This window comes from Cottoperca gobio, chromosome 17 (assembly GCF_900634415.1).
Source record: "Cottoperca gobio chromosome 17, fCotGob3.1, whole genome shotgun sequence".
Lineage (NCBI taxonomy): Eukaryota > Metazoa > Chordata > Actinopteri > Perciformes > Bovichtidae > Cottoperca > Cottoperca gobio.
This window is the reverse complement of record NC_041371.1, coordinates 24,919,459-24,991,547: the sequence shown is the minus strand read 5'-3', so window position 1 is coordinate 24,991,547 and position 72,089 is coordinate 24,919,459. Positions and strand designations below refer to the sequence as shown.

General features: G+C 39.1%; 1 protein-coding gene across 5 annotated transcripts; it reads left to right on the top strand.

Annotated features, from left to right (window-relative positions):
• The first annotated feature begins 27,646 nt into the window (after positions 1-27,646).
• LOC115022131 (xenotropic and polytropic retrovirus receptor 1 homolog) lies at positions 27,647-70,110 on the top strand. 5 transcript variants are annotated; one of them, XM_029453019.1, is made up of 16 exons: positions 27,647-28,116; positions 43,550-43,601; positions 55,073-55,174; positions 55,317-55,540; positions 56,578-56,727; positions 56,949-57,032; positions 59,104-59,185; positions 59,784-59,873; positions 60,156-60,253; positions 60,381-60,560; positions 64,553-64,718; positions 64,814-65,008; positions 65,992-66,158; positions 66,277-66,416; positions 67,056-67,277; positions 68,085-70,110. In XM_029453019.1, the coding sequence occupies exons 1-16, from the start codon at positions 28,048-28,050 to the stop codon at positions 68,137-68,139; spliced, it is 2,076 nt and encodes a 691-aa protein (XP_029308879.1). In that variant the 5' UTR covers positions 27,647-28,047; the 3' UTR covers positions 68,140-70,110. The 5 variants fall into 5 exon arrangements, with proteins under 5 accessions (XP_029308879.1, XP_029308881.1, XP_029308877.1 ...); XM_029453017.1 differs by lacking the exons at positions 27,647-28,116; positions 43,550-43,601 and adding exons at positions 46,842-46,901; positions 47,518-47,787; XM_029453021.1 differs by lacking the exon at positions 64,814-65,008.
• Positions 70,111-72,089: the final 1,979 nt, after the last annotated feature.

Here is a 72,089-nt window from a genome sequence, read left to right as displayed (position 1 = left end):
TTTTTCCTGTCATATTATACGGTCCCTTTGTTAGAGATGCATTCTTATCATTTCAATTGATAGGAAACACTGTCAATAAGGGTAAACACTGAAATAAGGGTAGATGTTTTCATTGTACTTCTATCTCATTTGTCTTTGCCTAGAGGACAACATGAGTAAAAATTGGCTCATCATACCCCACTGTCCCCTAAATGTGTTATTTTTGCCTATTGTAAAAATGATGTATTTGAATATTTCTGCATGATGGGGTCCCTAAACAGTCTTGGGTATGACTGGAAAGCTGACACTCTCGTGGATTTAATGAGCTCATTAAAAGAAATTGCAGAAATCAACACATTTCCAAGGTTTTTGACACCAAATCACATCATGACATTTTGTATGGTGTTCCTCAAGGTATTGATGTCTTAATACGATATTTTATAGGGATTTTTGAGAATTTCTATCAAAATTCTTCTTCCTTGTCAAAACTTTGTGCCATAATGCAATTTGACCCCTTACAGCTCAGTCAGAGACGAGGGTGTGTTATGCTAGTGGGGTCTAATGTAACCTCGAGCCGCTTCAGGCAGAGATGAAGGGTGGCTTACAGATGTATGGTCACTTCTTTTAAACTCCATACCCACAGATCTTTTTAATTTTCTAACTTGTAGTCTTTAGCGCATTGACACAATTTATTAGACTTGGATGTTTCTATAATTTGTGGAGTTCTCCTTTAAGTGAGCAATTACAGCAGTAATGTTAAACTCGTGGCTGTTTACATCAACTTCACATTATTGGCAGTAATATCAACAGCGCTCCCACATATGACATCTTATTTGAATTTGCAGTGACTACAGACCACATAAAATATTCAGTGATCAGAATATTCCAGAGTGCTTGGATTATACATGCTGATCCTGTCAAGCTTCCATAAATAATGTATTGATTTATTATAAATGATTTACTGTTTTGGTGCGCCAGACCTGGATAAGAGCACCTGGCACATGCTATAAATGTATTTCTGTAACACTGTAACACATTGTATAGAGTGCAGGAGTCTGACTGAATTATGTTAAATTGATCCGGTTACTTATCACTGAGGCTTACCTTTCATATATGAACTCCTCATCCATGCTGAAGTAGAGTGCGTTAGCTCTATTCTTTGGTTTGACACGTAGAGTGGCAAAGTACAGCCGGTCTGTGTTGTACAGCACACACACAAAGACACGCAGACAGGCAAACAGGCAGACAGGACGACAAGCAGACAGATAACACTGCATTGTGACAGGTGTTGTGAGTTCAGGTAAAACACAGACAGTTTTGGTTGCATGTCAGGGACACAGAGTAGAACCAAGCAAGCCATGCTGTTCAACAAGCACTGGATTGTATAGAGAACCAGATAATAGTATTGACAGTGAAACCTGTACCACTGTTGAATCAAACATACGTTTACAAATGTCTTGTATATTAGATTAGGGTAAAAGTCAACTATTGATCATTCTGGAAGCTCAGGTACATATCACTGCGTGCAGCTCGTACAGTGAAGAAAAAGCTGGGTACAGTTTGTTGGAAAACTGGATTCAAACTTTGGTTTCGCACTAGGATAAGATATTTTCATCACAGAGAAGCCTGTTTGACTAGTGTCTGAACTGCCAGGGTCACATGTGGGTCTAGGAACCCAAAGGTTATTCTTATTAGTGCTCAACAGACAAAATTGCCAACCACATTGCCATGGTATCAGTGAGTGAGCTGTGGGCTTCAGCCTATATTTGATAAGGTTATGACAAATCCACATCATTAAAGGCCAGATTAGCTATTAGCGATTAGACTGCTTTGGTGCTGAAGCAGACATAACCAACGTAATGATTCTTAGTTCTGAAGCTATAAGGAGCATTTATTCTATCATTTCTGAGCAGATTTCTGGATGTTTATTTGCTATCAGATTGTTGACGCAAATTGTGGCACTTTACATCATCTTAACCTCAAAGGATTATATATCAATCCTTTGAGGTTAAAATGATGTGATAAAAGTGATATTCTATACAATAAGGTTTCCGTTAATAATATGATTATCACTCATTATGAAATACCATAAATTCATAACTTACCTTTGATAAATTCTGATGCACCGGACTGTTCATATTCCTCTGCCATTTGACTCACTAACAAGTTATTCGTGTAATAATCTCTGTTTCAGATGACTTTCAAATATAAATAGTCCGTTCGAGTCTATTAAAGTGTGATTTCTTTATTTTTCTCTGTAATAAAGCCACTTAAAATGTGTCCAGAAAATCCCAATTTATTCTAAAATATCATCAGTTTCGATGAGCCTGTCAGATCCTTGGAGATTAAAATGTCCAACTCTAATTAAAGTCACAGAAATTGTTTTACAGCCAAACTGTTGAGCTACATGGACATGTTCTCAACTGGTTAGGTGATCCACACGCGTAAATGTTTGCTAAATTAAATAAAAATCCAACCATTCATCTCCTTTCAATCAGATGCCTACTGACTTCCCACAAATGACTAAATCCCACCTTCTTTTAACTAAAACGTTTCCCGGAATATTCCAGCCGGTCGGAGATCTGAGGACACGCACCAAGCTGTCCAGAGTCAGAGTAAACGCTAATCTCTCTGCTGCTCTGCACCCCCCCCCCCCCCCCTACACACACACACACATCTTTGAATGCAATCCTTGTCATATATTTTCAATATAGATTTACTATAATAAGACTGTCCTGTATTGTATCATAAATTCACATAATAACGTATTTATAATAAACCCTGCCTGAGGTACATGGTTTGCTCTTGTCACCCAAGGGTGCGGAGCCAAAACCCAGATGCCAAATGTCTGAGCTCTCTGATTGCCGGCTGAGCTGTGAGTTTCACCTGGGGCCAACTAAATCTGCCCTTACATCACACAGTTGTGTTGTCACACAAGTGTTTGAGATGATGATTATACAGTTGGTGTTTGGTTGGTTATTGAATAAAAGGTAATTATTTGTATAATGATTTATTCCTCCTAAAATTCACCCATTCCCACAGAGTCAGAGGCTACCATACAAGGTGCACATCAGCTTGTTAGTAGTGATAACCATTCACGAGTATAACCAGTATCTTGCCCAAGGCGCAACAGTATTTTATTAAATAGTCTTCAGTCATTACAGATTTCTCAGTAACTAAGAGATGGATTGAAATTCTGCACAGTCATGATCACCAGAGGATAAATTCTACTGACTGCACGTTGATATTTTTGCCTTTAGTGAAATATCTCAACAACTTTTACATGGATTACTATTACATTTGGTACAGGCAATCATGGTGTCCAGATCAATTCTAATGAGATGATGATTCTATAACTTGTTCAGTAGCGCCCGCATCAGGTTTAAGTTTTCACTCAAAAATAACATTTACTGGATGGATTGGCAGAAAATTGGTACAGGCAATCATGGAGGATGAATCCTCTGACTTTCCTCTATTATCACCATGAGGTTGACATTTGCGGTTTTGAATGAAATATCGAAACTATTGAATGAAGTGCCATGAAGTTAAGTACAGACATTCAGGTTCCCTCAGGATGAATTGTAATCACTTTGGTGATCTCTGACTTTCATCTAATGCCATAATTCAGGTCAAAATTGTAATTGTCCACTACTTTGGTTTAATTTAAATATACATGTAAAACTAATGACATTCCCAGCTGTACGTGTTTAGTGCTACTTAGCAAACGTTAGCATGTTAACACGCTAAACTATGATAATGAACCTTGTGAACATTATCTGCTTAACAACAACATGTTGAAAAAAAATGACCTGACCTGACCTGTAATGTTAGGATGTGAGTATGTTCACATGGTGATGTTAGCATTTAGCTCAATGCACCACAGTGCATACGTACAGCCTCACAGAGGTGATAGCATGCCTGTCAATTCTTTATTTTTTATTCTTAGATTTGTTTTACTATAAGCAGAACAAAGTGCCAAGAGACATAGAGAGAGCTTCTATAACACAAACACCAACATCATTTCTCCACTTAAACCATTTAATTTGAGCTCTTGAGAAATGACTTCTCACCTTAGTGTCATATTTTTCAAGAACCTGTGAGATTCCTATGGTTTCAAGTTGAACTGCACTGCAAATTCAGTCTGTAAAGCAACACAAGCAAGACAAGATGTATGGTGGACTTTTAAGTCTCGTTCACACAAACTAAAAGTTGCCAGTGCATTCAAATGATTATACTACCATTTCAATTGACAACGACTATTTGAAAGGTTTGTTTCAAACTGAGACTTTCTGTCAAACTGGAGCAAACAGTGAATGAAATGTGAGTGTCTCTTTCTTAGATAGATAGAGCTATTATATACTCTAATATTTCCTTTATCTTGGTCATGTTGTACTAACCTTACACTCTGTCTAACCTATAACTTGTCTTGGTCTTGTAGTCATATTCCTGGTCTTAGCTTCATCTGCTCCATTTAGCCAATTAGACATCAGATTAGGGTCATAACCGAGGACACCTGCACCATGAACACAAATTGAAATACAAGATTCAACAGAGCACCTAATGATCCTCAACATGGTTTATAATCAAAACTGAGACACAAACTGCTTTACGGAAAATGAAACAATATATGGATAATGTAATAATTCATGCCTCAAAAAAAAAAATTCTCACCTGGGTGATAGTTATCCCACTATTGATGGCCACACTTATGGTTAAATTAGAACAATTAGAAGAGATTTTGTGATGATATGAAGTTTTGTCATTCCTTGAATGAGAGACTGCCCTCTAATGTTCATACACATAATAACATATGCTGCAGCTGCAAATAAAATGAAGTCCAGAGTTATCCACATGTTAGTTTTTCCTGCCAGTTTAATATTTCCTGGTCTAATAATGGTTCCATAAATATTCCCTTCAATCACATAACACTGCTTTACCTGAAGACACAAAAATGCTGAGTCAAGATGGGTACAGGGAGGTAATTTTAACTCAACACTGATTAACTTGTTTTGGGCAGCCAAATTCATTTTGAAGCTCCTCGCTCAAAGACTGATCCACTATATCATTTTGAGACACGAGAAGAGCAGAATTGTCTGCATAAAGAAACTGGTCAGATGAACAGTCATCCATCAAGTCATTAATATATTAAAATTTAATAAAAGAGTGGCCCTATGACACTCCCTTGAAGGACCTCACAACTTATTTTTAGCTTTGGAAAATTGACATTACATTACAGGTCATTCAGCAGACGCTCTTATCCAGAGTGACTTACAGTGAACTAACTATAGAGACAGTCTCCCTGTAGCAACTCAGGGTTAAGTGCCTTGCTCAGGGGCATTACACTTTACTTACCGCAAAAAATGAAACATTAAAAATGAGACATGCACTTCACTTTACTAAACACATACAATGATAACTTAGATATACTGCAGGGACTATTAAAGCATACCATGAGTCCTGACTACAGTTGATTGTTGAGGTAAGTACAGGTGAGTACTCATGTATCATAAGGCCCATCAGTCAACCTCTAGTTTATAACCAGTCTTATGGATATGGATGGATAGACACTGTAAATCACATCTATATTACTGTGATAAAGTTTGTCAGAAAAATGTATGTGTGATTGTGACTTTAGTTATCAAGCATGGGAAATTCATTATAATTCACTATAGTGCAATATAGATGTGGTCTTCATAGAAAGTGTTACCCAACTGATCTGAAATGTAACAATATCTACCTGATTCTGTCAGTTGAAATGACAGGAAGCATACTATGTTTCTTTTTAACACTTTCTTTATTGTTTTTTAGCATATATAGACACTAAATAAGACAGTATACAAACTTCCACATCCAAGACACAACAAAATGAAGTGCATTAAAAGTCGCATAATTAAATTAAATTAATTACACAAACATGTGGGTAGGCTATGTAAGGAAATATACAAACATGTAGGCAGATATGAAAGGCTTCAATCCTTCTCCCAGCATAGGAACATTAATCATCTCCAAATTGCTGACCCAGATTGCCCTCTAGATCCGCATTTTCCAGATAGTTAAAGGGTCTACGAAATGATATTTTGTCAGTGTTATTGGCCTATTGCATATGATAGAGGTTGCATATCTATTGTGAAATGTGCCATATATATATTTTTAATATTGATGTATTCGTAATAAATCACGATCATAACAGCATAAAAATGACTTCTGCTAACAACAATCGATCGCTGCGCCGAGAGCATCCACTTCGGCAATGTTCGGGCGATAACGTCACAAGTAGAATACAGCCGCCGCAAGTAGAACACCGCCGCCAGTGTTCGTCTGCGTTACAGCCGCCGCCAGTGTTCGTCTGCATTGAAGCGTCCAGCAAAGACTGCTGTCAATTATTACGAGAAAGAACTACAACAATCGATCGTCAAGGATAATTGTGAAGCGATGTGTTGTATGGGGGTGTGGGGCCGCCTCCAAATCTAGCTTTCTGTGGCCAAAAGATGATAAAATGTTGCGTTTATGGACAAGACAAGTGCGTCGATGAAACCGACGATTTGTGGGCAGCACTTTGAGAGATCGTGTTTCGAACAAACTGTTCGCCAAGGAAATGAGATTCAAAAAGAATTTAAAACTGAACGCAGATGCTGTGCCTACAATACTGCCGAGACCCCAGCCAGCACAAGCCAATGTAACCGATGTATAAATGATAACGTGTTTTATATTTCACAAACATCCATTTGTTCATATTTTGTTGTAATAATACTCATTTTTGTATATTTATTTCGACGAGTCTTATTTTGTTAAATTTGCTTTTATTTTGATATTCCTGAAACCGGCACTTTCTGGGGGTTCGCGGCACTTTTCCGGGGACTGTTGGAAGGAGCCGCTGAAGAGAGGGGTGCATGTCCAAAAACCCTGATTGTGATGTTACCGTATGATGAGGACTTTAATGTGTTTCTTTTGTTTCAACGGTAATTTATGGACAAATTAAGGAGAAAACCAACGGTCAGAGACAATAAATGCTGGTTGAAAAGGCAGAAGTTCTCCATTGTTATTTTCTGGTTCCACACAACACAACGCAGACTCGATCGTGGTGTCAGCTACAGACCGGCTACACCAGCACGCCGACTCAAAAACGTCCGCCGGTGCAGAGTCCTCCACCAAAGAGACGACGAATTGCATTCGCCAAAAGGGAGAGAGCAAAGTTAAGCCGTGCTACTTGTTTACTGTATTTATTGTAATGGAGGAATAAGATGAACTCGGAGCTTGAATGTCGAATCAAAGCAGCAATTCTTCTAATTAAATCAATATATTTATTAACGTGATAAGTCAAACATAGAAAATACTCTCAGCTGAGGACACAATCACATCACCGTTACCACAGACTGCATGGCTAAGATACATCCAGGTTGCTGTCTCACGGCTCCGCTCAAGTGTGAACAAAGAGTTGTAAAACATCGCATCTAACACATGGAGTAGGCGTTGACCTTCTCCTCATTGGTCCCCGTTGGCGCCATCACGCTCCTCCGTCAGCAGAGTCAGGAAGTGATGGTTTGTTGACCTGTTCTCTTAAAGGGGAAGTGTTCCTCTTGTGTTTACAGTCAATATTATGTTTGTAATACATACAGTATTGTGTTTGTAATACATACAGTGCAGAAATACATTCATAGAGGTAGACAAATACATATGATAGTCTTTCAAGTGTGGATTAATGCAATCAGAAGTAATTTACTTTACAATTGTTTCAAGCATAAAGCTTGAAACAATTGAAAACCTACCTACCTACCTACCTTCCTTCCTTCCTTCCTTCCTTCCGCAGACATGTATAAACATGCAATAGAATTTCAAGCTGGTTTGAAATATTTACTAGTAAAGCTGTGTTTTGTACATTTCAGACATGTCAGAAAGAAATTGCTGTGCAGACGGATCCCCCTCCACGGACACACCACAAGTCCATGTGTCCATGTTCACTGTCAGGTCAGCTGGACTGCAAGTTCCAATCCAAGTTGGTTGTTCCAAAGGTCAGCATCATAATATATATATATATATATATACATATATATATATATATATATATATATATATATATATATATATATATATATATACATGCATACATACATATATATATATATATATATATATATATATATATATATATATATATTATATATAATGCTTGATTATAAAACATATTTTTTGCAGAGTATGTTACTGAACTCTTGACCGAGACTCAATGCTTTGTGCCAAGAGAATGTTGATGAGGAACCTTTCGAAGTCCCAGATCCACTCAGCAGTCGGTGGAAGAACCAAACAAGAGGGATGGTGTTGTGCTGTATAGAAGCTGATTCAATCACTGAACTGACATTGTGTTTTGTTATTGACTCTAATAAAGTGTTGATACTTGAATGACATGTAGTTGTCAGATGGAAATGTAGCACAGATCTTTTGAATGGCACATGATGGCATTCTGTGGTTCTTACCAAGTATTTCCCAGCAGAATCTCACCAGCTGGCGGTATGCCACATAGTGATACATTCTGTAACATACAAGATAATACATGTCGATGGTAATCACTTCAACCTTATTTGCTTATTTATCTACGTATTCTGTAACTTTGCCAGAGTGACCATTCGACTTCCCAAAAATATATCAAAGTTTCTGAGCTCTACACATTACACAAGTAACTTACTCATTACGTGGCTGATCACCTGCTTGTTGTCTGTCCCACTTCGAATACCTTTGGAACCTCAACCGCAGAAACTTCGAGAAAGAATCAAGTTATCAAGCTTTACAGATATCGATGTGTCCAAGTAGAGAAGTAATTGAATATTTAGGGATCGAGCAATTTGCGGACAACTAGTCGGGTTCATGACAATTCAAGGAAACCAAGCTATCGACTCGCTAGAAGCTATCGATAGCTTGCGATCTAATTACGATCGAGGATAATGTTACATTTTATTATGAAGTATTTACTATATATTGAGAAGTTCTATAAACTATAGTCAAATGTATATACCTGTCTGTGTTCTGTTGTCTCACAGGATCTCCGCCAAATCCAGGATCACCGTCACCATCATCCGCATGTTCGCTCCCGTCTGTGTCTCCATCTTGAGCACTGTGTCTGGCGCTGCTCTGTTTCCACCACGTTAAACTCGCCTGCATGATCTAAATCCACGACACTGGAACCCTCTTCAATAAACTCCTCTTCTTGACGGTGCAATGAGTCTATTGACGACTCACGGTCACTCGATTCTGTGGAAATATCCGAGCCAGAGTCCGACATCGCCACGTCTGTCGCTTCTGCCGTGCTGTCTGTGTATTCAACTGGTGGACTGTATTCTACTTGTGACGTCAGAACACGGCGTCGGGTGTTTCCGGTAGCGGCAATGTAAACATCGGTGGTCAACATACTAAATCCTGATTTATTAAATACTGCGATCATTGTGTCATAAATAACACATAGTTTTACACCACAAATAGCATTTACTATCATCAGTAGAAGTTCATGTTTATCATTTCGTAGGACCTTTATTAACTGCAATGATAAAATCTCTTCTATCATACATTTAACCTCCTCCCAAAACCTTTTTATCTTGGTACACTCCCAAACACAATGGAAGAACGTTCCCTTGGATTGTCCACATTTAAAACATAAGTCTGGGATATTACCATTACATTTGTTTAGCTTTTCTGGAGTAATATATGTACGCATTAGCCAGTTAAATTGTAAGAGCTTAAGACGGGTATTCGCTGTTTGTGATTACGCTTTCTTGCAGGCACCTTCCCACTCATCAATTGAAAGGTCTTCTTGCAAATCCTCCCTCCAATTTTTAAGTTTCGCTTCGGAGGACTCAGGGGACGCAGATATAAGCAAGTTATAAAGTGCAGAAATTAAGTTTTTCCCCCTTTTGTCCTTTAATATTATTTTCTCTAATGATGAGTATGGAGGTATAGATAATAATTGTTTAATAAAGCTTCTAATTTGTAAAGATTTGAAAAAATGTTTCTGTGGAATGTTGTGTTTACTTGCAAGCTCCTCAAACGACATCAGTTTATCATCATTGAGCCGATATAGATCCTGAATTTTCTGTACACCCTTATCTGACCAAACCTTAAACCCACTATCAGCTCTGCCTGGAGTGAAGTCATCATTTCCCCAAATTGGACTAAAACGTGAGAGAGAAAGGGGCTCGCCCAAGTACTTCCTCATTTCATGCCAGACTCTAATCATGTTCCTAGTAATAGGGTTAGAGGGTTTTTTTGTAAGTTTCTTTAGACTAGTTGAGTACAAATACATGGGAAGAAGTAGCTCTAAAAATTGGGACTCCATCTCTCTCCATGCAGGGAGGTTGTCGTTTGCAAAACATAGTAGTCCTTAACTGAGTTGCCCAGTAGTACCAGAGAGGATTAGGACACGCAAGGCCACCCCCCCCCCCCTCTATCATAGGGCATATACAGGAGGGCTAAGCGCAAGCGGGCTCGTTTGTTGTTCCACAATTTTTTTACAAATAATTTCCTTAACTTTGAAAATAAGTTTGGAGGAGGAGGCAGGGGGATGTTTTGGAATAAATACAGCTTGGGGAGTATGTTCATTTTTAATATATTAATTATCTCAATTAAGGAGATCGACATCTTCCCAATTGTGCTGGTAATTGACTCCATAATAGGATCGTAATTAGAATTCACCACATCTGTTATATTGGGCACTATTTTTACACCCAAATATGTAAAATTATCTGCAACTTTAAGCTGGGAGACTGGTGCAGTCTGACTACTTCTCTCTTTGGAATTTAATAACATGGAAGATTTGGAATGATTCATTTTGTATCTGGAAAATTCACCAAATCTTCTTATAACTTCTAATAATACTGGAATTGATCTCTCCAACTCCCTGAGAAACACTATGACGTCATCAGCATATAAAGCTAAGCGGTGGTCTGTTTGACCTATAATTATATCAGAGATCTTTGGATGAGACCGAACAGCTATGGCCAGCGGTTCTATTGCCATTATAAACAAAATCTTAATTTGTTTCGAGGTTGTATTATTTGTAAGTATTTCTGCAACAGGGTCAGTGTACAACAATTTAACCCATTTACAAAAACATTTACCACATCCAAAGCGTTCGAGGACATCAAAAAGATATGGCCATTCGACCCTATCGAATGCCTTCTCGGCATCTAACGATAAGAGAGCAGTATCTGGCATTTCCTTTTGGCTATGTAGAATGTTCAGTACCCTCCTGACATTATGAAACCCTTGGCGCCCCTTAATAAACCCATTCTGATCTTCCTTAATTATCCCTGGGAGCAGGCCTTCCAACCTTTTTGCAAGGATTTTACATAACACCTTTACATCCGAGTTGAGAAGACTTATTGATCTTAGATTTTCACATCTATTGCAGGGTTTCCCTGGTTTTGGTAACAATGTAATCAAGGCTTCTCTCAGTGATGGCGGAAGGATTTCATTTTTAAGAGATTCTAATAACATATTTAAGAGGGGCGTTTGTACTTTATATTTAAATCTTTTGTAGGTAACTATAGGTAGGCCATCTGGCCCTGCAGCCTTCCCAGATTTCATGTTATCAATTGCATCAGAGATCTCTTGTAATGATAATTCAGCTTCCAGACTAGGTCTGAGTTCTGCTGGGATACTAAGTATATTGAGAGTGTCTAAGAAGTTATTTTGACGTGTCAAATCTGTATTTATGCCAGAGTCGTATAAATGTTCATAGAAATTTTTAAAAGCCTCATTTATTTCTATAGGATCGACTATATTATCTCCCTTATTATTCTCTATTGACATAATGGATCTTTCAGTTTGTAATTGTTTAATAAACCACGCAAATATCTTTCCAGGCTTCTCTCCTTGGTCGTAAAATGTTTGTTTATAGATGCTGATGTTTCCGATGTATTTGTCTCAAAATATAAATCAATTTGTTTGCCAAGATAAGTGACAAAATCTGAGTCTTGCAACCATTTTTGTTGGAATCGCCATTTAGGAGGATCTCTCGTCAGCCTTGAGTCGACATAAAGCCGTGAGTTTGGTGAATGGTCCGAAATAAGGATTCCATCAAAAGTGCCCTCTTTAATTTTAGAAGCCATATTTGCTCATATTAAAAAGTAATCAATACAGGAATAAGATTGGTAAGAAGCAGAATAGCAAGAATACTATAGCATTAGGCTTTAATTCTCTCCAGATGTCCATCATACCACCCCGAGCCTGAGTAGAAATGTTGCTGACTACACACATCCCGTCCACCTCCTCCTAATTCTAATATCATCCTTTGGCAGTAAATGTTTCTCTTGCAAAAAAAATATTTTAGATTGCAGACTTTTAACTCTATTCATAACCTGTTTGATTTTTTAAAGTTTTTGCAAGCCTCTGCAATTCTAGGAAGTAAATTTAACCTCCACACCCTGCGACATGACCTTTGACACAGATTAGGTTACCCACATGTACATAAAAATAAAAAATACATTTAAAAAACATTAAGAAACATAACACGGATGTTCCAAACCACATCCAACCCTGTGAACCTTTAACCCCGAATGCCTCCACCGAATGCCTCCACCCTAATGGGCAGCCCCCCCCCCTCCTCATGTTGATACTTCCTCTTATAGCTGACAGTCACTGTACTCATACAGCATGTGCTTCAGCTCGACTATACTTCTATTCCTAACCTTTGTTTTACATTACTAACCGCCATGTAATCATAAGAAGTCCCACCAAAGGTAGTTCCACCATACTTAACTAATGGGCAGTGATCTCAGGAGGATCCAACATATGTTATGCCGTAAAATTCAAGATTATAAAAGTACCAAAATAAAATAAATATGCGTTCATTCTTCAATTTTAAACTGAAGGCTCCACATACCCTTGTCATAAAACGGCACTTACCCGTTTGGCTAAACAACCATTGCAGGGCTTAACACAAATGTAGCTGAATAGCTATTTATCAGAGACAAATTTAATTTAAATCACCAATCCCCCTAAGAGCTGGCCTCAGTAGTACTTATGAACTCAACCTCATTTAAAGCTATTGCTTTCAAGCTTGTAACTTAAATACACCATGTAACGTTGATGAGATACTAAGAAGTATGGTGCAAACATAAAAAATAAAATAAAAACAACCCAGAAATAAGTGCTAGGTCAGGGCTAACGTAATTAGCGTCCCATGTGTGGTATCAGACCCCAATGTTATATATGGTTAGAAAACACTCGTGACCACCGGCACATATAAACATAACATTTGGTCAGTGTCAGTCATTCAGTTCAAGTAGTTCGATATGTCCAGACATATCCAAAGATGCCCGACCGCAAATACTTAAAGAAAATAAGTCATGATACCTGCACATAGTTAGGACCCATATTAGCCCTTTAGCCGGTCGCAGCCACAGGTTACGTTACTCAGCCTGTCCCTCCTCTCTTGAAATCCGCTCGATGAAGTTCCCCACAGCAGACGGGTTCTCAAAAGTGTGCGACTTGTCCTTGTAGGTCACCAGGAGCCTAGCCAATAGCATGCCATACCGAATCCCCAGGTTCCGTAGTTTCTGACGGACATTATCGAACATCTTCTGCCGCTTGTGCACTCCTGCAGCCAAGTCTGGATAAAATCTCACCTGCTGGTCTTTAAATAGGATCTGTTTTTTTGCCCTGGCTGCCTTCATTACATCCATCCCTGTAGTTTAGGAATTTCATGATCAAAGTTCTTGGTGGGGCATTTGCATCCCTCCTCTGGCCGATTCTGTGAGCTCTCTCCAGTATAAACTTTGAACTTAGCGGTGCCCAATCTAACACGTCTGGGATCCATTTTTCGAGGAAAGCACAAGCATCTTCTGGCAAGTTCACCAGTCTCAAATTGGATAACCTGGATCTTGCCTCCAAGTCTTCAACTTTATCCTCTAGCTTCGTGTTCTTAGCTTCAAGCGTGTTCACTTTAGCTTGCTTTGAGCTCACGTCGTCCTCGGTAGATGAGATTCTTACTTCAGCCTCTGCCATTCGTTCTGAGCATTCCCGTATCTCCTTTCTCATCCCCTCTATTGCTGTTAGAATGCCATCAAGTCTGGTGGAAAAGTCCGACTTTAGAGAGCCTATGGCAATCAGGATTTCCTCCGAGCCAGATTCCCCCAGCCCGGCCTCGCCCGTCTCAACAGAGGTCATGGCTGGCGCAATGCTAGCGCTAGCAGAACTTTCTTTAGCTTCCACGTGTAGCTTGGATGCTCCCAAGTTTTTTAGCTTAGACTGACGTGGTTTTGGTCGTCCTTTAGCTGATTTCCCTGCTGCAGCCGGCATTTCACCATCTTTTCCGTGGAATAGAAACAATGGGTTGACATAAAACGTGGGTAAAATTAGGATTTAAGACAGAAATTGGCGGAGCACTGATAGTTGCGTCTTCCTTGCGAGTCACCATAACCGGAAGTCAGCACACTATGTTTTAATTTTGACACAGTTCTCAGTAAAATAAACCATAATTTCAGTGCTGGACTGACTCCCAATCCTACAGCAGTTCATCCTTTCATGAAGCACCACAGCTCTCAGAGACTGCTTTGACCCTCAGAGGTCTAAATAGATCAGTTCCCAAAGCATTACAGGAAATCAGTTTAAGTCAGAAAATCTGGCAAAACTCCCTAAAGAGTGTAAGAATAACAGCCATCGTGTAGAAAGAGAAGTGTGACAAATGTGGAAGTAATGATGTCATCAAATACTGTTACTGGGAAGGTGCTGCCATCATGTCACACTGCTATTGTGACAGTCTGTCAAATGAGAGAAGTTTGGCTGTCGTAAATGTGTATGTGGGTGAGTTAATGTTACAAAACTGCAGAACACCAAATGTGGTTTTAAAGACCAAAGTCTCAACAGCTGGGAAAGATTTGTTGTAATACATTGTAAAACATTAAGTAATGTAGGAGTTTAGTGGAATCAACTAATGTTTTATCATTAACTTAATGTAAGAAATTAAATGTTCCCTTTCAAGCCACTTAAACATGAGTTCCTCCGAAATGAAGTATTTTGACTTGAGATGAAATGAATGTACTGCAGAGAGTTTACTTTACTCATCACATTTCTAAAATAATTTAGAGAATCTTCTTTTTTGTAGTTTGAATAAAATAGATATGTATGATTTTAATACATATCATTTAATACAAACACTTGAGTAACTCTATACTAACAGAGTCTGCTGTTTGGTCCAAGTTCTGTTTATGTTAAGATAAGTCATGATTGTTTTTTTTATTAATATTTAAACAATGTTTGACCATGATGAAGGTTAGTGCATTTCAGTCCCAACCCACGTGGATATGGGAGAAGTTAGCCTTCACGGCTTTCTGACAGAAATCTCCTCAGGTTTAAGCAACAAAACTACTTGGTTATGTTATGTTATGTTAAATATCATGTTCTGGGTTAAAATAGACCCTTTCTGGCAGAAAGCCCTGAAGGTCAACTTCTCATATACTCACACTTTTACAAAGTGACTGAGACAGCTTGATGTGTTGTCAATGCACCACCTCTGTTACAAAAGTGGTCCTAACAACAGCAGGTGTCAAATGACACTTCCCTTGTGTATCTCTGTAGAAATGTAACGGCAAACCAAATGTAACTAGTGGAGAAAACCACAAACCACTTTGCTGGTTCAAATAATTTGGTTCAGTTGAGTTCAAAGATTTGTAGTCACTGATTATGTACTTTGTTGAGTTAAAAAGAGTGTGTAAAAGTATAAAAGTGGTTTTATCACCGTTCAAGAGCACTTCAGTAAGTAAGTGAACACATCACACCACTGAAAGGCAGTTCAATACGTAAGTGAACGCATCACCCTTGAGCTTACTGAATATCTTACAGCCTGATTCAGTCTCTAGTTCATTGATTATTATTCTGTGACTGTCATCTTCATTTCAGTACAAATAGCCTATGCAAACTCTGTCCATAGGGTTGATAGCTCAGCAGCATTATTCATGATGGTGTGACTTAGCAGGTCTTGGTCGTCCAGTGGTCATATTAGATCATATTAATGGTTTGATTCCCCATTGTCCAAAGAGGACACCTCTGTGTTATGAGAATTTCTGAGTTAGAGTGAAAGTGTCTAGTCCACAGTAAGTGCTTACTGTAGGTCTTACATGTCAACGACAGATTATGGGCACAGACCTGCACACAAGAATACAATCAAATGAAAGATGAAAACTTTCTAAGCAAAGGTTAATTTATGTTTTACAGTATTTAAATAGGGCATCTCAAAAAGTGTAAGACATGTAGGTTCTGAGTGCAGCAGGGTTTGTTATCTCTCGTAAAATAATCTTTTGAGAAAAGAATACAATCCATGCCGTGATATGCTTACTTGCCTTTTTTAGAACATACTATAACTCTGTAAAGTATCACCGAATGGCACAGACATATAGCACAAATTAGTGTAAGGTTGAACCGGTTCACATTGATAGCTAGATTTAGAATTTTATTGTTCATTGTTTAACTATTGATTGAAATAATATATCATATTGGTTTTACAATAATTTATGCAAAGACTGAACTAAGGATTTAAATTGAGATCAGTTTACTCACATTTTTAATGCAGCAACGAATCTTACATTGACGTACATTGACTGTACATATGGAGTATGGCCTGTTTGTGCTCTGCAAAAATACAAAAAGCCCATTCACAGATTAAAATGCAACACATCAAGGTGTGTCAATCACCAGGTTGTATCCTGACTTTACTGACCTGTGGGAGTCCAGGTAAACTCACAGAGCTCAGGGATCATACCCCTCACTACTCCTCTATAGCATCGCTTTTTAACAGGTGTGGCCGCCACATTATTGCTCGATTAAAGTTCATTAGTTCATTAAAACATGATAAATATATTAATCTATCAATAATCTGTCAATATTTGAATAGTTTAGTATTGAATGCACCAGAAAAGGTTATGTTTATACATGGCACTTTAGCCTGCCTTATAAGTTATTGTAGGCCCAGTTTATTATGCAAATCAATTGTATACATATGTAGTAGGCCTGGGGGGCGGGCCTGCTCCGCCTCTTTTTCTGGTTAAAGACCCCTGTTCTACTACCAACTTCAAATTCTACTGTAATGGTCAGTTCACCCTACAGTGGTATAGTCAGATGTAGCTTTGTGTAGTGACGGAATATGAATTGCTCTAGTTGTTAAAAACCACCATTCTCCATAAAACCCCACCGGCAGGACCCTTGTGCTCTCAATGGCAGCCACAGCCCTGATCAAAATATAATTTCAGTGAATGTCATATAGGTTCTTCTCGTACACAAATGCAAATAAATTGTTTAGCCATTTTATAGCATAAATATTGAGTTATTGTATTTATGTTTTATTACAAAGGAACACACACTTTTATTATCATATTTTACTTATTGTTGGAAAATTCCCATATCCCTATCCCTAATCCCTATATTTAGTAGTATATGAAATACATTTTCTTCAACACATGGTAATAATTATTCTGTATTTGGGCCTATGATTTAGAACAAACAGCTGAATAATGGGAAGCAGAGCAAAGTGACAGACCCAAATGGCAGCATCCTCCCCACAGGAGGCCTATCCCGGTCTCAAGGGCATAGAGGGGGAGGGGTGGTGGGGTGGCGAGATGAGGGAGAGAGAGCATCTGTCTGCATGGTGACGTCATCCCGCCCCAGCCGCTTGAAGCCTTCTCCTGTGCGTAATCCATCGTCCGCACTGTCCGGGAGGATGAATCCAAACACTTTGATTTTATTTAACAAATCCGTCTCGAACATTAAACCAATTAACCAAGATCATGTGTCACTATCCAGGGAGTGTAAGATGACACTGAAAAGAGACTGCGCCTCGTCGACACATTTTTTTCTTCTTTTTTAATCATAAATGTTTTTTTGTCCCGCATGAAAGGATTGGAGAGAAGCGGAGGATGTAAAGGCTTCGGGATGGATCCTAGTGGAGATAATGCGACAAGGAGACGAGCAGCTCCGTGTTTCACTGCTGATGCCGACGATCTTCATATTTAGGCAATCCATTCTTGTTATTTTAAACGATAGTTTATGATCAGCGACTGCTGTAAATTGCATCAAATTCCTACTGAAAATGTATTAATTAATTGATATTTCCTAGCTCCTAAGTGTATATTTTGTATTCTAATTGTTTGACAGAATGTTGGTGGAGCATATAAACTAATGCTGCATGGCTCGGCCTACATACTATAATAATCTGCTCCATTCAATGTCGGGAGGGGTTACATGAAAAAAGACATATATAACATTCCCAAAGGGACATTTTGTGTGCCTGCGCTTGTCAATATTATATATATGTGATCATCACTACAATATTCCAGCAGGGATAATGTGTCTGTAGTACTCAGTGGTGTGTTTACAGTACTGCGGTGCCTATAGGATGCTCTTTTATTTTATTTATTTTTTAATCTACCACTATGTTATTTTCATTGTTCATTTATACCATAACATTTTAATATCATCAATGTAAATAGATGGTACAAATTTGTCACATTGTTATTATGAGGAAAATTACAGTGTGTCCCTATTTGGCAGATGCGAAGACGAAGGAATTCCTTTTGTATATATCTATATATAGATATATATCTATATATGCATTTGTGCACACTGTAGTGTGTTAAAGTCGTCTTTCTCACCATGATAACGTGATTCAGACGTTCAGGGTTCCATCTGTCTACATTCTGAAAAGGTTCCATCAAATCCGGTCTTAGCCTCATTTAGAGCCCTACAACCTGGGCTCTACTCTGTAATGGCTGCCTGCTGGATGTGTCCTTGACATATCATGAAAAAGAGAGATTGAATATAATGTGTGTTTGTGCATGAGTTTTAGTTCTGAATACTGTCTATTAGGGCGAGCAGTTGTAAACAGTGGATGGCTGCCATAAAGAATAGAGCAAAAGGAAGATAAACAGCAGGTATCTGTGTGACCTTTAAATATTGGCAGCCAGGAAGTGTATTTTGAAACCATTAAATATAGGCAATTTTTCATTTTGTCACTTTTTAAAATGTATAAATATGTTGTTAATTATTGGAGCTTTCCCACTACTGAGGCAGCTGTAACAGTACTAGAGAATTACAGAAATACATTGCTGTGGCATACTTCAAAGAGAAAAATTGACAATTGATGATAGTGTACACCTATTTTCAATTTTCAGTTTCAGGCTGTTCAGCTGAAAGTGTGTTATTCAGAGCAATATTCACAGTATGCAGGAATACAAAACATATATAGTTTAACCTCAACACTTTCTGCCTCAAGGTTATTGTCCCTGTCTGTCTTCCCATGTGAGTCTGGGCATCCTCTCTCAGTGTTCACAGTGGACCTTGATTTAAAATCAGCCAATTAAGGCACGCGGTGAATGCCAAGAGAGGAGCCTCGCTGCTCTAGAATGGCTGGAATTTGGTAAGGAATGTATGCTGTGTGTGAGTGTGTGCTGCACACAGGTTATGTAGAGTGGTATGCCTATCTCTGGAATTTATGTGATGACTGTACCAGACTCTTCTGTGCTCATAAAAGGTCTAACATAATTTATTTTCTGTATGGGTTATTGTTGAGAAAAGCAGTTTATTGTATTGCTTCCTCATTGCTTGTAGGCTCAGACCTCACTTCTGTATGTATACAAATAATAATAATAATAATAATAATAATAATAATAATAATAATAATAATAATAATAATAATAATAATAATGATTGCAAATTCAACTATTAAAACCCAATATATATTAAAGTATAAAATGGTAACTCTTCCCTTTGCCTTAAAGTGGACATGCACAAGAATGACAAAACTCACAAATTAGCACTGTTAAACCAAATAAGACATATACAGTGGTAAAAGGTGTACAAAAACAATTCATTTAAGTAAAAGTAGAAATAAAACACAATAGAAAATACTCCATTACAAGTAAAAGTCCTGCATTCAAAATATACAACTAAAACTATAGAAGTATTATCAACAAAATCTAGTATCAAAAAAGTATTAAAAGCAAGTACTCATTATGAAAAGCCACTGTAATTGTTACATTATTATATTATAGGATAAATATTATTGATGTATTAATATATAAACAGAATACAAATGATGATAAGGACAGGATATGATGGGTGCTAGATTAATATATAATAGAGTAAGAACAAGAACAGATAGATCCTCACACCAATAAGCTCCTGTTTGAAGGATTGTAATGCTGCTGTGTAACGTTTGGAGCACCAGGCTCTTCCTCAGACTTAATATACAAGTACTACATTAATGTTGTAGTTGGTGGAGGTGGAGCAGATTTTAACTGCTAGCTATTTCATGATAATGCGTCATATATTATATCAGAATCAGAATCAGAAATCCTTTATTTGTCCCACGACGGGGAAATTTACGTTGTTACAGCAAAGAAAGTAAAGTGACAAGTAACAATCAAATAGAATAAAAACACAGTAACAGTAATATAAGTACAGTATGCACTAATTATGTGTTTTTTATGAACAATCTTAATCCTCAAATAACTAGTAACTTTAGCTGTTGATAATGTAGTGAAGTAAATGATCTTTAGTACAGTGAAAAAGTAGCACATACTCGAAATACTCAAGTGATGCGAGGTGCCTGAAAGAGCTTTCTGGTAATCACGGTTATCTCAGTTTGGGCTTTACAGACACATGATTCACTCCAAATCAGGCGTCAGGGCGAATATCCCAGTCTTTCCATTCATTTGAATGTGGGCAGTGAATTTAGTTTGCGGCTGTGGGGACCGCACGGGATCCTGAAAAAAACGCAGTGGCCCAGCAGTGAAAGGTTTCTGCGATCAGACTGGAAGACGACCACAGGAAGAGGAATCTTATTTACCATGTAGCAATGTAGCATTCTGCCGTTTATCAAACAACTGTGAAGATGGAAGAAAGGCTGATCGTCGCCATGATGACCTTTCCTGTACAACCGTGCCATGAGGGAGAACAGAGACAACATGACGTCACACAAAAGGGACATTTTAGTGACATTCCCACACTACGCAAATTGCTCCAGTTTGGCGTCATACTGTGTTACAAACTGAAGGTGTGGAGTTTGAAAGACATGGCTTTTACAAGACTTAACGCAAACATAAGAGGCTATTGTGTTGCACTATGGGAGCTTGACCCCTACTAGGGAATACAAGTCAAGATATATTGGGCTCTGCTGCTTTAATTTTGACCACTCTTCTTTTAATGTGTTTCTTACAAGCTACCCAGCTTTGTGGAAGTGCAGTGCTCAAATGCTGGAGCACCCCTTTAAATTCTATAATACAAACAGCAGTTTCTGTCCCCGAATTCACACAAAGACAAATAAAAACAGACATAGCATTTTTTATTTTCATTAATTACAGAGGAAATTACATCAATCTCCTTTGATCGGGAGTTAAAATCTTATGTAATGAAAGAGAGGTAGATTCACTTTTACATTACAGTGATTTAACCCTGAGTTGCTCCAGGGGGACAGGGATAGTCTCCCTGGAGCATCTCAGGGTTAAGTACCTTGCACAGGGGCACCATGGTGGCAGCCCTGGTATTGAACTCACAACCTTGCTGTGTTTTGTATTGGAGGCTCTAGACCTCTAAGGCCATCACAACCTTAGAATGTTTTAGAGATTATGATTCAACTTTATGATCATTTGAGAATGTCGTTTGTGGTGTCAATTTTATTGCATTATACAAAGAGGTGTTTCCTGTATTCACCCTAAACACTTATATACATGGGGTGGACAAAATATTAGGACCACAAATTGCAGCCTCCAAAATGATCAAAAAGTTATATCAACAGTTTCAACAAAAACTAAATTAGAACCTAATAACCTGGCAAATGATGTTGGAATAACTACAAATCCCCCTGTGATGTGATCATGAGCAGTCTTGGCAGAGCACAATGACCTGCCTTCATCAAGTGTCTATTCCTTCACCTCCCTATAAAATACTGAAGACTGTATGTCCACATACTGCACTGTCCTCCTCGCTCCTGCTTCCCTGTGGTGTGCTAGGTGCTGGGTGCTGTTGTGCAGAGTGCTCACCTGATCCTGGGTCATAAGCTACTCAACACTTAAAAGGATCTCTCAACAGTTCTGACGTAGTTCTTATTTCCAGGCAATTCTACTGATTTATTTAATCCACAAAGCCTCATATAGGAGCCCTTGGATCCAAGTTTTGGTCAGCAAACTATTTTCTATAACTTGATAATGACATTGTTCTCCCTGTGCGGCAGTTCTTCAGAAGAATGGCTGAAGGCTCAACTGGCTTGTTGTTGTCAGCCAAGGTACATTTTATATTTTCAATGTTCAGATGTGCAATGCAGTATACAGAGTATATACACATTTACAACATGTTTCACTGTGTATTCTATCTTTGGAGTCTTCTGTATATATAATTGTGTCCAGTTGTCTGTATATTCTTTTTTTTTATTATCATCAAACGTTACACTAGAAACCTAAATCAGGTCCAATTGTTTTTTTTACAATAACAATGTATGAAGTAACAATGTGAATCAGTAGATCAGAGGACAGCTGCATCTGCAGCTGTCCTCTGATTTACAGAGCTACATACTGAGGTTCAGCTCAATGTTTAGCTGTCCACTGCACATCTTCTCGGATTTGGTGCACTCTCACCACTCTCATAGTGTTGTTTTCAGCTGCAACAGGCAACTGTTTTCAATTTTTAAAAAGCTGTAAAAACCTAAAACCCCACTGTACACTACCTGCCCAGCACAAAACTGCAGACAGATTCAGAGATTAGTTGGTGGACATAGTGGAGCATTTAGCAGCTAAAGAGCCAGTTATTTCTGTCAGGAGGGGGTAGAGACCAAAAACAGCTAAACAAAAGAGTAACGTTTGGACATATTTTCCCATTTGCTTACAAGTTTGCTAAATCACCTAAAAGGTGATGATATGCCGCAACTTGTGCCTCCAGCTGGCAGGTTTAAAGTAACTAATGTATGTGTTTGCATTGTTGGTTCTGTCTAGCATCAAAATGCAGATTAAACTTAAACATATTTGTGGGTTAAGGGCATACTTATCAGTTTTGACAATGTATGTTGACGATGAACAGTGTAGGGTAACGTTTTGAAGCATAGCGAGCCAGAGTAAATTAGTAAAAGTTAAAAACGTAATGCCTCATTTATAAACTCTTGTCACAGCGTAGAAACGCATAGCTATCTCCAGATGAGTGTCAACTTTGTTTGGCTCATATTCTGTCTAAATAAATATCTGCAGTTTTTGAATAAGGTGAATCCATTTACCAATATATTTTTTTTTATTTGTATGGCTGGTTTTTCTTGACTGCAGTTAGATATTCACTTTTTTTCAGCTACATAAATTGAAAAATAAGTAGTGTTTTATCAACATATGGTTTCTAACATTTAAGAATATATATATCCAATATATATACTCAATATCACAAATGACACATTTGTCTCAGTGGGCTTTACAGACTGTACAAGATACGACACCCTCTGTCCTTAGACCCTCACACCACACAAAGAAAAACTCCCTAAAAGAAACCTCACAATTAAAGGGGGATAAATGTTAAAAACCTCAGGGAGAGCAACTAAGGAGGGATCCCTCTCCCAGGACACACAGACGTGCAATAGATGTCGTGTGTACAGGATAAACAACATAGCACAAATACAACATAGACAATTTGGACAATCCATGTGACAGAAATGATGATGTGATCGTATATGAAAAAGATGGATCCAGGAGGAAGTCAAAATAAGCTTCCCAGTGCCTCCAAAATATATATATATATTATTATTACGTGGTGTCCGGTAGGAGCAGGGCAACAGGAACAGGGCAACAGGAGCAGAGCAACAGGCGCAGAGCAACAGGCGCAGCCACGATTCATGATCCAGATGTAACCATTAATAGAAACAACCTGCCAGATGAGAGACACAACCTGCTCTAGCCTGCTCTTAAACCCAAACACAAACTGGAAGCTGGTTCCACTGGAGAGGAGCTTGATGGCTGAAGGCTCTGGCTCCCATTGTGCTCTGAGAGACTCTAGGAACTACAAGTAACCCTGTAGTCTGGGAGTGCAATGCTCTAGTTGGTTTATAAGTTACTATGAGATCTTTAAGATAAACAGCAGCCTGACCATTAATGGCTTTGTAGGTCAGGAGAAGGATTTTGAATTATATTCTGTATTTTACCAGGAGCCAGTGCAGAGCAGCTAATACAGGAGTAATATGATCCCGTTTCCTAGTTCTTGTCAATACACGTGCTGCAGAATTTGGATCAACTGAAGAGTCTTAAGGGATTTTTTTGGGACAACCTGATAATACGTTTTTCTGCATCGTTTTCAGACAGGATGTGTCTTATTTTTGCAATGTTACGTAGATGAAAGGAGGCAGTCCTTGAAATGTGTTTTATGTGGGAGTTAAAAGACAGATCCTGATCAAGGATAACGTTGAGATTCCTTACGGTGGTGCTGGAGGCCAAATTAATGCCATCCAGAGTTACTATGTCATTAGAAAATGCATTTCGGAGGCGTTTGGGGACAACTACAATAATTTTTTGTCTGTGTTCCAAGTTTTTATATCCTTAAGGCATGCTTGAACTTTAACTAATTGATTGCTTTCCTTTGGCTAACCTGCACAGTCTGTAAAGCACACTGAGACAAATGTATAATTTGTGATATTGGGCTATACAAATAAATTTGATTTGATTTGATTTGGCTTGTTTGATAGATATAATTGGGTATCATCTGCATAACAATGACAGTTTATGAAAGTGCTTTTAATATTGCCTAAATATATATATGCGGGACTCCATGACTGACTTTTGCTGGCATGGAGGATTCATCGTTAACACGTACAAATTGAGATTGCTCAGATAAATAGGACTTGAACCAGCTTAGTGCGGTTCCTTTTATGCCAACACAATGTTCCAGTCTCTGTAGTAGAATGTCATGATCAACAGTGTCGAAAGCAGCACTGAGGTCTAACAAGACAAGAACAGAGACAAGTCCTTTGTCTGATGCCAATAGAAGGTCATTGGTAACTTTCACCAGTGCCGTCTCTGTGCTATGATGAACTCTAAATCCAGATTGAAAAAACTCAAATAAACTATTATTATTTAAAAAATCACACAACTGTTTTCTGCTTTCTCAAGGATCTTAGCGAGAAAGGGAAGGTTTAGATATCGGTCTATAGTTGGCTAAAACCTATATTGTATTTTAAGTCACATTTCTATTTCTGTCATATTAATCCTTTAGAATCAGGAAGAAAACCTTTTGAATTACATATTATATAACAAACACAGTATAGTATAGCACAGTATATGTTGTGTGCAATGTGATTGCAGTTCCCTAGGGATCTTGTGATGTTGTTAAATTTAAAGCTGTACAAAAATAAAACAAATTATTTGAAGTAACAAAAACTTCAATTGGTTGTTAAAAATGACTTTAGTTTAGCTTTTGATGTTTAGATATGATATGCTTATTAAATTAAGTTGTGCAAAAAACACAAATGAGCTTGAGGCATCACTCATCCGGGTTGTCCTGAGGCATGTTGCCCAGCAGAGCAGGTAGCAGAAGAATCCATCAGTCTGAGCCAGAGGGGCAACACCTGAACAGGTAGAGGAGAAGCCAGAGAATATGTTCAGCTCTACAGCTAACTGAATGCTAACTTTACAGACTGATGACGTATGAATGCATGTCTGGGCAGCAAACTTCAGAATCAGAAATCCTTTAATAGTCCCACAACGGGGACATGTACCTTGTTACAGCAAAAGAACATACAAAGTAGAGTGGCGAGTACACAATAATGAAATAGATAAAGATAAAAATGTACATCATGTGTGTGTGTGTGTGTGTGTGCGTGTGTGTGTGTGTGTGTGTGTGTGTGTGTGTGTGTGTGTGTGTGTGTGTGTGTGTGTGTGTGTGTCCAGGCATGTATGTGTCCACAAGTGAGGCAAAGACAGAAGGAAAAACAAATTACGAAGGAGGTGTTTAATGTTCCAAATGTGTCCAAAGCATTAAATAAAACAGTTACTGTTTAACCTTTTCAACCCTGGTTTTCCAGTGAGAGTTCAGTGTTATGAGTATTATCTTTACATTAATTATACATCATTAAAAATAATGTTATTCTGATATTTGGGTACAATGTGTTTGAAAGCAAAATTATAAATAATAGACAACCTTAAGATATAAATGGTCCTTGCACAAACAATGTACACATAATACAGGTTAATCAGGTTTTGATTAGTTAATACAAATGCAAAAAGAAAATCATGAACTTTAAACTCCTCGTCCAGCAAAATAGGGAGAACCTACTGTAGGTCTATAAAACATCTGTAAAATACATTTTAAAAATGAGTTCATTCAGCTGGAACTACAGGTTTGGACTATAGTCAGGTATTATGGTGCAAGAAAATTATTTCCAAACCTGCAGTCAAAAACAAAGTATTTTGTTGTCAGCTAACGATTCCATACAGGGCAAAGTCTATACATTAGTGTTGTGAGAAGAGGTATGTATGTACATACTGTATACAGTATATGCACTGATATGTGGGTACATGTTAGTTGACCTGCAGGTGGGACAACAACAACAACAACAACAGGTTCACACAGTCACTGACCTAAAGTGCTTGGATCAACATAGGAAAAACACAACAATAAGCTTTGAAAAGAAATTTACGAATACATGCATAGTATGCTTAGACTTACAACACATTAGATACTGCTGCTGCTGTACTAGCACTACTGATACTAGTTGTAACCTACTTTTACTGGGAATAATGTTACTGCTACCACATATACTACCTACAACTACTACAATTATTTCGACAAGCACTACTGCTACAGTTGTGAGTGCTACTACCCTCTATTTTTAAAACACTTATCTATTATATTTAATATGGCTAAAAACACATGTGAACAATGAAGGAAATATATCAGCAAAGAGTGGCTAAAGGACAATAACATGTGTTAATTAAACTTTAATTTGAAATAAAGAAACAAAAAACAGTTGGAATGCAATGTGAGGTTCGAGCAATAGAGGGTGTTGTTCATCAGATTATCTCTGAGTCATTATTATTATATCTTGTGACATTCATGTGTCATCGGAATATATAGAAAGACAAGGTTTGTTCACTGAGCAAGCTCTAAAACAGAGTTGAAAGGAACTACCATGAAAGATACACGCAGATTCGAAGAGATACATGACTAAACGGTATATTATAAATGTCAATGGTCGCTATCCGTCATTATTATTATTGTTAAAATTCAAATGCGCATTCTCTCAAACTGAATAGGAGTCTCAGTGAATCTAGTGAAATTTAGAAATTAAGAGAGGCCAGTGTGTAAGGCTTTTAATGTAAAGCAGTTACCTGGCTCTTTTTACTGAGGATAAATTCAAGGGAAAAAATATGTCAAAGCACAAACAAAATACAGCAAACCATAGTGAATCCAGAGAACACTGTTGAAGAACAACAAGAACTGTAATGTCTGAGTAAAACAAGACATCAAATGACAGCCACTGTGCTGAACATCACTGTTTATTTCTCCCTCCGAAAACCAGCGCATTGCCCCACCATCCAGTTTTAAAATGACCATTTCACCCGTCCTGGTTGGATGACGTTTCCTAAAGGAGGGTTGAGCCACACCTTGCTACACCCATCAACAACATGTTCATGTGCGCTCAAGATTAGGTTGTGTTAATATTTCCAACTGCACCTGAAGGCAGCGGGAGACGGGAGGTGGAGAGAGGTAGAGACTGAACAACAGGGAAAGAAGAGGGGGGGGGGAAATAGCAAGACCCAGCTAGCGCCAGTACAGTGAGCTTGTTTTCAGAACCTAACCGCGATTTTATGATATTGGAGAAGGTGTGACTCCACCAGCACTTCGTCTATTGTGTTGAAAACAGCAGAAATGAGCACCGGTAGGTAGCTAGGTTAACGTGAAGAGAAAAAGGCATCTCTCTGGCTTTGACCGTGCAGCCCGATCGAAATCTTCGGATGACAGTTTCTGTGTAAACGTTGGTGATCCAGCTCTGCTAAACATCCCGCTGCTCAACAGACCCACCGGTTCTGGTTACAATAAAAGCAGAGGAGGGTAAACCACCAAACTGTCAAAATGAAATTCACTGAGCATCTCTCAGCTCACATCACCCCAGAGTGGAGAAAACAATACATCCAGTATGAGGTAAGTTAGGCTTCATATTAAACCTGCACTCTGCAAGCCACTAGCTAGCTGACTGGCTAACTGGCCAATCACTGACGTTTGTTCTGGCTAGATGTCTGTCCAGTTTCATACCGGTATTTTCTGTTCAGAATTATTTGAATATAGTTGTAGTTAGTTTCCTTGTATTTCACTCTCCTGTCGTTATGCAACAGGAAGAGATGAACTGCTTAAATTGTTACACTCGCACATCAAGCAACAGCAGCCCACTAGTGTTAGCTAACGTTAGCTAGCAAACTCGACGAGCTAGGTTTGTTTGTCGCTCTGCAGGTTATCACCTCTGTCACATCAAGCTGTATTGAGCTGCTACGTACACCGCCTCGTGTGTCTGTCCTCTAACGATAAGCTGCTTGGAATGTGTTTTGGAAACAAAAGGCATTTGGCTGAGTCATCATTTATTGAGCTAACCGTAGATAGTATTTGATCCTGTTAACCACCTGTCTGTCCCCAATTGCTGACCCATAGAAATCTTGCTGCTGGTGTTCTAGCATGAGGGTGGACGGGGTCACTCGGTGACAGAGAGATGATGGTAGCCTAATCTGCAACATCTAACACATTAAAACTATACAAAATTGCAATTCAACTGTTATCGTGCCTTAATTCGTATACAGGACTGACAGTAAACAAACAAATAATGAAAGGTCTCCAAGAAAGCTTTTACATTTGTGCATATATTTTAAATTGGTATTCCAAGCAAACTTGTCAAGGTTGTATGTTGGGATTGCAGTAGGCTACAGTGTATTTTTTATACAGGAACAGGAACATGGTGCTGATTCTGAGAGAATGGCAGTTCTTATGCAAGTCTTTTTTAAAGCTATATCTAGCTTCTAAATGCAATTCAAAGCTGTAGCCCAGTGATATGTGACTTGTAAACTGTTCTGTGTGCTGGACAAATGTCATTACCAGTTATCAATTTGTAATCCCTTCCACAGTAATTTGGTAAAGGGTACACATTTTCAGTTGGCACAGAGGACTAATGCTCGTTAGGTTAAACTGTCACACAAATTACACCAGCCCATTTTGCAGAAGAGGTGTTAATAACTATACGGCATATGCATGCATTAAGTTCTGCAGCCTCCTTCAGACGGAGCTCTAGTCAGCGGCTGGAGAGACTTGAGCTCAGTCAGAACCAGCTCCAGCCCTGCAGTCACAGCAGCTGCTGGACCTGTGGAACGGCAGCAACAGGGAGTCTGCAGTTCCCCGGTGCTGTGGCTGAACTCCAGCTAACTGCTAACTGAAGCTACGCTGTTTCTCGGGGCTGCAGACAGATATACACTCAGAGAAACAGCCTCCTGGCAGCTGTTAGGATGAAGAGGGTTTCTCCTTTCTGCCACTTTGAATCCAATAAATGAACTATCAAACAGGAACAAGTCTGTAATATAGATCGTGTGCATGTGACGTCACGCTTATTTCCCAACCCATAAGTCAGCCATGTTGGTTGGAATACACAACCAAGACTGCGGCTGTTCACGTGTGAGTTGCTGCAACGCTTCGTAATTTTCTTAGTATTTAAACGTCTACGATTGAAAGAAAATGCCAATCGTGTGCGCAGTGTATAATTGTGGTCATAACGCTACTCGTGACCCAGAGAAACGGTTCTTTAGATTTCCTAAAATCATCAAAAACAACGATCCACAAAAGAGGGATGAATTGCTGTCTACCGAACGCCGTACGCTGGTTTAGCAACATAAATCGTAAGGATTTAACAGAAGAAAAAGCACAATTCACCCGTGTGTGTGGCGTCCACTTTATATCTGGTAAGAGCTCATGCTAAAGCTATGTTTTCAATTTTTATGTTAAACATTTGTGCTTATGATATACCCGAACACCGTAAGACCTTACTTCTCCATATGGCTGACTGGTAAATAAGGCACTTTCTTTACATGTGATGGCAGCCATTTGCTCTTTTCTTCTGTGCATGTTTTTGTTTGGCTTATTCTTGAGACTACTTCACTTGCGAAAAGCAAAGCACCAATGTGAGAACATGCTTCGCTTAATCCAGCCATACAATCACAGTGTGCGAGGATAACATCGCCGCTCTTCTCACTCACAAACCACGGCTTGAGCGGTGTATCTCGAGCTCTTTGAGAGTGATTTACACGGGCATGGACGAGCACCCTGTCATCTTTCAGTGATTTGGTAAGAAGACTACCAACCCAGCCAGAAACAAAGACATTATAAGCATCTAAGCTCTTGTATGCCTTCATTTGTGCGTTGGTTGCCCACGACGTTTGTAGCACAAGGTAGTTCACAATATCCGGATATTCAATCGGCAGTAATGAATCTAAATCCTCAATATAATCCGACGGCTTCAGCGTGTACGGGTCACGGCCGCACATTTGGACTTTTTCCTCTGAATCTTGCCTTTGCAGAGGACTCCAGAGAGTCAAAATACTTTGAAGAAGTCGGAGTTGTATTGCTGTTGTTGTTCGCTTTAGACGCCATTGTTGATTTGTTATCCAACCAACATGGAGTCGCACGCATACGTCACACAGTTTTGTCACGTGTTTGCACACTATCTATTTACAAGAGAGTCAACAGCTGTACTTCTTCTCTCTGTACTGAGGCAGACTGCACCTACAGTGACTCACTATCACCTCTAAAGGAACAAGTGGTATTACAGACTGGACGGAGCACAGCTAGCTGTTAGCATGCTAACTTCAGTAGATATCTCTGCAACACAACACATAGACAATGAATGTACTGTTTTGGACCATCAAGCATGGATCTTATTGATAAAGAAACACTACTTCTAGATATCGTGTTTTCATGTCTTCATTGGTGATATTATGATTGCATATTTACTTTAAAGTAACTGTTCATGTTCCTAAGCATCAGTGAATGCAGCAGTGTAATCTTTGCTCTAGCTAGGACTAATAGGGTGGGGAAAATGCATATTACAATGTCATATATCGGTAGAGCACCATTGGTTGTCACAGCCAATATGTATGTGTACAAATAAGCTATAAGAAGCTTGCGTCAGGATTCCTCTCTGTACCTGTAGCAGCAGTATCTGCATTGTTATCCCGGAGTGTCTGTCTCTCATGTGGCAGGTTGCCACTGATAAAGTTTACGTCAGGATCATGAATCGTGGCTGCGCCTGCTGTCCTGGTCCTGCTGGACACCGGGAAGCCTTTTTGACATTTTCCTGGATTCATCCATACTTTCTCTTTTTTTTCAACACAACATAATTTTCTGTCAAATGTTGTATTTGTACTATGTTGTTTATCCTGTACCTACGACATCTATTGCACGTCTGTCCGTCCTGGGAGAGGGATCCCTCCTCAGTTGCTCTCCCTGAGGTTTCTTCCATTTTTCCCCCTTTAATTGTGGGGTTTCTTTTAGGAAGTTTTTCCTTGTGCGATGCGAGGGTCTAAGGACAGAGGATGTCGTAACCTGTACAGTCTGTAAAGCGCACTGAGACAAATGTAGAATTTGTGATATTGGGCTATACAAATAAATTTGATTTGATTTGTTAGGTGGTTGCAGCTCTCAACAGTGCTCTGCATAGCCAGACACTGCTACAGCTCAGTGCGACTGCAGCACATTTTTCCAGTCAGTGCCACTAAGTTTGCCACCATACCGAAACCTGACATGTTATGGCAGTAATAATATCTGGAATTTTGATTAACTGATTTGCAAAATACCTATTGATTTTCTCTTATTTATTATTTTATAAATCTTATTCATAGATTAGTTATTCATGCATTTTTCTGTCTTTCTGCTCAGTATTAAGCAGAGCTGAGTTTTCTGGCTCAAAATCAGAAGCAATCAGTCATCTCCTGTACACTCCTGACACATTGTTTTAGTTCTGTGTTCCTATTGCAGCACAGTCACATTAAGCTTATAAAAAATAAAAAAGGTATCCCCGTTTTGCTCAGATCCAGAGAGCCAAAGAACATCAGAATTAGCTTCTGTTATTACCAAATCAAATAGCCTCGGGTGAATTAGAAAGCTTCTGAATTGCAGATTGGCCTGTAGGGTCAACAGTAGGCTGTTGGACAAGTCAAGTGTCTGTGGTTAGTTCTCTTCCATTATAACAGCAGGACAGTCGAGTTCTCTTAAGTCAGTTGAACAGGTGGAGTGAAGATAACGTTGTCGGGTTACAAACAGGCCAGAGAATATTCAGTTTAAAGAGAGTTTAAGAAGATTTTGGAAGTGATGAGATGTTGTCCGGCTGCATTTTATGTGGAGTGAGCACTGAGCTCAACTAAACCTTAAAAATTGCAATCTCAGGTTAATCTCTGCCTCATAACGTAATGAGCGCTCAACAGGCAGTGATTGTGTGACAGCGGCTTGGTGGGGGAGACCAGGATGGGGAAGGTAGAACTGCGACACGAGACCATGGACATGTCACGGTTTAGGTCTCTGTTTCAGCTGCAGAACGGTTACACCCCTAATTTTAACTCCATATTCATTCAGGTTAAGGGAATATAAGTATGAACTATGTCAGGTATGAACCACTTGTGAATGTTGTTAGTATCTGAGAGAAGATTTGTACAAGAAAATTGGTGAATACTAGAAATTCTCTCAAATCGCTTGTCCTTTTTAGCTGTAGTACTAAAATATTGAATAGAATATAGCTATTGATTGATTTTTCTGTCGGACGATTGCATTGATTATGTGACAAATTATTTCAGCAGTTATTGAACTCAAAACCCCGCCCTTCGTAAAACGGAGAGAATGTGAATGCGCAAAGTAGACAGTACACACTGAAACGTGCACATAAATTAGATCAATAACATAAGCGTTTAGTTTATTTAATAAAAGAGCGCCTGTCAATGTGAAAAGTGAGTTGTGAATAAAAAATATATTTATTTATTTTATTCGAGAAAAACAAAAAAAAAACACCTTGAATTTCAGCCAGGGCGCTGCGCTCCGTTGACAGGGCGTAGCGCCCTGCCAAGACAATGGTAGGGGAAACACTGCATACTATATCAGTTTTATAATACTTCTTATGCCTATTTCCACAGCAGTTTCACATTGACTCCAGTTTATTTTTGCTCTTGCAGTGTTTTAGATGCAGGCCAGATGTAGCTTGTTGTTCCACCCAGCTGTAAATCTGGCCCTTGGCCCAGTCAGTTTTAGGCCTGTGAAGATGTGGGACCCAGGCCAGTGAGGTTTGCAGAGCCATGCTGACCAGGGCTTTTACATGCATGTCATGTTTTCTCATGGAAGCTGTGTTTGGGTCAGACACTTAGCAGGACAGCTAGATAAACAGAGGTACATTTAACTGTTGTCAGTTAAATGTTGTTATGTCAGGGTTTTAAAGGGCATTGGGTTACCAGAGCTGATACGATAAGTCCACTCATTGATTAGTCAATTAACAGAAAAATAAACGACAACTATATAATCGCTTAATTAAAAGTCAAAACTACAGAAAAAGCTGTTTTCAGCCTTTCAAATATTTCCATCTTTTCTCTGTTTTGTATCATATTAAACTGAATATCTTTGGGTTTTGAACTGACAAAACAAGACATGTAAAGACGTCACCGATATGAGTCTAGGCAGCGCCTGTTGCCGCGGTCTTGCTTGCTTGCGTCCTGCCTGTCAGTTTTCATTTTATTTCTGACATTTTATAGACCAAACGAGCTAATTGAGAAAATAAATCGATAATGAAAATAATCATTAGTTGCGGTCCTTGTTTCTTGTAAGACTGGTAGACTTTCTAGTCAATTTATTTATTCCCCATTTAGTGATATTCACACCATTACCAGTGCTTTCAGTCATCGGTTCAACCTAACTTTTGGTTAGCTAGACAAAAATGTACTTATTGAGGGGTGCTTTTGTATTTACGGCTGGGCGCGGCGCTAAAACGCTAAAGTGCTGAGCCTTGTGGGTGTTAATCACAAGTTTCATCACAATACAATATTATCTCTTTGGACAATGATGCGATATTTGCAGCTATCACTAAGTCTGCCACAATACAATTTTGATATTAAAACAATCCGTTGCATTTATATCAACTCACAAAAAGCAACTAAATTATGATTTGACAATTTTATTTATTATTAAATAAAAATTAATCTTTTTTTGTAAAAAGAATAAAAATTGAAGTTTGGTTGTATGAGAATAGGCACCTTAAACCTCTAGGTCCCCGGGGTGCATCAGCAACACTGTATTTTAACAGTGTTCTCTTATTACTGTCTTGGTTATCAGACACTCGGGGTAACGGTACACAGAAGTCCCAGTTCAGTACAGTGGGGGGGAAACAAATGTATAAGGCTACATATGTTTCTTTTCTTTTGACTCACAAAATCATCTTGCTGGGGACTGAGGTTTACTATTTTCATTATTTAAAAAAAAGGATAATTCCAAACACTTCTGTATTACACTGTACGAGCAGTGAACAAACATTTTCCCCAAAGGCAAAAAAAGGTTGTGAGTTCAATACCAGGGCTCCCACCATTGTGCCCCTGAGCAAGGTACTTAACCCTGAGTTGCTCCAGGGAGACTGTCCCTGTAGTATAAAAGAAAGGGGGAAAAAGACTAAATCAAAATTTGCTGTCAACTTTAACCCTGCAACTGGGAATTAACCGGAAATGAAAAGACAAATGGCAGGTGAAACAAACGAAGAAATGGGAGGGCTGTAAGGTCAATAGAACTACTAAAACCTTTTTTTTAATTAGACCAAGTGAACCATAATTCTCAAATGCATCACTGTTTAATGTTTCCTTTTAACATAACGCTTAAATAAAATACATGTTTTAGATCATTTAATTATGATTCGAATTGCCCTCATCCTTTTTGTTACATGTTTATAGTTTATAGTTGTTTTCCAGTCATTATATTAGGTGTAGGAGCATTATCGTAATCGGTGGGCAGCAGCACCTTGTTTGTAAAGTCATTTCCTTATGCCTTTGACCTCAGGTGATCTTTTTCTTTTATAGATAGACTTCAATTTGTTTTCAACATAATACTGTTGTCAAGGTCTGTGCACAGCAGCATTGGTGGAACCTCGATGCTGCAGCAGCCTTAGTTCATGGGAAGTTAGTTTGCTGATGGTAGCTGGTTTCAGTTGGTGTGATGCATAGAGCAGCTGACAGAAAAATAACGGTGAATCAACAATTCTGTTTTTACTTGCAGTCACAATATGAGTCAGCAGACATTTTAGAGAAGGGTCTCTGAAACAACACTGACTTAATTAACTTACTTCCATTGTGATATTAAGTTGTGTGGGATTAATGTTAAAGAAAATAAGAGTTGTTTAGAGTTATACTGTATGTTGGGAATTATGAAGTCTTATCCTAATACTTTCTAAAGCTATTCTATATTTTACCACCCTGCTGCTTTATAATCTTATAAAAAGGACTTTTATACTTTGTAAAATGTTAAGGTTCATAGATAAAATGCATATTGAGTCTGGAACCATTTGTTTTAATGCTCGTATCCCCACTGTGTAGGAAAGGCCGGTTTTCACCCACAGCTTGCCCAGCTTGTCCACGCTGTGGAGAAGGTATGAAGTCGATACCAAAATTCCGGAAAAACCTGACTTTACAATTTTTTCTACAGTACTGTAGGTATGGTCAGGGCTCGAGACTAATGGCATACCGTCGTCCCTGTCGTATATAGAGATATAGTGATGCTAACAAGTAAACTAACATGTTTAGTTACATAATGTGCTATAGTTACGTGCTATTTTTTTAATAATGTATTATCATTCTTTTTATTAGTATAGTTATGTTCTCATTCCTTTAAGTGTCATTGTAACAGGTCATAATAATAATAATAATAATAATAAAAATGATAATAGTAATGGTGTAGTACCGTGATAGTGTAATTTATTTGTATTTTAGCAACCTACCCATACTATGTGTTTAAGTGGCATATGAACTATGAAGGCTGCTCACAACAGTGGTAGCTAACTGAAACCCAAAGGTTAGGCTCGGCTAGGTCTCACCTCATGGACAACAAAACTAATGTTGCATTCAGGCACCTGTCTTCAACTCAATACTTCTGAAGTAGAACAGTAATTAGTTGCCTTCAAAGGGCATTTGAAAATGTTTTCTGTACATAGCACGTACTATATAACGGTCAGTACTTAAAGCTGTCGTTGAATGTCTGTTTCAATTTGTAGTATAGTTTATTTTGATCAGATTGTTCTTAATATAGATGAGTTTCGATCCAAATGTATCCAACGGCTAGTGTAGTGGGTTTTTTTTTTTCGCAAATTGAAAATGTGGATGAAAAGGTCTTGTACAGCTGCTACAAATATTGGATTAGCAATTGTATACCAACATTTCAAATGATATCTCACCCTAGTAGTAAACTCAAACCACTTCCATAAACCCTGCAATCACAGTATGAACCTTAACATTCCACCTCAACACATAATGGATAACTTACAAACGGGGAACTAGAGATATGTAAAATAACATCAGTATAACTGATTAACACCTGTCCAGGATGCTAACAAGAACAAACCGTGGAGTTCATGCTGGGCAATTTACACCTGGCAGTGGCTTTTTGTTTTGCCCACTTAATATGATTCTGTATATTCACAAGTGAGTGATTAAAATCTTAACACTGACACCTGGTGACCCACTGATTGGCTCCATGTCTGGGCTTGGAAAGGCCATATTTCTTGGACATATTTGGAGGATCATTCAGAAAGAGACTTGTCATATCAACCTCTTAGGACATATTCAGCCCTAAAATGCAGACTTCAGAAAAAGCAGCACTTTCTTTATCTGTGTGATTTAGTTCAGTTGTTGGTCCTTGGGAATGCTGCCTTCAGCACAATATAGTCATGGATGACGACTGCTAATTCTGTTGGTCTTATTATCTGACTAGAGTGGAAACTATGGGGTTGGTGATATGACCATGAAGTCAGAGAGAGTAACATGTAGGGGAATATACATGGCAAGATGTCTTCACAGAGGTCACAGAGACTTGCATATAATTAGATTCCAGAAAATGTCCACAGAAGGAAAGTGAGAATAACTGTGGTGCCAGAAGAAAGGGATTAAAAGAGAGAAAATCAGATAATCTGACATGTCTAAATGCGTTATTGTCATAATCCCCATACACACTCTAATTAAACCTCTTTCTAGGGCCAAAGGGAAACATATGGAGAAGGAGAAAGAAGTCTTAACACTGATAGATTGAGAAAGAGAGGAGGAAGAGAGGAAACTACTAAAGAGATTAAACGTTGGTCAGTGCTGATGGCATTGGCTACCACCTGACTGGTATAAGAGAATCACATACCTGCACATACTCACTATTCATGCAAACACATGCATAGAAGGGCCTAAAACCTTTCTTTTTAAAAAGCCTTTTCTTAACCTTGTGTTTTTGTTGTTGTCTTCTACTCTGTAGTACCTTGGGATTGCTTTTAGTCATGAAAGGCACTTTACAAATATTTTTTATTATTATTATTATATCACATGCATATACTGTAGGTCTCTTTCACCTTCCCATATCTGTCCCCTGTCCTGTGAGCCCTAAGATATGCAAGTACCATTTCCCTTCTTTCACTCTGTCACTCTATGTTGCAGTTAGTGATGTCTTCTTCAATACAGCATGATGTTCATTTAGTCAATTATGGTCCCATTTAGAGCAAATGTTGCAGTGTTTACTTTAGGGCATGGCCATGATCTGTGATGTATAGATGGCCACCACACTGTTGTCCGGGCTGGGTGCTCTCTATGTTTTAAATTTACAACTTTAAGCCTTTTACAGTGTGTTTTTAGTTCAGGAAAGTGAATTGTAACACTTTGGTTTGTTCTAAAATGTCTTTCTTCAGTGTTCTGTTGTACTAGTTACTACAATCAACTTAAGCCTGTAGTATTATACACTGCATAAATTGGCTTAGGAAAACCTAATGGTTAAATCCCCAGATAGTTTAAAGAATTGCTCAGTCAGGTGAAGACTGAGGGAAGCTGCTGGTTTAGATTGAGTTGAAATATTTTGAACTTTGACAATCGCCAAATGCTCTTTTTCTGCTGATCATGTGAAAACAGCTTCAGTTGTTAGGATTTGGGGTGCACTCATTGCTTTGTGCTATAATGCCTTTGTAAGTGTGACTTTTAAAAACACAGCTTCCTTTAAATGTTCTTTGCACCACCTTCATTTAGGCACTTTGTATATGAGCTGTTTGTATAAAAACCCAGAGATCTGAGGTTTTCTACAGGACACCAACGAAAGGCTTAGTCCAGTTCTGATTTATTTAATCAGTTTGGTGTCGAGATATAAAGTGTTTGTCTCGTGGGTGGGGGTTAGGAAAAAGACAGAGGGGCTGAGACAGGGTAAGGAATGTGTAAAAGAGATTGTGGTGAGAGAGTGAGACAGAGAAGAGAGCTAAATGTTTGCCAGTAATATAATGTAAATAAATGGACAAAAGGAGGAAAAGACAAAACGATAGGTAATGAATGATTGAGTAAAACATTAGACAGAGATGAAGTAAACAAAGTGTGTGTGTGTGTGTGTGTGTGTGTGTGTGTGTGTGTGTGTGTGTGTGTGTGTGTGTGTGTGTGTGTGTGTGTGTGTGTGTGTGTGTGTGTGTGTGTGTGTGTGTGTGTGTGTGTGTGTGTGTGAGCAAGAGGCTAAGACTACAGAGAGGGAGTGTGTGGAAGCGGCGGAGAAGGGGAAAAGGACAGAAGTAGGGTAATCTGTGAGGATAAGTAGAGCTGCCCTCCTTTCTGTTGAGCTGCGTGTGTTTTGTTTTGGAAACTCGCGCCTTAGCACATGCTGAGCCTGCCTACTGAATACACACACATTCTATGGGCCTCAGGAGGAGTGTGGGAAAGCCTGAACAATGTTTTCCACCAATGTTAATTTTAGCAGCTAATTTAGATGTAATCTTTAGACAAAAATACTTATTAGTTTTAGTCAATTTTATCCTTTATAATCTCAGTCCACTATTGCTTTATTGAATCCTAGTCCTGTGTCTAATGCCCTTTTTTCATTACATTATAATTAAACATTTCAGTCAGTCTTGTCTAGCCAAAATCAATAATTTTACTGTAATGTAACTTATTTTACATAGGATCTAATGAAACACACAGGTTGGATAAGTAAGAATGCAGCTTTGCAGCAACAACCCCATCCCACCCGCAAACCCCAACCTTTATGCAATATGGTAGCACAATTGACAGGATTGAGGAGAGATTATACAAGGACCAAGCGCCTCGGCATGCTGATTAATGGGGCTCAGCAGGCTGACACAAGAAACATTTCTATATGCACAGTAGGCTACAGATTTTAGAGATTAATTATAACATCTTTGTTCTGATAGTAAGTTAGCTCAAATCATCTTAAAGGTTCAATGTGTAAGATATGCCAGAATTTAAATTTAAAACATAATTTTTTTTTTTTAATACCACTTGTTCCTCTATAGGTGATAGTGAGTGAGTGTAGCTGCAGTCTGCCTCAGTACAGAGAGAAGAAGTACAGCTGCTGACTCTCTTGTAGATATTACAGCCTTGTTCCTGTTTTATAGTTTGTTTATTGGATTACATTCAAAGTGGCAGAAAGGAGAAACCCCCCGCACCACCTCTCCTCGTCCTCCCAGCTGTCAGGAGGCTGTTTCTCTGAGTGTATATCTGTCTGCAGCCCCGAGAAACAGCGTAGCTTCAGTTAGCAGTTAGCTGGAGTTCAGCCACAGCACCGGGGAACTGCAGACTCCCTGTTGCTGCCGTTCCACAGGTCCAGCAGCTGCTGTGACTGCAGGGCTGGAGCTGGTTCTGACTGAGCTCAAGTCTCTCAGGCCGCTGACTGGAGCTCCGTCTGACGGAGGCTGCAGAGTGCCGCCTCTGCCGACCTCTCTCCTCCCCGGCGGACTGCTGTCCTGGCTGTTCCACCACCGGGAAGACGGGACGAATATGTGGTCGTTTTCTAGTTTCTGTTACTTTGGATTTACTCCATTAAACAAACTAATGTATAGTTACACGGACTACAACCCTGTTAACATCAGTGCTCGGTAAACACAGATGATCAGCTCCACCTGAAGATTATCAGACAGCAGTTTCTTGATTTTGGTATTCTTTCCCTGCTGACTGACTGACACAGGAGTAAATGCAACACACTATAAATATAATAATAATAATAATATTATTATTATTATTATTATTATATATACAATATAATAATATTATTATTATTATTATATATACAATATAAAGAATAAATTAGAATTCAATAAATATGGCAAACTACTACAACTAAAATATAAACATTAGAGATTGTATGGACTCAGTTTAGAGGTGAAATACTGCCCCCTATTTATTTGGAGCAGGTGGCTCCAAATTACACATTGAATCTTTAATATATGCTTAGGAAACCCGATACACAATCCTATCCAGGACATTTTAAACTGTAAAATTTAAAGTGCGAGCCTGATGTGCAGCCTACATTTACCGCATATGACATAGGCCTGTTACTTTGCCACACACAAAACAGGCAATATTGTCAATGTGTCTTAGAGATGGCTCTGCTATAAAAAGAGTAATGTCCGAGTGGGGTTTTTGAAAGATTCAGTGCTTTCAGTGTACTTTTTAATGCTAATTGTGTAATCGTCAAGAGGCTTCCACCGTTGTTTTCCAAAGTAGCCAGTGGGATGTCCCCTGTATGTTAATGGACTGCATTGATATAGTGCTTATCCAGTCTTAGCGATCACTCAATGCGGTCTACAACACAAGCTAGAGTTCACCCATTCACACACATCCATACACTGGTGGCAGAGGCTACCATACAAGGTGCCACCTTCTCATCAGGAACAGTAAGCATTCACTCTACCTCCTCAGTCACCCATGTGCATTAATGTATTTAGTTATCAATTATTTTGCTAATGTTTGTCAAACACTGAAGACGACTCTCCACTCTCCACTTGACAGTACACAACCTCTCAGCTGAGCGTGCACACACACACACACACACACACACACACACACACACACACACACACACACACACATTAATATAGGCTAGCTAGAGCATGTGGGGACGGGACTGATGCAGACAAATGGGCAAGTTTCTTTATCATCATGCTCGCATTGTTTTTAAGCGGAGACAAGCGATCGTAAAATGTACACACTATTAACTATTGTTGTAGATAAAATATTTATATAATAAAGTTGCCAGCTGGAATTAAATGAGTAGTCAGCTGTTTGGCCGACAGCTGCCGCTGAAGTCTTGCAGTTGTTACTTAGATGTGTATGTGTATTTGGGTGTGTGTTTGCTGGTGATGATAGCATGACATCAGATTGGCAAACAAAGCACTCTGTCATTATAAATGATTGTCATATTAAAAGAGACCATGTTCTATCTGGCTGTGTGTTTACACCAGGGCTGTCCAAAATGAGGCCTGCAGGACTAAAGTTGGCCTGCCATAAGGTTTGATTTAGCCCGCCAAATGTTTCTAGCGGAAATTTTGTTACATTTTACTAAATAAAATATGATATTAATATACAATATAAATCACTGTTCATGCTATTTTATCTTAACAGAATACAATAGGTGTTTGCTTTTGACCCATGGCCCACCATTAAGTTTCAGTTTTGGCCCTCAAATTGAAAGGTTTGCAAGCTTTGAGGCTTAAATGTCAACGTCATCACTCTGCACGGAAATCTGAAGAATGTATTCCCCTGGAACATGTGTAGCTCTGCTCGATCACAATACATATGTGGTGCTACTGAAAAAGAGAGAAGGGTGAGCCTTTTTCAACTCTCTTAGTGACGTCTTGACTATCAACAATCTCCACCAGCATTAGTCAGTTGAGCAACAGCACACGTCTGAGGTTATGGTGGGTAGGTCAATGCAACACATAAATACTTAATGTTGCCTATGATTTTTTGTTCACCTCAAATGTTACTTCAGTTTTCCCATTGGTTGATTATCACTTGACTGGAACACTTTATAATGTAAAGTACATTTAAATTAAATGACATTATAAGGAAGCCCAACTCTCACTTTCACAGTGGCAAACTTGATCCTGAATTCTTTCCTCAAATGGTAGCTCTGTTTGTATTGTAAATCAATGAAAACACAATGAACACCATGCATTCTCTGTGTCCAGGTAAAAAATGTTTCTGTTTGTCACTGGACGATCAGAACAAAACTAATACTGCCCCGTACTCGTATATTTATAGCTGGTTTTAGATTTGGGTAAAGTAGGAATTTATTCAACTAACTCTGGATTGCCAGGTACAGGATGGGAGTCATCTAAATGCCTTCTTATTGATTTCTTTGTACATCTTTGCTGTGTTTCTGCCCCGTCTTTTGCTGTTTGTTGTCTGGTGTTGTTTTTTACATTGTTGCAGAGGCTGTGCTGTTAAACCAGTGAGTACAGATGGGCTGTGTGGACTATACCATGACCTTGACTTGCTCTGCTGTTTGCCGTAGAAGCCAGCTCTCACGCTCTTATAACGGCTGGCATGCAGTCTGGCACACAGTGAGGCCATTGTAGTCTTGTGCTCTGTTGGCATTCTGAAACACTGACTGACTGAACACTCTACTATCTAACCCTTGAGTGAGAGTGTATGAAAGAGGGTGACTGTCCTACTGTCCTACTTGGATCTTAATGAGACTGAATGACTGTCGTCTACTCGTCCTCTTCACAGCAGAGACGAGCTGCAGGCATACAGTTTTACTAACACAGAGCATGAAGGAGACTGACTGGCTTCATCATCAGCACTGCATTATTACAGGATGGAGCTAGATCAACAAAGGCAAAATACGAATGTATTTGTGCAATGTCAACACATCTCGATGACATCATTGTCAATCTTTTAGCAACTACAATTAAACGTGCAGTTCTGGCCTATTGTGTCAGTCCATGCTGTGTGGTCCTGTAAAGGGCACCAGGTTATGAAGTATGTATTTGTATTCGAAAAGTAGGTGCAGTGTGCTAAGTGGCAAGTAACCTTTGTATTTGATTAACACATCTTGGCTTTAGTTTTAATTATGTAGTATAAGCTACTTAGAACTAGTGTTAGGAAGTTAAACAATTCATAATTCCCTCTCTGAAGAGGATGTTTTCACAGTATTATAAAAAAAAGTCAAACAACTGTGTTTATTCAAGTTTCTCACCAAAAACTACATTTTATAAGAATACACTGGAGCATATCATAATTATATTTACCTTTGCCCTATACTCATTTATACTGAACATAGTTTGAATGCATCATAATATAACTCAATGGAATTAAAGGAGGAGAGCTAGTTATCGTTAGCTGTTAGCCGGTGGGCAGCACAGATGTGCTTGGCTAACAGCTAACAATAACTAGCTAAACATACTATCCCATACATACTATATACGTATGTATGAGAGCATTTGACATCATGTAATAGGGCTAACATTGATGGCACTTTTTAACCTTGTGGAGACGTTTCACAAGATGAATATTCATGTAATTGTTTAACGTTTAATTATTTGATATTTTCTCTCTTCTGTCTGCAGGCTTTCAAAGAGATGTTGTATGCTGCTCAGGACCAGGCCCCATCTATTGAAGGTATTAATTCCAGACATGCACGTATCAGACATAATATATACTACTACTATTTACTATTATACTACAATAATTACGCGAGATTTACCGGATAATGCACTCAATGTCAAAACTCTGTCTCACCGTGTGAAGTCTTTTCTCAATCTCTGGATTAATGTGCTGATCAGGTCCTCAGTCCAAGTTCAGCTTCTCACCCACAGGGAGGAATTTTTCGATCTATATTGCGCATTATATCCTTTAACGGACTCCCGTCACTGTCGTCTGATCCCATCCTCGTCACCAATTTATGGTGGAAATTCAACGGGAATCTCCCAGTAATGAGTAAATAATGAAGTTACAACCAAGTTATATTTGATGGTTTATCAATCAATTGTCAAAAGAGATTTCAAACGGAGTCAAACTATTTCAGCTGAAATGGACAGACTTCCCAGAGCAACAAGTGCTGCCGAGTCGGACCAGGAACAATAGAAAATACATGTTACTTATACACGCATGTATTTGTCAGGTGGGTATGCTTGGCACACTTAGCTCTGTGAATATTCTTCCCATGGCTTTATCTCAACAGGTGGAAGAGAGGTTAACTGAAACCTTCTTCAGTCAAAATATCAAAATATGTGACATTCTCTCAGACATGTATGTTCACAGGGAAATATACTGCAAGGTCAAGTAAAACTCATAACAAAGAATGTAAAGTTATCATGGACATTTACTGCTAGGCCTCACCGTGGAAATTCACTTACAGGGTCAAAACATTCTAGCTCAAAACATACAAACTCAAAGCTTACATAAAAATGGTTGAATGAGATTTACTAAATATGATAAATTGCTATAACAGTAGGTGCTACACAAATCAAAGACCCATATTGTTATGAAAATATATCATTTGGTTATTTACATGATCTCAGAGATCTGGTTGTAATGTAAAAGATCAAATTTAATAAGAAATATATCAGTCGGTTTGGATGAGTGTTTTTAGTCATTTCTTTCATGGTAAAGAGACTTTATGTTTCATATCATACAAATGACAAAAGGATGTATTATGCTTCACTGATTATTTTATTTCAATCCGTTACTCAAGAGTCATAAAGTTGGCACATGGAAAAATACTTCTTTTTTTGTTGAAGATTAATGCCGTCTTTCATCCTCTGGCAACATTTATTAATGTTCAAAAAGATCCACTCCATTATTAGGTATCTGATAATCTCTCAGCCCCTAATAATAACCAGGAATGTGGAGCGGCTGTTGGGGTTGCAGTGTTTCCCATTAGTTACCAATTTTCTCCCTCAACAGTTTCATGGTGAACTGGAAATATTTGTACAATTCTCACAGGGTGGGCTGGCTCGCCATCGTCAAGCGCATTTTCCCCTTGGCGGTGCTCTGTGACCGGCTCTAGCTTCAGGTTGAGAAGGACCCAGCAGGTGGTTTGCGCCTCTGGCCTTGAGCTTTACAGGGCACCTTGCCGCTTCCCCCATTTAACTATAAAATGTACACAATTTTCTTACAGAGTAGCATGCTCCCGGAACTCAATAGAGAGTCCGAAGTCCACCAACCACAGTCTCTCAAAATCGTGTTGGAAACAGGAAGTTGAAATGGACAAACGAATTAGCCTCTATAACCCTATGAACGTGAAACACATCTAATGTTATGTTTTAATGACCGAGTCATTGCTTGCAACATTACATTACAGTTCATTTAGCTGACTCTTTTGTCCAAAGCGACGTACAAAAAGTGCAAACAATCATGGAAATACAACTCCGAACAGCAAGAATCTTGTAAGTACAATAGCTTCAAATAGGTACAATCGTATAAGTGAACACTGTCTTCAAATAGCCAGTTTGAAGTGCAACATACAGAAACAATAGAATACAAATTCAACTATTAGCTATAAATAAGACTAACCAATACAAGTGCAACATACAAAGTACAGTTATTTAGTTTTCTTCATTCGCCAAGGTGCAGTTGAAACAGGTGAGTTTTCAGTTTGCGCTGGAAGGTGTGAAGACTGTCTGCTGTTCTCACATTAATGGGGAGGTCGTTCCACCATTTTGGAGCCAGGATAATCAAATCAAATGTATTTGTATAGCCCAATATCACAAATTATACATTTGTCTCAGTGTGCTTTACAGACTGTACAGGTTACGACATCCTCTGTCCTTAGACCCTCGCATCGCACAAGGAAAAACTTCCTAAAAGTAACCCCAAAATTAAAGGGGAAAAAATGGAAGAAACCTCAGGGAGAGCAACTGAGGAGGGATCCCTCTCCCAGGACGGAGCAAACAGTCGGGTTTTGTTTGAGGGAAATCTGGATCCCACTCGTAGTGAGGGAGTGGCGAGCCGATTGGTCGACGCAGAGTGAAGTGAACCTTGAAGCATATTCGGGCCGCCACTGGTAGACAGTGAAGGGAGCGGAGAAGTGGTGTAGTGTGGGAGAACTTGGGTAGATTGAAGACCAGTCGGTCTCCTGCATTCTAGATGAGCTGTAGAGGTCGAATGGCACATGCAGGCAGTCCAGCAAGGAGGGAGTTGCAGTAGTCAAGGTGGGAGATGACAAGAGCCTGAACAAGAACCTGTGTCGCCTTCTGAGTCAGTAGGGGACGTATCCTCCTGATGTTGTACAGAGTGCATCTGCAGGAGTGGGTTGTTGCAGCGATGTTGGGACCGAAGGACATTTGGTTGTCCAGCGTCACACCCAGATTCCTTGCAGTCAGTTGAGGAAACAACAGAGGTGCCGATGTTAATGGTAAGGTCTTGGATGGGAGAGCCCTTACCTGGAAGGACTTGTCAAGGTTGAATTTCAAGTGATGTGCGGCCATCCACCGAGAGATATCAGCCAGACAAGCCGAGATCCGTGCCTCCACCTGGGTTTCAGATCTGAGAAAAGACAGAATCAGTTGAGTGTCATCTGCATAGCTGTGGTAGGAGAAACCATGAGAGTGAATGACAGAGCCAATTGAGTTGGTGTACAGTGAAAAGAGGAAAGGCCCCAGGACATAGCCCTGAGGTACACCGGTGGTGAGTTGACAGGTGTCCGACAAAGACCCTCTCCAAGTTACCCTGTAGGTGCGATCCTTTAGGTAGGATTCAAGCAGGCAGAGAGCAGAGCCTGAGACTCCCAGTTCTTGGAGGGTGTGGAGGAGGATCTGGTGGTTCACTGTGTCAAATGCAGCAGAAAGGTCCAGAAGGATGACAACAGAGGAGAGGGAGGCCATGGAGTTCCTCAGTGACAGCGAGGAGGGCAGTCTCAGTTGAGTGGCCCGCCTTGAAACCAGATTGGTGCGGATCAAGAAGGTTGTTCTGGTGAAGGTAAGACGAGTGTTTATTAAAGTGTTTTGGAAAGAAAAGAAAGAAGAGAGACAGGTCTGTAGTTTTTGACTTCAGAAGGATCGAGTGAGGGTTTCTTTAAGAGAGGGTTCACTCTTGCCTCCTTAAGATTGTTAGGAAAGCAACCAGATGTTAAGGAGGTGTTGATGAGATGGGTGAGAAAAGGAAGGAGGTCAGGAGCAATAGACTTGAGAAGGTGAGAGGGGATAGGGTCCAGAGGGCAGGTGGTAGGACGGGCAGAGGTAATGAGAGATAGAACTTCATTCGAAGAGAGAGTGGAGAAAGAAGTAAGAGTGGTGGGAAGTGATGTGGATGGTGAACAAATTATGTTAGTCGGCAAGTCAGAAAATAAAGATTATATGTCATCTATCTTTTTTACAAAGTAGTTGACAAAGTGGGACGGTAGGAGGGAAGAAGGAGGTGGGGGACTGGGAGGGTTGAGGAGGGTGGAGAAGATGGAGAAAAGTTTTTTGGGATTGAATTTTTTGTTGAAAGAAAGTGCTTTTCGCTTCTGAAATTAAAGAAGAGAAAGAGGAGAGAAGAGTTCAAAAGGTAAGCAGGTCGTGAGTGTGTTTTGATTTCAGCCATTTTCTTTCAGCTCTCCGTAGGATGGCTCTGTTAGCACGCACAGAGTACATGAGAAGAGACATGAACGGGAATGGAAAATATACACATTTGAATAAGAAGGGAAGAGCAAGCAAACCGAGATACTTATCCTCCCCACGAAGACTCCTGCGAAAGACTCCTTTGTCTTTGTCCTCCGAGTCTTCGTCCAATGAGGCTACAGCTGTGTTACCCACACCCACTGTAATCAGTCCACTGATGGCTTACAATGAAACTGATTCAGAAGTCAAGACTTCTAAACAAAGTACACTTTAGCAGAAAACCTATTAAAAGCTACACACTTAGTAAAAAACTCACTCAGTGAAACAATATTCTCACAGTTGTGGTAGAAGATCCTCCAAGATTCAGAAACACTGAACAACTTACTGACCACCATTTCTCAGCTCATGCAAGTGGAGCTGTCCTTTTTAATGTGATTCTTCTACCTGCTACGTGCTGGTTTTGGTTAAACATTTTAATTTAGAGTTTTAATAGTGTTCAAAAACATGGATTGATCTGTGAATCCTTCCTGGTGGTAAATTCCCGTGTTTTGGAGAGCAACATTCTGAATTGTAAGGCGAGTGTGCCACCTGAACATTTCATTTAGAAAATTAAAATGATTGAACTATATTAAAGATAAAGTTTACGGTATATATGGCTGCATTGGGAAATGACTGGCACTACTTTTTCGTTGAATGCTGACTTGTGTTGTAAAAGCACTTTGAGTGGTTGCAAAGAAAAGTACTATATAAATGCAATCCATCTACCCAAAAAATAAATCTTGTTTCGCTCTACTTATTACTTACATTAATATTATATTAAATATTACCCATATTATATTAAATATTACCCATATTATCTCTCTGTCTCTCTCTCCCTCTCTCTCTCTCTGTCTCTCTCTCTCTCTACTTATTACTTATATTAATATTATATTAAATATTACCCATATTATATCTCTCTGTCTCTCTACTTATTATTTATATTAATTAATATTATATTGAATATTACCCATAGTATCTATGTCTCTCTCTCCTTCTCTCTACTTATTACTTATATTAATATTATATAAAGTATTCATCTTAAAAATACATTTAAAGAAGGTGCTTAGGCCCTGCAGGGAGTCATCTAAGGCCCGGCGGGAACCCTCTCCTTCCAATACTCTTGTAGCAATGGTGTAAGCATGACAATGCACTCTGTGGACTTCTGCAATGGACCTGGCACAGACTTCTTTGATTCAAGTTTCAAGTTATTTATTGTCATAGGCACAACAATTACAGTTGGTCATGAAAATCTTAGATCTCAGGCTCCATCCAACAATGCTCATTAATATATCTATATACGTATATAAAATAATTTATACATTTGTGGTAGACAGGTGTACAGTAATTGCAATTTCTTAAAACCAGTTATCAGAGGCTTTATTTTTCATTATGTATCCTCTATTTTCAGTCAGAAATAAGACGTGACAGAACAACTAATGTAGAGTAAATCCTGATCAGCCACAAAACAATGTAATTTGTGGGTCATATTCTCACACTGGTCGCTTGCACTGTATTTGGCTTCGCTTGTAGATCTGCCAGCTGCTTATCGATCTGATGGCCTGGGTTTTGCTGTGTGTGTTATTAGTGAGAGATTAGTTGGACTCTCTGACCCACTTGACACACACAAAAGGAGATACAGCGCTGAACTGGTCAGCAGCTACTAAAATATGAAAACAGCCTAATAGAAAATTAGTGAAATGTCACGTTGTTTGTCTACAGTAGTCCCCGATGTTCTGCTGATCCGTGTGAAATACTTCACTGTAGAACATTGTCCGTTGGATAGTATTGGGATACTATTTGTGCATCCACAGAACGATCTGTTAACGGTTGTTTTCAGCGGCTGGGCCTATCCAATATTTCCATACAGTTAGTACTGGGAATGGCTGATCAAGTTGTTTTGCCCCCCGATTTTTTACTTTGGCAGCTGCTAATGGTAGTAGCATTAGTCACTGACAGTTTCAATGGCACCTTGGGCCATTAATCAAAGAAAGTAATAAAAAGTAAAAGGACCACTTAAATCACTTAAATTTCCTGATCTGTCAAGATTATGTAACATGTATATTCTTTCTTTTCATTAAGTGACTATCACAGAATTAGCCATTGTAGACAATGTATTGACTAACCTTCTTACAGGATAGCCACTGTGATTATGGTAGGTGTATTGTTTCTGGCCATTTTTATCAACTTATTATATTGTTCATGTAAACAGAATTCTACATCATAAACTCTACTCATAGTAATTTGATAACATTTTATAGTTTTCTAGCAATCTGCAAACACATTGCTGGCATTAAATTCCGTACTTCAAAGTTGATAACAATCATTGATTGTTTTCTTACCAGATAACGTGTTGTCTCTTGGTTTAGGATGCTTAAATCACACAAAAGTAGTATCCTACAAATCCTGTAAACAGTGAGATTGAAGTAACCTTCAAGAAATGCTGGTCTAAAAGGTTGGAAGGGTTGAGAAGTTCACTTCCTTCCAATGGTAGGATGGGGGTTAACTCCCGACACAGAAATAGACAATCTCCCTTTTCCAACCGCTTTCATAAGTGATTGGTCAAATGTACACGCAGTAATTGGGAGTGCTCCTCAAAGTGCTTCTCAAATTCAGAGGACTCCCAGTATCATTCTACTTCCATGTTTTTAGCTGGTTAGGCTTGGCTTTAATATCGCTCCAACTATTGGATAGATTGTCATGGAATTTATTTATAGATATTTATAGTCTTCAGTGGATGAATTATACTGACTGGTGATGCCCTGACTTATCTTGCCACTTGTGATCTTGTTGACATTTGTGGTTTTGAGTGAAATGTTTCAATGACTATTACATGTATTGCAATTACATTTGGAACAGGTTTTTTTTCTTCCCTTAAGGATGAATTTAAATGACTTTGTTTGTCCTCTGACGTTTCCTCTCGTTCCATTATCAGGTCATAATTTAGATTTGTCCGCTACTTTGGTTTGGGGCCAAACACCTGCAGAACTCATGACATCTGCATCGGCCTCAGATGTGTATTTGTATTTATTGCCAATTAGTGAAATGGTGTTTTATGTCATACAGTCAATCCATGTTTTTGTAGTGTATGTATTTTATCCATATATATATGTATCTTGCAGTGATTGACGAGACATATTGTTGGTACGGCACATTGACTGAATCATTTGCAGCGTGGCCACAATATCCCCATATGAGACTCTTATAGAAGTCTATAGTCACATGTTGCTCCCTACTGTGATTCACAGTGTTTCCATGCTCATCTTCAGACTAATGAATAAATCCACACTGACATTCATTCCGTTTATTTTTTACCCTACTGCAGTTTATTTAAAGATTAAACAACCTAAACAAACACGTATAACTAATCATTGAAAAAGTAGTCCATAAGAGTCCTGCAAAGATCTGCTCTCTCAATAAATATTTTTCTTTTACATTATGATTGACATCCTCAATGAAGGTGTATTGGTATAACTTTTTCATCGGATTGACTGCTGCATGGCTCGATGCCAAAATTATAAAACTAGTTCTTCACTTTCCTGTTTTAACGGTCTAATAACAGTTAGTAGTTGTTACCCTTTAGCAACCAGCACAAGCACACTTTTACCAATCCAAATGATTTGAAAACAGCTCTAACATCTTTAAATGCTAGAAATATACATAGAAGAAGGAGAGAAACGGGTATATTGTGGATTATAGATATTAGGTTGTTATGTCAATCCCCATTTATCCCTCCATATTGTACTATGGCCTCTAGTGTTGTCAAAAATAAAACATTTTCAATTGATTCTGACAAATTTGAAACACTTTCAATACTCAGACAGCGATGGGCTGTTTCTAATGTGTGACATACCTGATCTAGCTTGTTTGAATCTCAGATTTTAGGCTAGTGCACAAATATCTGTCAGTATAGTCAACTCATCCACTCAAACACATTTTTGAGTGGATGAGATCATTACTCGTGGGGCTAACATCCTTATATTCACATGCATATTCATCCACTATGGTGGTGGTGATGTGATGTGGTCTAGTGGTAGGCTTCCAAGCAGAACACCAGATGGTTGTGAGTTCAGTACCAGGGCTACCACCATTGTGGCATGTTTTTAGGTCTGAGCTGATGCGACAATGTGAATAAGTGAAATGCTATTCTCATGCTTCTGTCATGCTATATATCTAACATTATTGCAAGGCTGAAATGTTGATTTACCAGAAGATAAAGGAAGACATGTATTACTTCATTTAGGTTGATAGACCATCTCTTTCTCTCCTGCACACACACACACACACACACACACACACACACACACACCGCACTGAACGCTTCTGTAGAGGTATGGAGATGTACTCTGCTGTTTTCTCACCGTATTCACATTTCCTGTATTGTGTGCCAGCTTGTTCTCATCTGCATTTCTCCAGCATGTCGTTGCTTTGTCGCTCTGACTAGAAACGCAGGGTTGATTATTTTTGCTTAAATCTGCTCGGTGAAATGACCTCACAGGGAAAACTCTTGTTGTGATGTGTAGAGTTGGATTCTTTGTTGTGCACAAGAGGTAGGAGAATGAAGGAATTCATTTATCTAACATGACTAAAGTTAGATTGTTTTTAATTTGTCTTTTGGTTGTAGTGGCATGGTAGTAGTATAGAATTAAAGAGATGTGCAGTCTGAAAAATCTCATATTTTAAGGTTTGGTTCACCCAAATTCCCCAAAAGTATTTTTCTGTTATACTTCTGATTCTATCCAGCCACATGGATGGTTTTGGTTTTATGTGGCCAAACTGTGAAATGTCCATCCCTGAAATGCCTATCTCCTCTCCAACACAGTAGAGGGGAATGTAATATTAGTTTGTAGTGTTCAAAGCATTAAAATTAGAATTTTAAAAATCCAGTTACTTGTCTTTTTAAAATCAATGCCCTTTAACATCCAGAGAGCTCACTGTGAACCGTATTAACTGAAACTACTTTCCACAGAAGGAGTAGTTCCAAATAAAATGTTGACAGCATGTGTTGTCCACAGTAATGTGGATACTGGAAAGAGACGTTTGACGATGTTTATACTCTGAACACCACTAAAGAGAGGGTTAGGGATATCTTAGATAGGTAAGAGAGAAAATATGTTTTTTGTAACTTGGGTGAACCGGATTTTAAATGACATGTAATGCTGTTTGCATGCACTAACTACTTTTCAAGTGTACTTGAGGAAGACACATTGCCCTGGTTGTTGTTGGCACACCTCTACTGACTGGCTTCCAAGTGTGCATGTGTGTTACTGTGTGAGAGTAAAGCAGGGTGTTGCTGAAAAATAGAGCCAGAAAACATCAATTGTCAAGTGGAAAGTATAGCCTTTTACCAAAAGACAGACATGTCATAATGATAATAATCATGAAGACATGAGCCAACACACAGAGAAAAGAGCAGAATAAGGCTAAAAAAGGATAAGGAGATTACTGTAGTCTGACTGTGGTGGTGTGTGCACTGGTGAGAGAGAGCGGGGTGGAGGGAACTCATGGTTGGGACACTCCAATTTAGTTAATTTGGTGTCTTGTCTAAAAGTAGCCAGTCTGAAACACTGTGAATCACTGAGTCTGCAAAGTCTGACTCAAAGCACCTGCCCGGTCTGCTGTTTGGCTGTTGTTGACGTGACAGTGGATACAAGTTGGTGGTTAGAGGTTCTATGTGTCCTTTTTTGATGGAAATTACAGGACTATGTTCTGGTAAAACTATAAATAAAAAAAAAAAGACATTAGACTCAATGGGAAGAACGGGAATTAACTTTTTGGCATGGTATTTGGGATACAAGTAAATATAACATTGATTATCAACATAATTCACCAACACAACTTGAGGAGTACTGAAACACATGTTCTCACGACATTTTTTGAAAACAATCCTTTGTCAGCCAATCCTTCTATGTGCAATGTTTAATAGATTGGTTAGAAAAAGATGTTCTTATTTGTATTATGAATTTATTTAAGACATTATATATTTTATACTTTTTTGACAGACAGCGGAAGGTTTAGAGGTTGGCAGTTTATCTGAAAATAAAGAAGCAGTAAAGAAGGAATCTGACTATGCTGCTGTGTCTCCTTCAGGTTCCTGAGCAGCTGCATGACTGTGCTGCACCACCTTTGTTAAGTAGTGTGATTCGGTTTTAGTAATATTAGAACAGTTATTTTTTAAAGATTATCTTTGTGCCTTTTTAATGATAGTACAGTTTAAGATTTGGAAAAGTGGAGAGAGTGGGGGGGGTGACATGCAGCAAAGGGCCACGGGTTGAATTCCAACCCCTGCCCGCTGCGTCAGAGACTCAGACATTGTATATGGGTCGCCCGCTCTACCAGGTGACCTACAGGGGCGCCTTTACTTTTAATAGTAGAGAAAAACATTTAGAAGAGCTGCATTACATTCTGGGCAGAATTCTCATGAGAGAAACGTGTTCCTAGATTGTAGTGATGCACATCCACCGATGGAGTTTTGGTGACCAAAGACAGCCTGCAAAAATTCTGACTATCAGAAATTTAAAGACCAAGTTCTCAGAATGTGAAGGCTGCTATAAATCTACAAACCAACCAATCAGAATTTGAAATGAAATGGCACAAAATAATAGTGTTTGTTTAGAAAAAAAAACAACACAAACCAAAATGATGGAGGCGAAACGAAAGAACAGCTCTATGGCCAAGGTTTGCGTAATGTTTTGCAGTAATATCAAAGCACGAGAGCAGTGCAGATGGATGATGCGAGCTGATGTAGCGAGCTGATGTAGCAACATTGTAGCAATACAATTCACCATGCATTCATTGCATCTGATAACCTCAATCTAACATACAATCGCACTTAGATTGCATCAAAATTGTATTGGACTCATCAAACACGGTGTGACATTCAATAAATGTACACAATCTTTTGTTGTTACAGTCTAAAGCCATCTGTTTAGGTTGAAACCAATCAGAAAGAGTTATTACAGTAAAACATATTTACAAAATAGAATTTAAAAAATGTCATGTAGCCCTATGTTTTACTGTAATAACTCTTTCAATCGAGGAGAAACCTACATTGTAGTAGTGTTTGATAACATTCTTTAAAAGGCTTTAAAAGGCAGTAAACATACTGCATTAAACTTGAAATCTTTATACATTAGAAGAATGAACATTTCAGTCCTAAAATGAGGGTAAACAAATTCAAGTATTCATAGTAAAAAGCAGAATCCCGCTTTTGACAACTGTTATCAGAGCTGTCTGCCCTGCTGCTGTATCCCTGCTCCATCTGATGGTCAAAGCAAGGCACTGCAGGACTTTGCTGCACAAAACATGGAATTTTACATTCACACACACATCCTCCATCCATACTTGCGCTTGTTCTGCCTTTTAAAATGCTCTTGTCGCCTTCCCTTTCTACCCTCCTGTTCATTATCTATCTACAGTTAGGTCCAATAAGGTAGTTAAATCAGTGCTGTGAGACAGTCTTCACTCTGGTCTTGAAGGTGCACGAATCTAACGACTCATATCTTCTGACAGTCACAGATGAGGATACGGTTAAGAGGTACTACGCCAAGTTTGAGGAGAAGTTCTTCCAGACGTGTGAAAAAGAATTGGCCAAGATCAACACCTTCTACTCTGGTAAAGACTACAAATACTACCACTGCTCTTTACACACACACCGTCATATACTCATTTAAATATAGCTCTGACAGTTTGTTGTGCTTATTATTCTGCAGAGTTTTTCAAATCGCCTTTATCTCTTTGCTTCTCTTCCCTCCAGAAAAGCTGGCTGAGGCCCAGCGGCGATTTGCCACGCTGCAGAACGAGCTGCAGTCATCGTTGGACGCCCAGAGGGAGAGCTGGGCTAACGGGCGGGGCCTGAGAAAGAGGAAGACGGTGTTCGCCCTGTCGCAGCAGGAGCGATGCAAACACAGAAACATAAAGGACCTGCAGCTGGCCTTCTCCGAGTTCTACCTCAGCCTCATACTGCTGCAGAACTATCAGGTACATATTCACACACTCAAATGTCATCTCAACACTCGACATGCAAACAAAGAAAATAAAGATCTTGTGACAAATTTATATAGCTTAACTCTCCCCATTTCCATTCTTTGTATTACTTTATTTGACAAGGGCAATGCTCATTCATTCAAATAAAATAAAATGTAGATATATTTTTTTTTAAACGGGAACTGAGCATAACTTAGCCTAAAAAGCTCGTTTTCATTTGTTGTCCCTGACCATATATTAAAAAGGCACCCTGAAAAACAAAACATGACTTATAATGTTCATACAGTATATAAAACATAATTACCGTGAACCAGTAAGTCATTTTGCTCACAGGTTGGCACATACAGCTGCTATAACAAGTTTAATATTCATAATTAGGGTTCAGAGAGAGAATTTTAGGCCACATAACTGATCATTATTAGTTTGTTGTGTCTGCTATGGAAGTGATAATAAACAACAAAATGCATTGAAAAAAAAAGAGGACAATAAAGTCTAACTTAGATTTTCCATTGCCAAAGCATTTCTTTGAAACAAATTGTAGTTAAAGCTGCACAAATCAATAAGTTTATAGAGGATATACGCTGATATCAAAACTACATCCTCCAACATGGCTGCCGTTAATAGGGGAAACTGCAAAATAGGGAGTAAAATAAACATAAAGCTAAAGAGACAGATGTATTTTAAGATATATAATATTGGACTTCATCAGGTGGACACAAACCCGTCTCCAAATGAAGGCTAACGTTGCTCTCTATCTGCTGGATGTGTAAATAGGAAACAGTTTGCTAACTTGCTAAGTTTGTCATAACAACTTTATAATATGTCAGATGTTTTGTTCGAAGCTTGTTCCTGTTATATCAGTCAATGCAGATAGTGGGGATACTGCACATTCAGTCTATGTTTTCTAGACTACATGCAGACCCTTTTGTCATATTTAGGTCATTTCCAGTTTCACACCTTTCATCAGCTGGTTTTGACAGGTTTGTTTCTTCTATCATTCCAAAGTTCTCTCTCTGTCTATTTCTCTGTAGAACCTGAACTTCACGGGTTTTAGGAAGATCCTGAAGAAGCATGATAAGATTTTGGAGACGTCGAGGGGGGCTGACTGGAGGGTGGTCCATGTTGAAGTGGCTCCATTTTATACATGCAAGAAAATCACACAGCTCATCTCTGAGACCGAGGTGCAGACACATATGTAGAGATTTTCATATAATGCTGCTTAAATGTACAAATGCTTGATGAGTATTGCTGTAGTTACAGTAAGTACAGTATTGCTAAAGCAGGTTGCACATGGTCCACAATGTCAATATCATAATTCCAAAGTAACGGTAATAAGCAGAACCAGCCATCAATATTATCAGTTTTGAAAAGATCTAACACTCAAAATCTCTCTGTCTTTCAGGCGTTGGTCACAACAGAGTTGGAAGGTGGTGACCGGCAGAGGGCCATGAAGAGGCTGAGAGTGCCCCCCCTGGGAGCTGCCCAGGTCAGACACACACACTGTATTAACTCACAGTTACTCTTCCCAAACTCAACATCCTCTGCTGTCACTTGAACTTGAATTTTGCCGCCACTTCAGGATGGCCTTTGTAACAGAAACCATCTTTCTGTCTCTTTGCTTCTTTTTTGTTGCTAAATATTAAGACCAAAAAAAACATACGCAATCTCTAAAGTTTACATCTCTCAAATGACACATTAAGTCCATGGTATAATATTATACTGTTTATGATCATGATACAATATAATAAGTGCGGCTGTAGAATTCAGACTTTATCCACAGTAATAGACATGATATGTCTTTACACTGATGTTGTTGTTTTTATCACATGTATGACATCTACGTTAACAATATGTTGAAAGTGCAATTTCAAATGAATTATTAGTTGGTAGTGATACTTAATTGTTTGAGTTCTGAACAAACTCAGAGAACCATCTTCATGCTGAAAGACGGCCCAGTTATTTGAAATGTCTTGCATGTCCATCATTTTAAATAACCCTGGTATATATGCTACGTAGAGTCAAGACATTGTTGTTCTTATAGAGCCTACATGTCAAACTCAAGGCCAATTATATACAATACAATTATATCCGGCCCGTGAGAAAATATCATATGTCTATCATAACTGTCCCGCCGGTATATAGCACGCACACCGCTGATACTGAAGTCATCTACGCTCGTCACTTTTAACAACATTTAAATAAGCCTCCCAAAAGAAATGGCCAAACGAAAAGGCGTCCAAGACAGGTGGGAGACACAGTGTCTGTTTACGAGCGTGAGCGATGAACCAGTTGGCCTTGTTTGTGGAACTGCGAGGCCGTAATTAAAGAATATAACATAAGACGTCACTATGAGACAAAACACCAGGACAAGAAGGAAGGAGGAGGAGTTAAAAAAAAGATTCTGTCATTTTGCTTTTCTGAACATAGTCTGCTGTGATGCCAAAGTAAGGCTGCCATGCAGTGTTTGGTTGTGACCGGAGAAATCGCTAAATCAACCTTTTACCGAAGGAGAGTTTGTAAAGTGGTGCATGATTAAAGTGCCAAGTCATGTGTCCAGATGAGAAGCAAGCGTTTTTAAATGTAAGCTTAAGCAGAAGTACTGTTTCTGATCGTGTATGCAAGCTTGCCACCGATTTACAAGTACAGTTGAAAATACTTCATGCATCTTCCCTTGCTGTGGATGAGCGCTGATGTCACTGACACTGCACAGCTGTCAATCTTCATCTGTGGAGTGGACTCCAGTTAATGCGTTACAGAGGAACTTTTGGGAATTAAATCAATGCATGGCACAACCACGAGAAGAGACATACATATATATGTATGAGGAAGTATTAAATGTGTGAATTAAATGAAACTGCCCCGGGACAAACTGCCAAACCATGTCTCCACTGCTGTGTTCCCGACTGCACATTTTGCTGATACACTGAGTTCACTCGGAGATATGTCGACTTTGCAGCTCAGAATTTTTTTTTTTAACTGCTTATCAATCCATTTGCAGTTGACGTGGAAACAGCGTGTGTCATTACTCAAGGCAAAGTGTGTCCCTGGGGGCGCTGCACAGTTTCCAAGCTTCATCCCCGAAACGATGCCTCAACCCTCCTTCATGCCGCTCAGATGCTCTGCATGTTTAGAAGCACATACCTGTGTGAGCAGCTTTTCTCTGTGATGAAGATGAACAAAAACCCACACAGGAGTCTCACTGATGCACACCTTCACTCACTGAGGGTTTCCACAGAACCCCAAACATTAAACTGGCAGCTAAGAAAAGATTCCAAACATCTGGCTCTGACACATGTGCATACTCGGAGAATGTAGCCTACCTAAATATGTTCCATATCTTTTTGAACTTTATCCAATATGTCTTTCCTGTTCAATAAATGTGGACCATGTTTGGCCCTCGTCGTAGTCCCAGTTTTTAATCTTGGCTCTCTGTGATTGAGTTTGACCCCCCCTCTTATAGAGGGACAGGGATTTGTTTCTATTCACATTTGAATTGAAATACACTGTACTGTATTGGTTGCCTTTCGTCTTGACTGTGTTTCTCTGTCTGCCTGCAGCCTGCTCCTGCTTGGACCACCTTTAGAGTCGGGCTGTACTGTGGAGTATTCCTTGTATTAATAGTTACTGTGGTCATTACAGGTAACATACACATATACAATTATTGATCAATTGTAACATAAATTGTGCATCTAAGAATATTGTAAGATTTAAAGTGCTGACACTTTTTATCATCTAGTTACTCCGTTTTTACTCCCTGGAAAGTAAACGTTGGTGTGTCCAATCCAGGAAAATACAGTAGTTGCAATATTTTGTCTAGCATTGATCACAACCGTACACACTCTAGTTCAGGTCAAAATTTTGATTGAGTATATTTTTCAGGACCTTTTTAAAATCCCATAATCTATTTATGTCTTTCACATTGTGGATATTGTTTTATGCTACTTAGAATAAAAGTAGAACATTCTTTTTCTTTTTTATTCTCTCTGTTTATTACTTTCCCTTTGTTTTGATTTGTGTCAATAAACACAAGTCAAACCATCCTCTACAGTTTGCAACACCAAAATTTGATGTTGAAACAGCATGGCCTGGTTTAAAATGCACTCATGGTATCAGCATTCATGGATAATATGAAGGGAAAAAAAGCAATTAAATCATGTTGTGACTCCTTTTCTGGTTCCTTTGACTCTTTCTGTCCAAACATCATACATTCTTTTTTCATGTTTCTACCTATCACTAGGAGCTGTGGTGATCCGGAGTGCTGATGTTTGGCCTATGGTCAGGATCTACAGAGGAGGCTTTCTATTAATAGAATTCCTCTTCCTGTTAGGTATACAGCCACACACACGCACAGGATACGATGCTAAGTGTAGAGTAAAGTTTCTGTTAATTCAAGACAAGGAAAAAAGGAAAGCCAATTTCATCCCCAATAATACATGAAAAATATCCACAACTGTAATATTAATGTTACATAAATTACCGTTTCAGTAACACATTTTTGCATGCACACTTGTTTCCCTACCACTTAAGCTTGAATGGTTTCCTTTTCAAAGTAAGGGCACAAGAGATGTGAAGTCAATCCTTTATCAGTCCCTCTGTTTGTATCTTCCAGGCATCAACACCTACGGCTGGAGGCAGGCAGGAGTTAACCATGTACTCATATTTGAACTCAACCCCAGAAACAACCTGTCACATCAACATCTGTTTGAGGTCCAAGAAAACACATGAAAACATTCAGTCTAACTAACCCAACAACTGGCTCAAGGCCCGCCAAATGATGGAAATAATAAGTATTTTCATGCTGATATATTGTAACTGAATTTGTGTGTATGTGCAGATTGCAGGTCTGTTGGGGGTGCTGTGGTGCGTCAGCCTGCTGTCCTGTCTCTTCAGTGATAGCATTCTGGTACCAATGCAGGCTAACCCTCTTGCTCTCTACGGACTCTTCTTCCTCTTCCTCATCAACCCCTTCAAGACCTGCTACTACAAGTCACGCTTCTGGCTGCTCAAACTCTTGGTATCATCTCTCAATTACAAATTATACAGTATCTGTTTGTTTGTCACCGCTGTTCATCTTTTGTGCAACTGTAAAGTACATTTGGTGCAGAAAATTCTGTTCATTGTAGTTGAAAATTATGTTTTAAGGTTTTGACCGTTTAGCATATCCACTATTTAACATTTCGGGGAAAAAAGTTGCTATATCTTGCATGTGCCCAAGCATAAGAAATAATACATATTCCTTTTTTGTCCAAAATAATCAATGAGGTTTTGGAGCCCCATTTATCAATTCTAAGAGTTGTTTGTGAAAAGTGTGCTGTTGATAATCCAAACATTGGTTAATGGTTTCAGCTCTAAAAGCATTAGTTCGCAAAAGTATTCAACCCCTTTAAAAGTTATCCGATTTGTTTCGATTACAAATAATACATATGTTTTCCATTTAGTATTTTTATTGCAATCATGTTTTCTAACAGTAATTTATCAAAGCCAAATATGTATTATTCCTCAGCAGACCTTTTTCAAAATGTTAAAATAAAAATTTTATTTAAATATATTTAAGCATAAAATAATTGTTTTAAATGTCTCCTGTATTCAAACAACGGCTCCCGTTTAAAAGTATGCGTGCTTGGTGTGACTATGTCACAACTTCTTGCTCCGTTTAACATTACACTGCATCCATCGTCTACAACGGTGTCGGGTTGCGGCGGCAGCAGCTCCGGTAGGGAACTCCAAACTTCCCTTTTCCGGGCCACATGCACTGACTGGGGGATCCCGATGCGTCCCCAGGCCAGTGTGGAGATATAACTGCCAGCCACCTGTCTGAGAAAACCCATTTCAGCCAGTTGTACCCGCAATCTCGTTCTTTCACAATCTCGGTCTTTCTGTCATGACCCAGCCTTCATGACCATAGGTGAGGGTAGGAACGAAGATCGCCCAGTAGATCGAGAGCTTTGCCTTCTGGCTCACCTCTCTTTTCGTCACAACGGTAAAGTGCATGCAATACCGCCCCCACTGCTCCGATTCTCCGGCCGATCTCTCGCTCCATTGTTCCCTCACTCGCGAACAAGACCCCGAGGTACTTGAACTCCTTCACTTGGGGTAATGGCTCATTCCCTACCCAGAGTAGGCAATCCACCAGTTTCCTGCTGAAAGCCATGGCCTCAGATTTCGAGGTGCTGATCCTGATCCCAACCGCTTCACACTCTGCTTCGAACCGATCCAGTGACTGCTAAAGGTCACTGACCGATGATGCCATCAGGACCACATCATCTACAAAGAGCAGCGATGAGCTCCTCAGGCCACCGAACTGCAACCCCTCTCCTCCACGACTATGCCTCGCCATCCTGTCCATGAATATCACAAACTGGGATTGGTGATAAAGCGCAGCCCTGGCAGAGGCCAACATCCACTGGGAATGAGTCCGATTTACCACTTGCCAAGTATCCGGACATAACTCTCACCTTGGGTGTACAGGGATTGGATGGCCCTCAGAAGTGACCCCCTCACCCCATACTCTATATACTGCAGCACCTCCCACAGTATCACCTGGGGGACCCGGTCATAAGTCTTCTCCAGATTCACAAAACAAGGGTTACCGCCCCTTGACGAACCTATGACCTTGAGACCACAGCTCCTCACCGCTGCTTCAGCAATGGTGGCTTTGAACATCGCCCACTCAGGTTCACAGGGATGCCTGAAAAGCTCCGCCGAGGTGTGAGTTGAAGATCCCGGACAGGGGCTTTCCTCCAGACGTTCCCAGTTCACCCGCACTACCCGTTTGGGCTTACCAGGTCTTTCCAGGGTCTTCCCCCACCCCTTGATCCAACTCACCACCAGATTGCGATCAGTTGACAGCTCCACCCCTCTCTTCACCCGAGTGTCCAAAACATGCGGCCTCAGATCAGATGATACGATCACAAAATGGATCATTATAACATTATTTAATTAGGGCTGTACTTTATAGTTCAAAGCTTCATTCATAACATTGACATTCTATTTATTATAATTATTTGAACCAGTGTCTACTTAAAATAGTTAGTTTTGAAGGTCAGTCTTTTAAAATGATTACACAAAAATACATTTCTATTTATTATTTGTAATTCAGAATCTGATCATTTTTGCAAGTCTCTGTATACATGAATGATGACTGAATGAAACCGTAGCAAGGGTTTATGAAGAAGCATCTCTGAATTATAGCTTGTAAACATGCGTGTGCCAGTCATTTTCTTCTGCCTCAACAAACCTAGTCTTTACTGAACCTATGAGAAGGTTACCCAACTTAAAGACATCTACCCAACTGTCATCATAATGATTTGTAATAATTCTTTAGAACTGTAAGTAAAACACAGTTACCCTTACACCAGTTGTTGACCGAACATCGTTTGTACAAAGTAGAGTGAAGCTAACTAGTATGCAATAGTCTACACCAGGGGTCCCCAAACTTTTTCCTGTGAGGGCCACATAACTTTTCCCTTCTCTGATGGGGGCCGGGGTCAGTTTGTAACAGAAAAAGTGTGACGATCGCAGGGGTGCCTAAACGTAAACATTTATTGTTTTCCAGAAAGCCACACATAACCAAATATTAATAGCGCTTTCCGGGATCTTCACAGAAAAAAGTCAAGAAATAAATAACACTATTTGTGAAATAAATAATAACCAAATAACCCTCTCTGGGTTCTTCACAGAAAAAATAAAGTTGGGAAATATATAATAACACTATTTATGAAATAAATAATAACCAAATAACCCTCTCTGGGTTCTTCACAGAAAAAAAGTCCATTGAACATTAACTTTCTGTTGTGCCGTGCCCAATCTTAACAGGTTAAAGTTTAGTCGTCAGAGCAGAATCTCTTACTCAATCAATTTTTCTCTATCCGTATCCGGCCCTGCAGGCCTTAGTTTGGGGACCACTGGTCTACACCATAGGTCTTCAACAGGGGGTCCGCAAAAAAATTAATAAATTAAAGTTTTCGTTTTCTTTTTTTCCAATTTTCTTTTCTTGCTTTGCCATTCACATTCCCTCCTCCGCTGTACTTCGCGAAGGGTGGCGACACACACCTACAGTCAGAGACAGAGTGGAGGAAAGGAGAGGGGTGAAAGGAGAGGGGTGAACTACAAGAAATTCTTGTGTACAATATATACAGTACAATATATACAGTACAATTGTATTATTGTGCTCTTCCAGACATAAAAATTAAAAACAATATTTTCTTTTTAATAAATAGAATAGGCCTACTGTTGTTCACTATAAAGTGCAACATTTGTCATGTTTAAGCACTGTTATAATGTTTAGATAGATCGATAGATACTTTATTGATCCCGAGGGAAATTTAGGTTTAGGAAGGAGGTGGCCTTGAATGGAAGTGGTGACACAGAAGTGCCATGGAATTTCACAATAAAGGCGTATCCTAAAGATGATATTTTCACTTTGCATCAATGATATTAGATTGTTTATCTTTGAATCAATGGATATCAATACACCCCTAATATTAATTACTCGCCCCGTTTTACCTTGAATTCTTGAAGAAAACTTAGTTTTTCTCACATGCCTCCATGGTGAACGAATAATCAAAAAACTGAGAAAAGTCTTGAGTAGAAGTAATTGTGGGCCACGTTTAACAACAGCAAAACTATCTGAAAACACCCGTAACAGTCTCACGCAACAGGTGCAGTATAATCCAAGTGTCATTTATCCAGTCGTATGCTCACTACTTTCTGCTAAACCCTAACTATTTAAAACACCTCGGACTCGTCCGGACTCACATAGACGAGTAGTGCGCCTGCACAAGCTTGAGGCTGTTTTAAATAAGTGTTTTAAATACCTTTCAATGTGCAGAACCAAAAAGTGTGATTTAAAGAGCTGTTTCGGTCATGATAGAGAAAAGTTTAAATGCCAGTTTAGTCCATCAACACATCCAATATAAATGGACTCGGTAAGGGAATGGATAATAGTGATGTAATCCACCTAGATTCTAAAGAAAAACTACTAATATCTTTCCCTTCCTTTCACAGTTTCGAGTGATGACAGCTCCGTTTCACCGGGTTGGCTTTGCAGACTTCTGGCTGGCTGACCAGTTGAACTCTCTGGGTGTGGTTCTGATGGATCTGGAGTACATGATCTGTTTTTACAGTTTTGAACTGGACTGGAAAAAGCATGATGGACTCATCAGCAGTGAAGGTGAGACTGAACAATTCAATGCTGTAAACACTGATCCATGATAAATGCTGATGGACCTGGTCTTGACCACACTGTTTACATGCCATTCTCTGCAGGTAGAGATGTGTGTAATTCCTACTCGTATGGAGTCCGTGCGGTGATCCGGTGTCTTCCTGCTTGGTTCCGATTCGTACAGTGTCTGCGACGTTACCGTGACACCAAACGGGCCTTCCCTCACCTGGTTAACGCTGGGAAATACTCCACTTCGTTCTTTGTTGTCACATTTGGTGCCCTGTACAGCACACATAAAGGTTGAATGGAGACTCAATACACTATACATCTTTGTTGCATTCAATGCAGAGGGAAAAATTTACACATGCACCTGTATCTGAATACCATTGCATTATCCTTTTTTATATGAAAAAAACATTTATTGGTGACAGAACTTTATTTGAATTTTCTTTTTTTTTCATAATTTTGTAAGATGTCTCTTTGATTTCTGATGTTCTCCTATTTCCACTTCCTCCTTGTTTCTCTGTTGTCCTGATAAATTCTGGTTATCGTACAACAGAGTCATGTCATACTCCCTACCCTGAATAAAAAATAGAAAGAAAAAGTAAATTCACAGTCATAATTATAAAAGGCATATTCTAGCATTTTCATTCCAGTCATTCAACTTTGCTTGACTTTTATTTGGTGTTGAATAAACAAAGTCACTTCTGCAGAGATGTTTCACATTAAAAGCCTTCCGGCAGCTGATAATTCTTCTTTTTGCTGGGAGGCTTAAACACGCCACGTATCTCTTACCCGACACCCCGTGCATCATGACTTGATGATGTGCTGACGATTGCTCAGGCTGGTCATTAACAGCTTTTATAAAAACAATTATATATGACAGCTGACTAGAAGTTCTGAAGCCTCAGACAATGAGAAAAAATTACAGCAATGTGTTATTTGAATCAAGAAAAGGAATTTCTTTCCAGTTTTTCTTATTATACTGATATTACTGTTATATTAAGTTAAGCTGCTTCTCCTGTTATGTAGAAGCCGAAGTAACACCAGGTTAGGGTTTTGTTAAAGTATGAATCACTTTTATGTAGAAGTTAAACGAAGCTTGGAATAATTATGTGATGTCTCGGACAAAGATCTGCCCTTTAAGGAAAAATACTGGATTCTGTGTTATTCGAAAACAAATAGGCAACCATCTTTGACTGAGACTTTCCATTTTTAAACATATAATTCTGATGCTATACCAGCTATCTAACATCACACTCTCTCTTTCTCTCCTCCACAGCTGAAGCCCACGCTGACACCCAGATCTTCCTCTATTTGTATATCGGCTGTTTAGTGGTCAGCTCTTGTTACACACTGGTCTGGGATCTAAAGATGGACTGGGGCCTGTTTGACCGAAACGCAGGAGAGAATACCTTTCTGAGAGAGGAGATAGTCTACCCACATAAGGTATTTCTCTTCACAGGGAGGAACCTTTCATCTTTTCAATACGAGTCCCTGAGAATATAGTGTCATGTGATGATATGTTGATAACTGTTGTGTTGTCCCTGTTCTGTCATTCCTCTAGGCCTATTACTACAGTGCCATAGTGGAGGATGTGCTGTTGCGGTTTTCATGGACTTTAACTGTCTCCCTCAGCACAGTCACTGGGTTGGACGGCATCTCTGACATACTGGCGACTATACTGGCCCCAATGGAGGTCTTTAGGTATACACAATCCATTATATTTTGTAACTTTTCTATCTTTTCTTCCTCCCCTTATTACTTTATGCTTAATCTGTCAATTATTCTTACCAATCAATTATTCTTACCAATCCATTATTCTATAAAATGTCAAAAATAGTTTCTTTGAGCCCTATGGGATGCCCTTTAATTGCTTGTTTTGTCCGATCAACTGTCCAAATGATGAAAAAAAAAAATGCTTTAGTTGTCAGTTACAAAAACAGAAATCATTCTTCATTTTAAAAACGGTAAAAAGCAAATGATTAACATTTTTAACACTTTAGATAAGCAGTAATGGATTAAATAGCAGCCAGCTAGACATTTTACAGTCCTCCTCCTCACATTGTGTTCAATTGCCTTGTTTTGTGAGGCAACAGGCTTTTTCATTTAAATCTATTGATCTTATCTTTTCTATAAAATGTATTATCTGATCTGTCTTCCATTCAAGTCATCACCCATGTCCCCCCCAAACTTGGAAGAAAACATTGTGACTGCTGATACAGTATGTGATGATTGGCTGACATGAGGATGTGGACCATTTCTATTTACTATTGTTCGAATATTTAATATGTGAAGTATTTAAGCAAAAATTATCCACTGACAGTCAGTGTTTCTCCTTCCCAGACGTTTTGTGTGGAACTTCTTCCGATTAGAGAACGAACACCTGAATAACTGTGGTGAGTTCAGGGCTGTCAGAGACATCAGTGTGGCTCCGCTCAATGCTGACGACCAGACACTGCTGGAGCAGATGATGGACCAGGAAGACGGAGTCAGGAACCGCCAAGGCAAGAAGAACTGGAAGAGGAGCTACAGCATGAGTCTACGCAGGCCACGACTGGCCTCACAGTGAGTCTCAACTACAACCGATGCAGACGTGATATGGGAACATGTGAAGATGATGGGTTACCTGCTGGGCCTAAGTTGACTCACCCACCCGGCCTTAGCATAAGTGATTTAATATATTTAAAAATATGTTATCCTTTATACCTCGGTGTGTAAGTTGTAGGGTAGGGTATCGTTTGGATTTTAACGATTCTGATTCATATTCCTGTTCTTCCTATCGATTCCGGTTCTTAATGGTTTTTGATTTTTGTTCTGTGAGGGGGTCAAAACGGGTTATATGCTTAAACGGGAAAAGAAAAAAACATATTTATGAAAACCTTTACACAATTCATATTCATTTTTACAATTCTCTGAAAGTGGTGGTGCGGGTTATCGGTAAGCTACGCTGTGTTGTCTTTGAGTTGCAGGCTTCAATCCCCCCGGAAGTGCGCTGGGCTTCACTTCACAGATAAAATAATAAAATAAAAACATGGCCGCTTGGCGTAACAGCTTTTCTGGCTGAAACCTGAATATATGATGTTTGCTGTTGGTAGTGATTGATTCAGGTCACATAATCCTCTCTGTGTGTAATTAGTAGACTTTTAAAATAAGCACCATAGCTTTTTAACCGTGGCAAGGCTTTAAGCTTTTATTTTTTCCAATATGAGTATGCAATAGTTTGCAGCATTTTGAAAAAAGTGGAATTAGTTTGAACACACACAGTGGAGTAAAAATCCTTCAACTCTGCAAGTGCCATCAACATGCTAACCTGTGCTGTAACCCTAAATATTGTCAGTCAATATTGTAAACACTTCCTTGTTCCCATTTCAGGTCAAAGACCCGTGACACCAAGGTTTTGATAGAGGACACTGATGATGACTCCTGACATCAGGCCACGCCCCTCGCCTGGGTCCAGAATTTATTCAAAGGAGGAAACTCCACCTCCTAACCGAGGAATTACCCAGCAAGTCGGGCGTTAAACTCTCAGCCAAGGATGGGTTCTAAACTCTCATGCCTACATAATCCTTTCTCCAATGCATGAGCCTCTACATGGGTTCAGAACTATTTAAAGTATTTCAAGGGTGGAACTTTCCCCTCTTGAACAAACAACCCACCAACATGGCCATCAAATTCCAACTCCTACCTTCAATAATAATCAGGGGTGGGCTTCTCACTTAAACTCTACCCTACCAAAGCAGTGGGTGAAACACTTCTGTCATCCACAGCCACCCAGAGGTGGACTTCTCAACTACACCCACTCCTCAGCCATTGCTTGGGCTCTCCTAAATGTCTCAGCCTAGCATGAACAACGCAGCTAAATGCAAGCCGATCCCCCTGACAGGAAGTGTCCCTGCTCCCTCTCTGTGCCACGCAGCTCCCACAAAGGGAGAGGCCGACAACTTCCAGCCTACTGCTGTTGAGGGCCAAAAGGTTTTCTCCTCTCCTTTAGTTATTAGTCTACCTACACCTCAAGGGATCTCGAGTCAACTTGTAATTTGGACCTCAAAATGAACTTAAAGTCCTCCACCTTTCCCCCTTTTGGCAACTTTTTAGGCCTTTTGACCTTCTCCCTGACCCCTGGCCAACAGACTCTGCTGATGAACATTTGGTAACGGCACTCAGTCACTGGCTTGACTCCCTCACTCTTCAGCTTGCCCCTTCTATTCATCACAGAGCTGCCTACCTGCACCTTACACGCTTTAGAAACGCACACATACAGAAACACGCACTTTGTATGAGTGAATTGGAGTGGAATGCCTGTTCACACACACAAACCGTGATGTATTATGTTTTATTGTTCATGGATGTGCAACACTTGACCATTAATCTTTTTGAGACTCAGAGAAGAAAAAACACACGCTTAAACTTGCGATTATTTATAACCGTGGTTGTAAATATGAGACGGACCAAAGTAGGAAGTTGTGTGAAAATATCAAATACTAAAAAATAAAGTGCTGAGTTCAAACTGCATGGAACCGCAGCTGGAATGACTGTTCAGCTGTGGAGCTGAGGAGGGAAACTTTACTTTTGTTTCTGGAAAAAAGCTGAAGATCACCTTAATCATCCTGCAGTATCTCCCAGTCACCCCATGTGGAAAAAGTATCCTCCATCTGAAAATGGTTTTACGGAATGTATGCCAACTTATTTATGTGTGTATGAATGGGAGAGGTGCCTAAATAACACCCAGTCAACCCATTTAGGCAGATTAGTTTTTGGAAACTTAAAAAAAGAGTTAAGATTATTTCCAAGAAATCTTTATTTTGTCCTAAAATCTTGATTGAAGACTGATTGAAAACTTTTGGTTTATGAAACAGTCTCCTCTGTTAAACGTGTTCATTGAAATGTGACAATGATGAAAAGGGGGGAGGTCACCTGTCTATCACATATTGGTTCAAACTGTCAGAATCAAAAGGATGGTGTAGTTAATCTTGAATCTGAATGAAGTGGCTCTTCTAGCTGGTTTGGTGATGAAGGACCAATGTGGGAGTGAATCTGATTGGCTGTGTTTGCACTCATGAGATACATGCTAATGTAACTCGGGTTCCATAAACACTCCGGCTTGGTTTTAACACTTTAATGGACAATGTTGGTTGAAATAATTAACGTGTCTGTCATTTTAATACATTTGTATGTTCAGTATGTAGTTGTACTAATCAACACATTTGTGAGTCTACTGTAAATGCTCAAATAGCAACTCTGGCCTTTTTATTTTCTTAATGGTGGAGAGATTCAGGGCTTTATTTGGAACAGGCTTGTATTAGAGACAGTATTTTATTCTTAAACTCCCCTCCTTCCCAATTAATGCAAAAGTCTTCTATCTTTACCTGTCGTCTGAATAAAGTCAGTATAATGTGAATTTCCAAAGCACTTATTCCATCCATGCATCAACAGTCATGCCACAATTACCACTGCTGCTGCATATTTTCATTCACCAATTAATTCCAGTCCTTTTTTAGCTCAACAATTCCTGCAGAATTACACATCACATTAAAACCATTACAGCCTTCAAGTTATTCATGGATTTTAAATATTTTAATATCTACAGGAAGTGTTGCGTTTCACTGACTGCAGCTTAATATTAGTAAAAGCAGCTAAACAGAATTGGTTCTGTGGAAATGTAGATAATGCTTAATTTACCATGAGACAGCCATTGCCATGGCTACAGGTAATTTCACCCCTCTCAAAGTGTTTTTTTACCCAACCTTTATGTGTGCATGCTGGCCAATATAAGGTAACTTTCTTTAACGACTGGTAGTTTAGGAGCTTTCTTGGGTTTGATGTGGTTTTGTCTCCATTGTTTGACAAAGTGTCAGTCAGAATCGGGTTACGCAAAATCCCCATCACATCATCTGCATATTGGCAAACTCATTTAAGAGACTGTCATGGCCACACTTTAGACACTAGTGTCAACCTTTGATACCTAGTCATTAGAGCTACCAAATGAAACCCTATTCTATTGTTTAATGAAGACGGGTAGTTGTGATAACACTGGAAAAATAGTTTTTCTAAATGTTTCTAATAGAGCGAAGATATTAATTGTGTTGCTTTTATTTCACATTCCCAAAGTGGTTGACTAATGCAGTGTGTCACTGGTGTGTCCAATGTTAGCTCACGTTGTGGTCTTAAATAAGGAGGTTCTGTTTAGGCTTTTTTTCTATTTGTTTCTTTTATTAATCAACCATTTAACACAAACCATTCTGCTTCTTTGTTTGTCATCGGGTTTCTTAATGGCTTGTGAATGCCATTTGAAGAGAATGAGAGTGACTGACCTCTAAAATCCTTCCAAAGGTCCTGATTGAAGTCGCTTACTAGTGAGCAATAAGTCTTTCAATAATAATGTGCACTTTAATGCCAAACTTCGTCTTTTGTCACATCTTTGTTATTGTGAAAGCAGTCTGTCACTCAGACTTGAGGAAGCTGTGTCGCATTTTTGTTCTAGTTTTATTTTTTCATCATCTTGTTTTAGTGGTTCTTTCTGGAGCTTGCTAAAATGTACAGTAGCTCAACGGTTTGAGGATGATGTGCAATGCAGCAGTGTTTTTAAACGCTGGAGTCTGTTTCATTTAGGCTTTAAACATGAGATAGTCCACTATTCAACTGTCAGTCAATGCATTAGCTAGCAGAGACAGCAGAGTTATTGCCAGTTTAGCCAAATAAACGTATAAGTTGAAAGAACAAATTATTCACTTTATGAGACTGTATTTCTTAGTAGTTTGAATTCGACAGACTTATTGTGCCAATTTTTGATTTGGAGCTCCCTAAGATGAGTGAATTGAACTTTAATTATTGTGAAGGGCTTTAATTTAATATTTCAGTTTATTTGATAAATAACCTATTTTCCTAATGACCACTATCATCACTGCAGCATTCTGCAACATTCCTGTATTGTCATTTTTTCATATTGTTACATGTAATGGATTTTCGCTGTTTAGTAACAGCAGAGACGGACAAATATGTGGCATTCAACATCATATATGATGACGTCTATAGACCATCATAGGCTATTATTAATATAAATATATAATGTCTCAGATACTAGTAGAAATCAAGCAATATTTGACAGGTCTAGAAGTTACTACTTCTTAATGGAGGGCAAATGGAAAAAAATAAAACACCAACGATAGTTTTTTAATTGGTAGCTTTTTGCTCAATGGTAACTGATGTCTGGTGTGAGCTGTTAGAGCTTTGTTTGGCTGGCGGTATGCCTGTTGGCTGAGGCAGCACATCTTGCGTTTCCATTTGTTTGACAGTAGGAATAATCACATTTCCTAGTAAACATACTGGTGTGCAAGTAAGTCATACAACAATAAATAATGTTGAAATCTTAGCCATATC

Bases quoted from the DNA above. Each gene is read 5' to 3' on its own strand.
- LOC115022131 (XM_029453017.1), top strand. From the start codon at position 47,529: ATGGCTCTGTTAGCACGCACAGAGTACATGAGAAGAGACATGAACGGG. The intron at 60,254-60,380 runs GTCCAAGAAAAC...GTGTATGTGCAG, and splicing joins CACATCAACATCTGTTTGAG to ATTGCAGGTCTGTTGGGGGT. The intron at 65,009-65,991 runs GTTGAATGGAGA...TCTCCTCCACAG, and splicing joins CCTGTACAGCACACATAAAG to CTGAAGCCCACGCTGACACC.